Raw genomic sequence first — 72089 nt, forward strand, 5'->3', positions numbered from 1 at the left:
AATGCACAATTTCAACAAACAGTAAGAAAACCACATCACATGTGTACTGTTGTTTTATTTTTATAGATTCACAGACTTTCTCTTCCATCTTTTGCCATGTCTCTTTACACTATAAACTCTGGCTCTCTCATGTGTACCTTCAACATGTATCATAAGGGTGTCCCAATTTTGGTTGGCGCTTCTAGGCAGTACTGTAGTGGCTTATAATTTAAGACCAGAGGAAACCCATTATCATCATCTACTCTGACTTCCCCCATAGCTAAGGCCACTGAATTTCAGTTAGACACATGCAAAGTCAAATGTTTTCTTTTCTTTCTTTTATACTTTTTAATTTGGAAATTATTGGTTTTGGAAAAAAAAAGACATGCTGAAAATTGTCCCATATGTAGAGCTTTACTTTCAGAGTCCATCTTTGGGGTTCTTTTTAAATCCAAATGTTTCCCAAAGCTAGAGAGCATATGCAAACTCGTGCTACTGTCTGTGATTTACTTATAGTTAAAGTTGTCCTCTTTTACCCCTTTTTAATATTTTTGAGATCAGAAATGTAAAAAGATAACTATAATAATTATATCTAGCTCTCATGTAGTGCTTTGCACCCGTGGATCTTAAAGCACTTTACAAAGGAGGCAAGTATCATCTCCATTTCACACATGGGAAAATGAGGCACAGATAAGTGAAATGATTTGTCCAAGGTCAGCCCTCAGGTCAGCAACAGAGCAGGGAATAGAACCAAGTCACCTGATTCCACTCCACCGTTCTATTCATAAGACCACATTGCCGTCCTATACAGGTGGATGCTTACAAGTAGGATTGCAATAAGTGCAGGTCATATTTTTAATTTTTCACTTAACTCCTTTGAGCATGGTTCCAAAAGAAAAAAAACCTAGGGATATTTAACTTTTAAAATGCATTTTGCCATGTGCTCTGTTCTAATTCCATGTCAGTTTGCAATATGCTTCTTGAGCTGACCTGCTACAGCTCCAGTTTTAGTAGTAGTTTCTGCTTATTTTTATATCGAAGAAAATCCTCACACACACCTTTACTCAATTCCTTATTTTAGCTGCATTGGTCTTCTAAGGAAATTGAGTAATATCTTTTATTTCTAAGACACCTCTTGCCTGTGGTGTCTATGGTATGTAAAGCAGTTTGAGGTATGCTTGACTAAATATTAGGGCTGTCGATTAATCACAGTTAACTCACGCGATTAACTCAAAAAATCAATTGCATTTAATCACAGTTTTAATTGCATTGTCAAACAATAGAATACCAACTGAAATATTTTTTGATATTTTTCTACATTTTCAAATATATTGATTTCAATTACAATGCACAATACAAAGTGTACGGTGCTCACTTTATATTATTTTTATTACAACTATTTGCACTGTAAAAATGATAAACAAAAGACATAGCATTTTTCAATTCATCTCATACCAGTACTGCAGTGCAATCTCTTTGTCCTGAAAGTGCAATTTACAAATGTAGATTTCTTTTTGTTACATGACTGCACTCAAAAACAAAACAATGTAAAATGTAGAGCCCACTCAGTTCTACTTCTTGTTCAGCCAGTTGCTAAGATATTAATTAAATTAATTAATTAATACCCTCACAAGGGAGCTGCCCCTCATCAGTTGCTCAAGACAGTAGAGTTGGGCACAGGCCAATTCACTAAACAGCTGCTGTGATTCCCCCTCCACAGTTCTCCTTCCAGGGGCGAGATCAGCTTGTTAAACAGCCTGAGCTTAAAAAAAAATAATAAAAAAAAAATCACAGTGGAGCCAGGAGGCGACCGGGCATCGTGTCCATCACTCAGTGGCTGTGACGCGTCCGCCGGCAGGGGTCGCCCTACGTCCTGGAAATCCGCTGCAGGCAGCTGGGGCTGGGTTTACTGGCTGCTCTACTGCTGTCGGAACCGGAGTTTCGTCTCGCAGGAAAGGGACGCGCGGGTCCCGCCAGCCAGAGCGCGCAGCTCCCTTCCCTGCAGCCGGCGCTTCCCCGGCGTCCTTGTCTGGTGCTGGCCGAGCAGGCCTGGCAGAGGGCGCTGCCCCTCCCTGGGAGCCGCTGGAGCAGGATACGATCAGAGCCGCGCCATGGGGAGCTCGGTGAGGAAGGGCAGAGCGGTGCTGCCGGCGGAGCAGGCTGCCCGCCCCAGCAGGGAGCAGCCCCACCGAGCAGGTAGGCAGCCAGCCCCTCGCGGGGACGGGGGCCAGGCAGCAGCCGGGCAGGAAGGTGGTAGCAGGGAGCGGGGCTTGGCTCCCGCAGCAGAAAGTTCGCTCTGCCCCTAGCAGGTGGCAGCCGCTCCCCAGCGCCTCCCCCACCTGCTCGCGTCTCTCCCTGCCAGGGGCCTGCCTTGCCAAGCGGGGAATCCTGCCATTTTTCTTCTGTGTGGGCATCGGCCAAGATGTTCAGCCCTGCCACTGGCTAGTGATTTGGGGTGCCCAGCTTCATGGATTGAGGTCTGATTTGCAGAAGGTGCCAAGTGCCTGCCCCGTGGAAATCACGCCCGTTTAAGATGTCCTCACTAAGGGGTGCCCAAAAATAAAAGCACCCCAAATCACTAGTTGCTTTGGAAAATTTTGGTCTTGTACATAGATTAGGTGTGAGTCTCTGCATCTATATAGCTAACTATATAAACCATCTTTCTACATGTCTGCTTCATAATACATAGTACTTGCAGCCCTTTACTCTAAGTACTTGGCAAATGCTAATTAATTGATAGTTCTAGTCCATAAACTGACAAGGAAACACTTTTCTTTTCTGGTAAAAGAATTCATAAGTCTCAGAAACTGAAGCTAAAAATTGTATGCGGGCGGGCAACATAAAATCAAGAGCTCTTTCTGCTTTAATTCCCTCTTCTAATGCTGACTCGGGGCTTCTTATACTGGGACTTTTGAGGTATCTGTGTATGTATTTTTGTAAAACGTAGATCTGTTTAATGAAGTAAACGTGACTGCAGACAAGGCTTCAATAATAATATGTTTCTAAAATTTAACTTGAGAAATTTAATTGTTTTCTGTGATTGTTTATACTTATCAAAATCTTGATCTGGTTTATGTGAAACAAAGATGATTGGTTGATTCAGTTCCTATCTATTTATGGCCAAATTCTGATAACTTGTCAGTTCGTTCTGTTTTTGTACAGCACCTGGCACAATAGGGACCTGGTCCATGAGTGGGATTTCTAGGTACTTTGATAATGCAAGTAATTAATAATAATTAATGATGTTGAGTCGTACTTTACTCCATTAATAAACTAACAAATCAGGGGGGCTAGTCAGGGAGGACTATGCTAGTGAATAAGGACATCAAAACATAGTGATTTAGTATTTACCGGCATGGTAGCACTAGTCACTGAGTGCAAGATTTCTTAGGTACGTGTCCAAATCACAGACATTCTTATCACCTTAGTAGCACTCACAACAGAGAGGGCAAATTTTGAAGTGATATGAAAACTGATTTGTTCTCTCATCCATAGAGAGAGTCCTTCCAGTCCAGGTTAGAACTGAGGCAACTAGCAGTGCAGTGTGAAGAAGCTTGCACTTCAGCTGTCTGTTTTGTATTTGATTTATGGATAAATCAAGGTCAGGACTTCCATCTTCAATGCTATCAGCCTGGCACTTAGCATGAAGAATACATTCACTAAAAAACTGTTGAAAGTAATTTAAAAACGTAAAGGGTTTGAAATGCTGAATGACTGGGAATTAAAAAAAAAATGCTAAGCATATCTGGAGTAAACCAAAAGCCATTTTAAATATGTAATATTTTAATAGGGCATTCAAGACTGAAGGAAACTTCTAAAATATTGCATATTTTTGGACTATGGAAAGTTTTTAATACACAGCCCTCACTTCCTCAAAGTTGGATATGGGTTGTTTGTTTTTTGTTTCATTGTTGCCACAGAGCATTTTTGTATATATGATACTTGGAGAATCATCAGGACTAAAACACTTTTGTAGTTCTGTAAAATAATGTAAACCACTTTACATCTGTTTTATACACAGCTTCCCCAAAATGCAGAGAGGAGATTTACTGAGTGTGAAAATTCTCAAATTAAAAACAAAGCAAAATGCTAATGGCTACATTTGAGCCATTAGGCTCAGCTCTATATGAGAAGCATAGTGAAGCTGTGCTGCTCAGACAGTCACAATTCCTCCATCTTCTCTAGCTTCTCCACTTGCTCCAGAAGGTAGGTAATTTACTTTACCCCTTTTGGGGATGAAGAAGACCTCTCTCTGTAGTCCTGGCAAACTCAGCACAGATTGGAAGTTATGCTTGCAAGTTGTGATCGTTACTACCGAATGGCGAAGAATTGCACATCTCCTAGTATATTTATTTATTACTTTGTCTCTCCTATCCCCACCCTGACTTGCTTGTTAGTCTCCTCCATCTGTTATAGCTTACCTTTTAGGTTATAAACTCTTTTTGGGTCAAGGACTGTAGTTTATGATGTACGATGCCTGGCACAATGGGGCGACCTGTGTGTGGTCATATGTGCTACCATAATATAAATGTTCTATAATCATCTGGTGGATTTGGGAGGGGTCACACAGGTCAATACTCTATACCAGGGGTTCTCAGCCTTTTTGTTTCTGAGGCCTCTTCCAGCATACTATAAAAACTCCACGGCCCATGTGTGCCATAACAGCTGGTTTTCTGCATATAAAAGTCAGGGCTGGCATTACCGGGGTAGCAATCAGGGCAACTGCCTGGGGCCTTATTCCACAGGGGCCCCTATAAAGCTACATTGCTCAGGCTTTGGCTTCAACTCCAGGTGACAGGGCTCAGGGCCCTGGGCCTCAGCCTCATATGGTAAGGCTTTGGGTTTCTACCCTGGGCCGCAGTGAGTCTAATGCTAGCCCTGCTTGGTGGCCCCCTTCAAACCTGCTCATGGCCCCCTGGAGGCCCCGGACCCCTGGTTGAGAACTACTGCTCTATGCATTTCTCCTTGCTATCATGGGGTGAAGAGAGGGGAATATTGGACTTGCAGTCTCTGCTGTCTCCACTCACACTTGGAGCTGCAATCCAGGAGGGTCCTTACTGCCTCCTGTGATTGCGTAGGTCCAGGCCACAATCTAGCTTTAGATAAAATTCCACAATACTAGACCATGAATGCAGAGACATTCAGAAAAACAGCACTATAGCGGTTCTAAGTACTTCATTTGGTCTTGACAGCACAAAAAAAAAAAAAAAAAAAAAGCCCAACCAAATGTCACAAGTCTTCATTCATTTAATCTGAGCAAAATTTCATAATTTTATGATTAACCCCATAGGAATAGGTATATATTTGTCATCTTCCTGTGGGTGAGATTGTGCCACTATTACATAAAGTAGTACCTCAATGTGCTAAGAGCCACACTGAAATCTAGTAAAGTGCTGGTCATTGTGAGTGAGGATGGCAGGATCTGAGCCACAGTTCCATAGATCTGCATGGCTGTTGACAGTTTAATGTATTTGTTAAGTCCCTTCTCCATGGAGCAACAACTGAAGAGTTGGTCTACACACAGAAATTGCACCAGTTTAACTAAATTTGTTTCTTAATCAATTCAGTCAAACCAGTAATCCAATTAAGCTAAATCCATATAAGGCACCCATAAACCAATTTAAGAACCTCTACACAAGGAGGTTGGCACTGGTTTAGATAAATCAGTTTAGAAACAGAATTTAGCAATTTCTGTTTGTAGACCAGCCCTAAGGCACCGATCTTGCAAACAGATGTGCCAGTACATCTTCTTACAGGATAGGAGTCTATAGGAGACTCAACATAGCAGGGGAGGACAAATGGAAAGATGAAGTTTATTTTACAGTAAGATATCATGAGACACATTCACAACAACAGGCATGTCTCTCTAAGTATCATTTTAAAAAAATTATACCAAAATCTGAGCCAGTTTGTAGAATTAAGAGCATGGCAGAAGCCAGCATTGTAAGTTTTTATCCTAACTGAAATAACCAAAATCTATTAACTGCTTAAGGTGATGCTGTCAAGCCAGTCCTACTGTGCTTGTACATGCAGAGCAGAGGGTTCCCACAGTACTAATTAGGGAATCAAAGGAACACTAATGACGTTCCCACTTCGCAGGTTACTAGTAAGGTATGACTTGACAAGCAAAAACAATCCCACCTTGGTTACAGTGCTAACACAACTTCAGATGGTTTAGTCTGAATCTAAGCATATGTCTATACTTCAAGCTGAGGGTTTGACTCCCAGATCAAGGAAACATACCCATGCTAGTGCTGATCAAGCTGGTGAGATAAAAACAGATTGCAGCTGCAGTGGTAGCACTGGGAGAAGTCCTTTATTTCCTTCCTGTTCCAAAACCCCTAGACTGTTGTCATGGAAATCAAAGTAATGTTACAAATTCAGAATTATTGGTTTAATGTTAAGATCAAGAAAGATATTAAATAAAAAAAATGCTGCCAGTAATTAGTCATAATTTTCCTTGCCAATTTTGCTATCACTTGAAAGCTAAATTTATTTAAGAAAAAAAGTTATAGTATATTATAATTTTCCTAGTAGAACATTTCTCTTGAAAGGCAGATGCTCTTCTCTTTACTCCTGCTTTTATACTATGGTATTGTGGAGTTTTTAAACAGTGAGTGGTTTACTGTACCATATAATATATATGTTTTCTGTTTTTCTTTGCTTTTTAAACATATAACCTATTACATAAAAATGCACTATATTCAAGGAACATTATGGTTGCAAAGTCAAGCACTCGAGTTATGAAATGCTAGAATTAAGGTTGCCACTTTAATTCAGCCTTGTTGGGAGTATGCACTGTGATAGTGTCTTTAATTACATGATGTCACAGCTCTGGTCAAATTCATCCTTCTGGATGCTCACTAAACTGCCCTGCTTCACATGCTGGGCATATGTGCTTTTTTTCTTTTTTTTTTTAAGCTCCTCTGCATCCCAGTTTGGTTTCAGCCTCTCTCTCTCTGGCCTTTCTAGCGTACTTCCTGGGCACAGACGCTGTGTCCAGAGCCGCCCGGGGGGGGCAAGTGGGGCATTTTCCCTGGGCCCCACAGGGGCCCCCATGAGAATATAGTATTCTATAGTATCACAACTTTTTTTTTTTATGGAAGGGGCCCCCAAAATTGCTTTGCCCCAGGCCCTCTGAATCCTCTGGGCAGCCCTGGCTGTGTCTGTATCCCCAGCTCTCCACAGACAAGCTGGAGGATGGATCTATCCCATTGCTGTGTTTGGGCAAGATCTGTTCAGGTGCTTATAGTCTAACTACTATCCTATTCAGAGACAGCCACTCAGGCACCCCTCCCTGTCTCCTTGGTGTTAAGGTATTTGAGGCAGGAATACAGTAAAGAGAATCATAAGGGCTTAAACATACAGAGTTCATAATCTCAAACAGAATTCCTAAACTATACAGAGAAAAATTCCCCAAATCATCACGCATGATTAAGGCTGCGAGTCTGTCATGGATGTCACAGATTCTGTGACTTTCCGGACCTCTGTGACTTCTGCAGCCGGCAGTTGTGGCTGACCCAAGAGCTGCCGGAGCAGCTGGGGCAGCCCTGGGGTCAGCCGCACCCTCCCCAGCCCCCAGCAGCGGCGGCAGTCCCTGGCTGCTGCCCCTCCGCATGCTAACACTAGCGGTGGTGGTCCCAGGCTGCTGCTCTTCCCCGCCCCCCGCACCAGCACCAGGGTCCCAGGCTGTCCCTTTGCCAACAGCCGCGGTGGCGATCCCGGGCTGCCCTCCCACCTCGAGCACCAGCAGGCACCTGAATGCCTTCCCGCCCAAGCACCAGTGGGTGCCCAGAACCCCTCCCAGCAGGTGCCCTGGAGGGCCCCCCCCAGCACCAGCGAGTGCCCCAGAGCCCTCCTTCCAGAGCAGCAGCTGCGCCCCCAGAACCCTCCCAGAGCACCCAAGATTTAGTCAGTGGTATATAGTACAGGTCATGGGGACGTGAATTTTTGTTCATTGCCTGTGACCTGTCCATGACTTTTACTAAAAATACCCATGACTAAATCTTAGCCTTGCACATGATCACATACTATATTGTCCATAGAATCTCCCCCTCCCCCCCAGCTCCATGTCTTCATCCCAGTTTTGTCTCCTCTATCTCCCCCGCCTCCACATCTCAGTCCAAATTTGTGAGGTGCTGAGTGCCTTCCACTTCCATTGACTTCAGTAGGAGTTGAGGGTTGCACTCTTGGGACTCAATTCCTTGTCGCTGGTGTGCATGGAAAAACTCTAATTGGAATCTTGGAATGAGTTTGGTATCTGGCCCTTTGTGGGTAGAGTTGCAAAGTATTGTTACTATTGAAAATCACTGTTGCAGATTTTCTTGTGCTAAAAATAGCTGGCAGAGCCCCAAAATCCAACACAACTTCATGGTATAAAGATAATGGGCCCAAATCACTGCTGTATTACTCTACGTTTATGCCAGTGTAACTGTACTGAAATCAGTTAAATTACATCAGCATAAAACTGGAGTCACGCAGTGATGAATTGGGCCCAAACTCATTTTATTTCTCTTTGTGCCGTTTCCTGTTAACGTTTCTGCCATATTATTGTATGTGTGGACTTTTAAAATATAACAGAAACAGTGCTTCATAGCTGTGTTCACATAGCATTACTGTTGATGGATGCAAACTTGCAGACCGTGGGCTCAATTTTGCCCTTGCTTACATCAGTGCAATCTTAGGCCTAGTCTGTATCTAAAATTTAGATTGGCTATGTCACTCAAGGGTGTGAAAAATCGACACCCCTGAGAGACATAATTAAGCCAATCTAAACCGCTGTGGAGACACCACTAGGTTGACCCAGCTACCACCTCTCCAGGGGGCAGATTTTCTACAGCAATAGAAAAATCCCTTCCATTGCGGTACCAAGTGTCTATACTACTGCATTAGCGTTGCATAGCTGCAGCACTTGTAGTGTAGGCATACCCTTAATGACTTCAGTAGTAACTGAGAGCAGGACTTACCCCTTAATATATGAACTGCCAGCACATTTTCTTGCCAGCCTAATGCTCGTTCAATATGCATTTTTTTTATTCCTATGTGTTTTGTTTAGCCTTGTTAAAGTTCCTCAAGAGTTTAGGTTATTTCACATTTGTTTTAATCCAGATATGTCAGTTGGCATAACCACTTTTAAATTATTTCTGAACAGATGCATTTTGTAAGTTGGATGATGAAGAAATTGGAGCAAACTGTTGTGACAGTGCAACTCTTTAGTGATTTCAGGACTCAGCATTTCTTCCTCTGGCGCTGGTGAAGCCTGGGGTAAATCAGTCCTACTCAGGAGGTTTAGTTCTTCACATTAGCTTATTTACAATATTTACAGAGGAAGCCTGAGGTTTAGCCTGAGGGCTTCTTTAAACAAAAACAACAAAAAAAAGTGTATTTCCTAATTCCCACTGGAGCATGCCTCTTCATATGCTGGCTACCAATTGCCAGCCACCCACTCTGTGCCCAGCTATGCTGGGAACCAAGGCCCCCCTCCCCAAACAGAAATAAACTCATTTCCCTTATAGAGAAAAACGTCTCTTATTTGGAAAAGCCTCCCCTCCTCCGTCACTGCACACAGCCCTTCTGCTGCTTGCTTCTCATCCCTCACCTCACCTCACCTCACCTCTCTCCCTCACTCTCACTGGAAGAGATTTCTAAAGGTCACAGGCAGTCCTTAATTAGACTCAGATGTTTATAATTACCCCGAGGTAACCTTTTTCAGGTCATATTTAAAAGATTTAATCATTCTAAGACTGATATATCTGCCTTGAACCACATATTTATCCTTTTATAGATAAGCACAAGAGAAGAGGTGCTCCCTAATGGAAGTTCATAAGGAAAATGCTCTTCTTATAGAAATGAACAAGCTGTTGACAGTTTAAATTGCTGAATGAGCTATTTGAGCTATTTTAAAGCTTACTTTTATGTTTTAGTACAAACTAAATGAAGGTGAAATACATGCTATAGAAAATGCACTGGTATTTCTGCATCATGTGTACAGTATTGAACAAAAGGATTTTATTCACTTTGTTTTATTTTGAATATTGTCATGCTTGAATTTAATAAAGTTATAATATTACACCCTTCTAGAACTGTCAGGTCTGCCTTTGCCACGCTGCTAACACCTGACAGTTTCTAGATAGCATATCTCTCGGATTTGGAATCTCTTCTGCGGCTGACTCATTCTACACTTAGCCTCAAAACACTTTCAGAGATGCTGGGACACTGCCTAGGAAAGCTTGGTTTCCTTTGACCACATTCACTTTAGGTGATGGTTGATGGTCCTCTTTCCTGTGTTTGCTTGTGATGTTCTGTGTCACTAAAATGCATACCTGATAGTTAATAATAGATAGAAATGGTGCAGGAAGGAATAGTTTTACTGGTGTGTGTTGAGGCAGTGTTGTTTAGTAGATGGTGCAGTGGACTAGGACTCGGGATTCTATTCCCAGCTCTGCTGGGTGACCTTGGACAAGTCACTTCAGTCCTGTGAGCCTTGGTTTCCCCATCTGTAAAATGAGGATGATGAGACTGAATTCCTAAGCACTTGGGGCTAGATTCACAAAAGTTTTTAGATGCCTGAGTCCCAGTTTTAGGCTCTTTAGTGATCCACAAACTATTGAACTCTGTAGACGTCTAAACTCATTTGACACCTACATTTTCAGGGTATAAGTTCCCTTGGTACCTAAATTTCTGCCTCTGAACGTGCACACTACTACCTCCCTCTAGGCATCTGGACACCTGTCTCCTGCCTAAGCCACAGGAGTATTGACAAACAGGGAAGATAGGCACCTATCTTACATGCAGGGCCTGATCTTGGAAGTGTGCTGAGAGGCTGCTGATTAGATTGGGTCCCATTCAAAATCTGTCCAATGGTGGTGTCCACCTTACAATTTTTAGCCCAATGATGGGAGTAGTTGCTTGGGATGTGGGAGACCGAGGTTCAATTCCTTCCCCTGCCTGAAAAGGGGAGAGAATTTGAACAGGGTTCTCCTATAGCTTAGGCAAGAGCTCTAACCACTAGGCTAAAAGTTATAAGGAGGGCATCACCACCCATGGGTGCCAGAAGGACTGCAAAAAAAAAGACTAATTTCATTCTGGGGAGTATTAACAGGAGTGTCATGTGGAAGACATGGAAGTAATTGTCCCACTGTATTTGGCACAGGTGAGGTCTTATCTGGAGTACTATGTCCAAGTCTGAGCATTAGATTTTAAGAAAGATGGGGGCAATTGGAGGGAGTCCAGAGGAAAGCAACAAAATTGATATAAGGTTTAGAAAAGCTGACCTATGAGGAAAGGTTAAAAAAAAACCCTGGGGAAACTTAGTTTTGAGAAGAGAAGATTGTTTGAGGGAGGACCTGATAAATCTTCAAATATGTTAAGGGCTGTTATAGAGAGGATAGTGCTCAATTGTTCTCCACATCCACTGAAGGTAGGAGAAGTAATTGGCTTAATCTGCAGCAAGGGAGATTTAGGTCAAATGTTAGACAGTTTTTTCTAACTATAAAGGTAGTTAAACTCTGGAACTGTCTTCCCAGGGAAGTTGTGGAATTCCCATTGCTGTAGGTTTCTAAGAACAGATTGGACAAACAGTCAGAGATGATCTAGGTTTACTTGGTCCTGCTACAGTGCAGGGGACTGGACTGGATGACCTCTTGAGGTCCATTCCAGCCCTATATTTTCGTGATTCTACAAGAAGGGTGTTTATGGTGGTAGTGGGAGCAAGCCAACCAACCAAAACATCTCCTTCCCAGAGCTGTGGAGGGAATGCCCCCTGCCCCAGCCTGACCCTCCTCTTCCCCCTCACCCTCACGCACACCAGTTTGATCATCTCTGGCACCTATGAACCAGAACCAGTTCACCACAAGATATTGCCCACCAAACAGTGTATTTAGAGATTACAAATATTGCAGGATTTTTCTTGATAGGACCAAGATAGCCGTCAAGAATAGAGGTGGAAGGAACAGGATGACTAAGGGTAGATAAATGTCTGCCAAAGAGTTAAAGGAGTAACAGATTCATAGATTTTCAGGGCCAGAAGGGACCACTGTGATCATCTAGTCTGACCCTGGAATTTCCCCAAAATAGTTCCTAGAGCAGATCTTTTAGAAAAACATCCAATCTTGATTTAAAAATTGTCCGTGATGGAGAATCTACTGCATCCCTTTGTCCAGTAGTTAATTACTCTCACTCTTAAAAAATTTATGCCTTATTTCCAGGCTGAATTTGTCTAGCTTCAACTTCTAGCCATTGGGTTGTATTATATATTTCTCTGCCAGTTTGAAGAGCTCATTATTAAATATTGATCCCCAGGTAGATACTTAGACTGTAATCTAGTCACCCCTTAGCCTTCTTTTCATTGAGCTAAATTGATAGACTCAAAAAGCTCAATCACTATAAGGCATTTGTCTAATACTTTAATCATTCTCGTGGCTCTTCCCTGAACCCTCTCCAGTTTATCAATTTATGAGTTGTGGGCACCAGAACTGGACACAGTATTCAAGTAGTGGTTGCACCAGTAACCTCTCAACTCCTGCTCAATATTCCCATTTCTGCATTCCAGTATTGCATTAACTCTTTTGGTTACAGCATCACACTGGGATCTCCTGTTCAGTTGATTATTTACCATAGCCCTTAAATCTTTCTCAGAGTCACTGCTTCCCAGATTATAGTCATCCATCCTGTAAGTTTGACCTACATCCTTTGTCCCTAGATATTTACATTAGGGATGTAAATAACGTGTGAAAACAGTAACCATGTGACCGATTCAGAGTCTATCAGTTACACGGTTAAACATTTATCCGGAGAACTAGTGGTGCAGGAGATGCTGCAGCACCCCCACATTTTACGTGGTGCTCTGCTGCCGCCCCCCCAGGGATCCCCACTGTTGGGAGGGACCGCGGGCAGGGAGCTGGGAGGCCGGAGGGACTCGGGGCGTGCCAGGATGCCAGGCAGCATCAGAGTCCTGGCATGGGGTAGCAGCTGGGATGCCAGCCGTGCAGGGATGCCAGCATGGCAGATGGCAGAGCCGGCAGCCTGGAGGGACCCCAGGCATCTGGGACCCTGGGCGGAGTTTAATCATTAACAGAAACTGATAAGCATCAAGCTTATCGGCTAACCAGTTTACTGATTAAACTCTTACATCCCTAATTTACATTTACTCATATTAAAACAGATACAGTTTGCTTGTACCCACTTTACTAAGCACTCCAGATTGCTCTCAGTTGGTGACCTGTCCACTTCATTATTTGTCACTTCCTCAATTTTTTTGCCACTTCCTGCAGACTTTTTCAGTGATGATTTTATGTTTTCTTCTACGTCACTGATACAAATGTTAAATACCACAGAGCGAAGAACTAATTCCTGCAGAACCCCACTGGAAACACACCCACTTTATGACGATTCCTCATTTACAATTACATTTTGAAAGCTCTTAGTTAGCCAGTTTTTAATCCATTAAATGTCTGCCATAAGAGCTAGTTGTTGTTATTGTGGTTGCCCCAATTTTGTGTTGACCACAATAACTAAGAGCATCAAAGCAGGAAGCCCAGATATGCAGGTCATCTCAAACAAGTGACAATAGAGACTTTACAGAGACTAATCACATACTTTGTTTAGGCCACGTACAGTATGCTGCATCTGATTAGTCATGTTAAAATGATCTTCCATTGTTCAGAAATACATTAGTTTTTATAAAAAAACAAACTAATTGATATGGTTATGTCCAAAAGATCATGAAATGTTAGATTATATAATGGTTTGAATTTTATTAAATGTAAAATATAAATATATTTTAGCTATTATTTGTATCTCTATGAAATATATTTTTTTATTACATTATACATGTATCTGGTGCTTTACAAATAATTAAAAGATGCAGTTTTAACCATGAGGCATTCACAATTTTAGGACCCAATGCTGTAAACCCTTAGTCATGTATGCAGTTCTTACACATACAAGTAATCCCGTTTAGTTTGTGGGTTTGGGTTCCAAATTCAAACATGACATGACAAGGATGAATAACATGTATTAGGGTGGTAATGGAGAGACAGGACAAATGATACCATTAGGTAATGTTTGCTTGAAAATAATCTGAAAATAGGCTGTTCCAGAGCCACAAAGGTATTTACTACTGAAATTGATGAATCAGAGCTTAAGTGCTAAGAATTAATGTTCCTATGGGATGGTTCTTATAAATTATAGCTAAATGTGTCCATTTAAAGCTTTTTATGAGACCTATTAATGACATTTGTTATATTACAAAGCTGCAGTAGTTTTATATTTAAGTTTATTTTAACCAGTTTTATTTACTTCAAAATAAAATGGAAGATGGAAATGTTCAGATACTGGAGTAAATAATTAGTAGTAAATTCTGTCATTAAGAGACGTATTATTAAAGTTTAGGAGCTACTGAATTAATTGCTACAACCTTATTCTATATTAGGCTTGTGTAATTTATATTGTGAATGCTCTGGAAACATTTAAGATGAGCAAATAATCTGCTTACCCTCATGTAAAACATCTCCATTAACATTAATTAGAGCCTTATGACTAAATCCCCATATGCTCCACTGAAAACGTGCCACAGTCATGTGCGAAAAGAATATGATAAAGGTTTGAGTCTCTCTTGGAACACTGATGCTTACTTAGCTGATGATGCTGAAGGCTCCAGATCTGAATATGTGGACACCAGTAATTAGGTTCTACAAGGATTCAGGGATCTTCCTGCATGGATCTGATTGCAGGAACAGAGCCAAATCCTGAAAGCTTATCTCAGTTATAATTTCCAGGGAAAAAATGTGAATGGTAAGGAGTTTTCATAAAATGTCATGCAGTGAAATCCTGGCCTCATTGAAGTCAGTGGGAGTTTTGCCATTGGCTTCAGTGAGTTCAGCATTTCATGCAGCTGTGTAGTATTACCTAGGCTGACAAGGCCTAGGCCTAGGGTGGCAAATTTGAGCACCCACGGAGAAGCTCCCCTGCTCCAACTCGCCTCCTTTGCGAGCGTGCCACCGTCCTGTTTCTCTCCCCTCCCTCCCAGTGCTTGTGCCGTGAAACAGCTGTTTCGTGGGGGAGGAGGGGGAATGCGGTGCGCTGGGGGAAGAGGTGGGGCTGGGGTGGGAATTTGGGGAAGGGATCCAATAGGGGCAGGGAGGGGGCGGAGTTGGGCAGGACTTTGGGGAAGGGGTTGGAATGGGGGCGGGGAAAGGGTGGAGTCGGAGCGGGGCCAGGAGTGGGCGAGGCGACAATTATTTCAGGGCCTAAGGGCAGCAAAATCATTAATCCGCCATTGATTTCATGCTCTTACGCTGTGTCTACATTTGGAGTTAGGGGTGCGAGTCTCAGCTCATGTAGACATACTCACGCTAGCTCTCTTTGAGGAAGCACACTAAAAACAGTAGCTGAGGTAGCATGGGCAGCTGTGAGTGGCAGCACAGGCTAGTCATGCCAAGTGTGTGCTCTTGGGGTTCAGGTGGGTTGGTACTCAGGGCAGCTAGCCCATGCTGCCACTTGCCACTGCCATTGCTACTGCAGCTACACTGCTATTTTTAGCACACTAGCTTGATGGAAGCTAGCATGAGTGTGTCTACATGAGCTGGGAATCAACTCCCCAACTCCAAGTATAATCCTACCCTTAGACTTTGCCTGCTGGTGGGTGAGAAGAGACAGAGAAATAACAATGGAACCAGCTGACTAAAAATATGGAATTGTTTTAAAAAACCCTTTGAAATAAATCATTAATATTTTAATTTCATCTGAACCTCTTATCAGCATGTCATCTTTATCATAAACCATTTTACAATCTGGTTTTTGGTTACTCCACTTTGTTTTAATTTCTTATAGCAACAGAAGATTATCACCATGAAGCTCAGAATGCAAACAATGGACAAGCCATTACAGCTTGCTGCAAAAATAAAGATAAGGACCTGCAGTTTAAAATACAGGCCTACATAGATAAAAACACTGTTATGATCTTCAGTAACACAGCGTGCAGTCTCTCTGCTAAGGTAATGAGTTAATTTTCATGCAGAGATATGCAGGATTTGTCATATCTTACAAGTTCACTGTTCTTCATTTCACTAACGTAACTGAGTTGCAAGATCCCATTGACTTCAGCATGGCTCCGCATGAGCACAGGAGTCTGTCCATGTGAAGTCATTTTCAAGATCAAGATCTTAGTTGCTGTCTCCTCTACTTTTCCTAGTCCAACTATAGCCAGAATCATCTTCCTATTTTTTCCCCTGTAAAGTGTATCTCCTGCAAAGTGTATGTCTGGTCTCTCATCCCAGCTGCAGACCGCTCCTACATCTGACACCCATCCCACTGTCCCTGACAAATATCTGGTCCTGACCTTCCAGCTCATAGACCTCAATTCAGCAAAGTACTTAAGCATGTGCTTAAGTTTACTTTATGTTTACTTCAGTGGGGCATATTTAAGCACGTGTTTAAACCTAAGCGTATGCTGAAGTGCTTTGCTGAGTGAGGGCCATAGAATGCTCTGTTTCCAGATGTTCTCCGCCTGGAAATTAACCTGCGAGGGCTAAATTTTGGCTCAGCATCTCAGCCCATTCATTCAGGGTCTGATCCTAAATTAGAGTTTTCCTATTGACATCAAGGGTTTGAGTCAGTCCCTCAGATAGGTGACCCAGATGAGATTTCTTATTAATTCTGGTGTAGAATTTATCATCCCATTGTCAATGCCACTTCTTGAGTTACCTTGCTTCTGTAATACCCTTGCTCTGCTATTCAGAGATTTCTTGAAAAGTTAATTTATCTGGTTTGTCCTTTGGAGAAACAGAACTGCGAAGAGTAGTTTCTGTCTTTTTCACGTATTCATTGGGTTTGATTAACTAAGGATTATCTTTCTGTTAAAAGATGACCATTTTTTCTTTCTGTTATGGATAAATTGTTTAACTCTTATGCAGGTTAAGAAGTTCCCAGAAGGAAATTCCTATCTACATAAAGATATTTCCCACTTATTATTTAACTACCTGCATATGTCTCTACACATTATTGTATATTTTTACTCTAATGGATGTAATTAAAAAATAATTTAGGTTTTCTTAAAGGGGAACAGAAGTTTTTATTTCAAGTTAATAAATCAGTTTTAAAAATGATGGGCAATTGGAATAAGATTTTATTCATTAGAGTCTCAAGTCCAGGCCCACATTAGCAGAGGGATCTATCTTAGAGCACAGCCTCATTGTTCCTGTTAATTAGGGCTTCTGTTTTTCAGGATTTATTTTTAGCAATTTTTGATTAATTATTTTTAATTTAGCAATTTTATGTAGATGTCTGAAATCAGGGCACTAAGGCGCTTTCTCTTTGTATGAAGAGATTATTTGTTAATGTTCCCTAGTGCACGTTGATGTAGTACTTTTTTCAAACAGCGCTGCATTAATGCACACTATGGAATCTAAGGGTTTACATGGACAAATTAATGCACAACACATTAGAACAGTGGTTTTCAAACTTTTTTTCTGGGGACCCAGTTGAAGAAAATTATTGGTGCCCATGACCTAGCAGAGCTGGGGTTGAGGGGTTTAGGATGAGAGAGGGGCTCAGGGCTGAGACAGAGGGTCGGGGTGAGGGTTGCAGGGTAGGGCCAGGAATGAGAGGTTCAGGGTATGGGAGGGAGCTCTGGGCTGGGGAAGGGGGTTCGGGTGCGGGAGAGGGTCAGGGCTCTGGGCTGGGGCTGAGGGGTTTGGGGGGGCTCAGGGCTGGGGCCAGGGGTTAAGGTGCAGGAGGGGGTCAGGGCAATGGGCTGGGGTTGCTGACCAGAGTTGCTCAGTCCCAGTGTGCTGAGCAAGGGAACCCAGTGCCTTACATGCCGCGACACAGTAGTGGGTCATGACCTAAACTTTGAAAAACACTGCGTTAAAGTGCATTAGAAATCACCGCCGTAGTTTGCGTTACTGGTCCATGTAGACAAGCCCTTAGATACAAGTAACCATTTCTAGAGTTTTCCCAGTGTTTATTGAATAGGCACTGATTTCATTTTTTTGTCACTAGTGTTTTACTGGTGTTATCAGTGTAAAACTGAAAACCAGAAGCCCTACTGTTAATGTACAGTATTTTAAACTGAATTCTAGCTCAAGTCATCCAACATCTTGCTCTTACCCAAATCAAGCTTAACTTTGGATGGAAGCAAGATTGGGCCCTAAGACTTTAAAAGCCACAGAGCAGAACAGCAACAGCACAAATAAGATTCTATCATTCTAGTACTTGTGATCAATAGTAAAATGAAACTTATAATGGATAGATAAGATATTATGAGTGTCTGATTTTCTCAGGTCATTGATTATAAGGACAGAGTGGCAAAAATGGAGGAAAAAATAAGACATTTTGAACTTTGGTGTTCACCTCTATTTTTAAGGAGTCAGAATTAATGAATACCTTGCCCAACTAACTTCTAATATGGCAGAACAATCTAACTCACTCCTCACTTAGCAGTTATGAGGCTAACATGACTCCTTTTTAGTGGATTTTAGAGGGCTTGTCAATATTAAATTTATAATGAAAACTCAAGGCTAGATTTGACCCTGCATCTGAGTTCTTGTTGGCTTAGGGAGGGGAGTGTAATGGAGGAAGGGCATTGGATAGCCAATTCCAGCTCCCTGATCCTGTGGGCCAGTTTACACTGTTCTCAGCCTCTGGATGAGTTAGAGCAGCCTTGGAACTGCTCCAACTTATATCACTGGCATGTAGCCTGTCAGTGGAATTTCTTGTGCAAGACAGTAACTGCTCAGCATTGGGAGTAAGGCCCAGTGTGTCCCAGAGACTGGCTAAGTGACTTGTGCAAGGACGTAATGAGGCAGTGGCAGAGCCAGGAAGAGAACCTATGACCTGTGAGTTTCTTCTCTAGCTATTCGTCTACATTGCCTCTCAGTGGGAGGATTCTTATGGGCTAGATGTAGCTAGCACATAAGAGGATAAATGAGTGGCCTAGCAGAGGGAAGAAGGAAAATTTTGGTGTTCAATGCTTTGTATTAATGTCAGTATTTATACACTGTGCTTTATGCAGGTGAAGGAGCTGTTCAAATCCATGAGCATTCCCTACTGTTCACTTGAACTTGACCAGACAGGTGAGGCTGTTTTTGCCGTTGAGTTTCTTGTATGCAAATAAATAAACTGAAAGTCAGCAAGCACCACAGTCTTTCTTAATATTTCCTGTGACTACTTCCTCGTTGGCTGTATCTGCAAACAGTGAGATTGCTGTTCTTCCCTATAGTTTGAAGACAAACTTTTTTTTGTATCTCTTCCTCATGGAGAGCATAGATGTTCTTGTAAAACAGGTGAAACCTTTCCTCACCTGCCTCCTCCGAACAACTGCCTGACATGTTAAAACTACAGTACCAAATGGGATTCACTGCTGTTGTGTGTTTCATTCTGCTATAGCTGTGGCTGGGATTTACATGATGGTGTCTGAAAATGACAGCGATGCTTCCTTCATCCTATACTGCTTTTCATTTAATGTTTTAGCCTCTATGAGAGAAGGTGAGATTGTAGTGCAATTGCTTTTATATGCACAGTGCTTCTCAGACACATTAAACACAAGTAACTAAATTGAGAGGTGAGACTGTAAGTTCATGTAACAAGTACCTTCATCCATACCTACAGGACTAGCTTCTGATCTCACTTACAATATTACAGTAACGCAACTCCTCTGAACTTCAATGGGTTATTTCTGGCTTGCACTGATGTCAGTGAGAGGCGTATAAAGTCCCTTGTGTGTACATTACACCCATTTAGATTATCTTTGACTGACCAACTTGCTCACTTTGGCACAGCCAATGATTGTGGAGGCAGATGTGGCTCTAAATTACCTTCGTGCTTCCCCTGGTTTTAGCAGAGCCAGGGGTTGGGTCATCCCCTGACACAAGTTAGACTATCGACAGGGCTGCTCTAATTTATGGTAGTTTAGGCTACAACGGTCCTTTGACCAGGGATCAGTGCAGTGTCGCCCAAGCCAGCTCTGACACATCTCCTGCAATAGGGCTGAGGGCTGGCAGAAGCCACTGGCGTAAAGCCAACGTAGCTGCCCTCTGCAACCGCACAAAAAGCAGTTGTTGGAGTAATGATCTAGTCTTATGATTTACACCCACTCATCAAGTGTAACTTATGCACATGAGCTTTGAATTTGGGCCACTGAGTCTTTTGGACTCTAAGCAACTCTAAGGTTCTAGATGATAGGAGTAAAGCAACTGGCACATCATTGTTAAAAGGAGGCATTTGTTTTAAGTTGTGTCTTCCAGATTGTTAGAGTAGTAATGACAGCTAATTTTTCAATCAAATTCTTTCTTGTGTAAAGGTTCTCTTGCTGATTCATGCCAATGCAAATGAGCAGAAAGTTTCTGCTTTGTGACATGGAGAGCAAATTCTTACTTAAATCAACAAAGACCTTTGCCTTGAAGTGCGTTTCTTAGATCTGCATGGCGAGTACTTTGAGGGTTTACACCTACTGCTCTTTCTAATGTAAGAATCAGGCCCTGCCTGTATTACTCCCTTTTACTCTTGAACTTAATATTGAATTTTGTTTGGCTTTTTAATACTGTAAAGAGTTTCTTGGTTTTGTTTATCGTATCAGATTGTTAATGTCCCCTGTGCAGGGGGCACAATGGCTGGGGTAAAAGCTCCTTGTGCTTTTCACCCCTCATCCTGCTCCACTGAGCTACCACAGGAGTGCTTTCCTCCACAAAGGGGGCAGGCACAGGGCGGTAGAGTCTCTGTGTGGACCAGCAGGTGAGGCCAGACGTGAGGAGAGCACACACTGCATCCATTTCAAGGGTGGCAGAGCTGCAGCGTGCACACTTTGATAACCCCAGGAAGAATTCCTCCTGGGCTACCATTGTAGCATAGTCCCTCCTTACCCATTCAGTGCAGGGTTGTGCCTTTAAGACATGATCCAGCTCATAGTGCTGTTAACATTAACATATATTTAGTGACGGGGAGTTTCATATTTTCTTTAATGTTACAGTGTGCTAGATGTAGTCCAATATCATGGCCCAGCCAGCTTTTTATGGGTTTTCCTAATGTTGTGGGCCATATATTCACCTGGTGTAAATTAGCACAGCTTCACTGAAGTCATAATTTCATTAGAGCTATGCTGATTTACACCAGCTATGAGAGTGGCCCTAAATGCCCTCTGTCTCAGAGAAGGATCCAAATGTGCAAGATGTGAGATCCAAGACCTGCTTGTGGATGTTGCCCTGAGGAATATGCTAATTTATCTGAGGGAAAATATTGATTCACCAACTCTCTGCATTATTGTAATTACCATTAATGGAAGAGTTTATACTGAGTGCTTGCCAGAACAAACACAGGATATGAAAAGTGCTTCTTTGCTTTGTCATTCATCTCTGGAAGTTTGCCCAGTGCAGCAAGGGAGTGGCCGAGAAACTATGAATTTATGACTAAGTTCCCCTGGTAGATACTTGGGGTGACTAGAGCTATTTGTATACAATTTGCCTTGTCCAACCAACATATTTTTATCTAATTTCAGAGTATAGTTTTACATTAACTTTCTTGAAGCTGTTTAAACTTGTTATAGGAATACAACATAAGGTTCATTTGTTTAATGACCACAGAACTCTGGCTTTTCGTAGGATTTTTCTTTTTTTTTTGGCTGGGGGAATGTTCTACCTTAGTACAAATCCTGGGAGGTATTCAAAAACTGTGTCCCAGTATTCCTCAGGATGTATTGGTGTAGGCTGCTATCCTGTCCCCTCTGCTCAGGAAGGATGAAACATGACACTCTGAGTCTGTTCAGTCCCTTTCCTCATGGTACCATTTATTGGTTGCATTGACAATCTTTAGCAAACCCCAAAATCAAAGAGTTCAACATAAATCCAGCAGCCACCCTTCCCTCAACCCGAGGGCTTTCTTGCCGGAGCCTCTCTGCACCTGGCAACATAGGTGCTGGGAGTGCTGCCTCACATTCTGTCCTGAAGTGGTTTCCATCAGGGTTTACAGTTTGGTTCAGTGTCTCTCAGCACCCCCACTATACAACTTGTTCCACCACCCCTGCCAGGCAACTCTTCCCCAGTCTTCCTATGGACCAGAAGTGGCCAAAGTTACTGACCCTCTGAGCCGCGTACAACAATCTTCAGAAGTTCAAAAGCTATGGCACAGCTGCCAAGGCCTGGGGCTTCTGCCCTGCTGAAGGCACGTGCCGGGCACAAGACTTCAGCTCTGCTCTTGCCGAAGCCCTGGCAGGTGCTCCCTTTGGGGCTGAAGCCCCGCTGGACAGAAGCCCCTACCCCACCACTCTGCTGTAAGGCAGAGGTCCCAAGCTCTGCCCACCCCCAAGTCTGGTAGGTGGAGAATGGGGGAGGGGCATGGGGGCCTCCAAGAGCCACACTTTAATTGTAAAAGAGCCTCATGTGGCTTATGAGCCACAATTTGGCCACCCTTGCTATAGACTGTCTTCCTGGGAGTCCCCCTGCCACAGGAGCCAACCTGCTGCTTGGAGCGCTCTCTCTCAATAGAGCTCTTTCAGCCTTTATAGGAGTCAGGTGCTCATCAGGCAACCACCTGACTTTTTCCTTCCCATGTGCTTCTGATAATTGCCTCCACCAGGCCCAAACACCTTTTCGTAGAGGGGCTGTGCCTCAAACCAGGCTGCTCCTTAAAGTGGCAGACTTTCCTGTTACAGTTGGTTCCTACATAATGTTTTTCCAGAATAAAATCTTAAGACTTGAACATAATTAATAACAATACCTAGTGCTTACATAATGATATGTATTTTCAGAGCACTTTGACAGCCATTAGTTAATTATTTTTCACAATAGCCTTGTGAGGTAGGTGAGCATCATAGGTGCTGACTCCGGGGGTGCTCCGGGGCTGGAGCATTCATGGGGAAAAAAACAGTGGGTGCTCAACATCCACCAGTGGCCCCCCAATCAGCTCCTCACCCTCCCCTCCTGTGGATCAGCTGTTCAGCAGCATGCAGGAAGCGCTGGGGAGGGGTGGAGTGGGGGGGCAGGGTTGGGGCAGGAAGAGGTGAGGCAGGGGCAGGAAGAAATGGGTGGGGCCTTGGGGAAGGGTTGCAGTGGGGGCAGGGCTTGGGGTGTTGAGCCCCCCTGAGAAATTAGAAAGTCGGTGCCTTGGGTGAGTATTATCCCAAATTATGGAGTAGGAAATGGAAATAGTGAAGTTAAGGGCTAATTTTCAGTAAGTTGGTCTGCCTGCATATGCGTGCACAATTGCATTTCTCTTTTGTGCCTTCATGACCAGATATGTATGCACACATCCAGGACAGGTGTGTGTCTAGCCATGCGCATGTGCAAACCAGAATTTGCACTGTACATCTTATAGTAAGAAGAAGAAGTATGCGCACAGCTAAATTCACACAAGTATGTGCTGACCAACTTACTGAAAATCAAACCCTACATGACTTGACCAAAGTTACATGGAGATTCAGGAGCAGAGCTAGTCATAGAACCTATCATGTGTGCAGACCTTGCCTCTCCTTTGCATTCAGTACTGTGCCAGATCAGCACTCCCATCAACAGGATTGGAGAATGTTAGTTGTTTCTGCTAATTTGTTATACAGATCTTTTCTATGAACATAAGTGGGTAGTTTTTTTTTCACTTTGATGTCCAAGAAGGAGGTGCAGATCTCACCGAGCCTTCTAAAAAAGTACTCCACAGAATTGGCTTTCAATCAGTCACATTATCTTTGTCTTTAGTTGGGCATTCTAAGATTACACATAGCACTTTATTTGTGAAATGATTTTGGCATTTGAGTTCTATGAAGTCAAAAATTTCTGTCATTTTTAGTATCAGAGGGGTAGCTGTGTTAGTCTGGATCTGTAAAAGCAGCAAAGAATCCTGTGGCACCTTATAGACTAACAGACGTTTTAGAGCATGAGCTTTCGTGGGTGAATACCCATTTCGTCAGATGCACGTAGTGGAAATTTCCAGGGGCAGGTATATATATGCAGGCAAGCTAGAGATAATGAGGTTAGTTCAATCAGGGAGGATGAGGCCCTGTTCTAGCAGTTGAGGTGGGAAAACCAAGGGAGGAGAAACTAGTTCTGTAGTTTTCAAGCCATTCACAGTCTTTGTTTAATCCTGAGCTGATGGTGTCAAATTTGCAGATGAACTGAAGTTCAGCAGTTTCTCTTTGAAGTCTGGTCCTGAAGTTTTTTTGCTGCAGGATGACCACCTTAAGGTCTGTTATAGTGTGGCCAGGGAGGTTGAAGTATTCACCTACAGGTTTTTGTATATTGCCATTCCTAATATCTGATTTGTGTCCATTTATCCTTTTCCATAGAGACTGTCCAGTTTGGCCGATGTACATAGCAGAGGGGCATTGCTGGCATATGATGGCATATATTACGTTGGTGGACGTTCAGGTGAATGAACCGGTGATGGTGTGGCTGATCTGGTTAGGTCCTGTGATGGTGTCGCTGGTGTAGATATGTTGGCAGAGTTGGCATCGAGGTTTGTTGCATGGATTGGTTCCTGAGCTAGAGTTACTATGGTGCGGTGTGCAGTTACTGGTGAGAATGTTTCAGGTTGGCAGGTTGTCTGTGGGCAAGGACTGGCCTGCCACCCAAGGCCTGTGAAAGTGTGGGATCATTGTCCAGGATGGGTTGTAGATCCCTGATGATGCGTTGGAGGGGTTTTAGCTGGGGACTATTGGAGGGGTTTTAGCTGGGGACTGTATGTGATGGCCAGTGGAGTCCTGTTGGTTTCTTTCTTGGGTTTGTCTTGCAGTAGGAGGCTTCTGGGTACATGTCTGGCTCTGTTGATCTGTTTCCTTATTTCCTCATGTGAGTATTGTAGTTTTGAGAATGCTTGGTGGAGATTTTGTAGGTGTTGGTCTCTGACTGAGGGGTTAGAGCAGATGCGGTTGTACCTCAGTGCTTGGCTGTAGACAATGGATCGTGTGATGTGCCCGGGATGGAAGCTGGAGGCATGAAGGTAGGCATAGCGGTCGGTAGGTTTTCAGTATAGGGTGGTGTTAATGTGACCGTCACTTATTTGCACCGTGGTGTCTAGGAAGTGGACCTCCCGTGTAGATTGGTCCAGGCTGAGGTTGATGGTGGGGTGGGAGGTGTTGAAATCGTGGTGGAATTTTTCCAGAGTCTCCTTCCCATGGGTCCAGATGATGAAGATGTCATCAATGTAGTGTAGGTAGAGAAGGCGCGTGAGTGGATGAGAGCTGAGGAAGCTTTGTTCCAGGTCGGCAATAAAAATATTGGCATATTGTGGGGCCATGCGGGGGCCCACAGGATTCTTGCTGCTTTTGTCATATTTAGGGTTACCATACATCTGGGTTTTCCCGGGCATGACCTCTCTTTTTGGTAGTCTGCTCTCCATTTGGGTGGATTTTTCAAATAAGAGGAAATGTCGGGGCTAGTGGAGCAGATGCTACAGCTCAGAAAGAGCAGTCTCCATGCCCCAATCGCAGCTGCTGGATCCCACCCACCCCACCCCCCCCTGGCCTGCCAAGTAAATGGAGCTGCCAAGTGCCTCCCAGCCGTGCTGCTTGCCACATTGCGGGTCCTTAGAGCCTGGCCGGGAGAGTGACAGGGCCAGGCCAAGGCTCCCTGCCCTGGGATGGGGAGAAGCCTACAGATGTTGACTGATGTGCTGGTGCTGTGTCCCGGTCCTGCACCAGCTGCCCTGCCACTTTGACAAGGAGTACGACGTTAACCCCACCTTGAGTGTGAGGCCATAGGTACTCCCTCCAGCACTGCCCAGGTACCTCCTCCAGCACTCCCAAATACCCCTCCCAGGACACCCCCACCCCCTAAATGTCCCTCCAGCACCCCCAACTTAACCTACCCTCTAACTCTCCACGCCCACTCCTTGGCAGTGTCCTGTATTTGGAAACTTGAAATATGGTAATCCTAGTCATATTAACTGATGCAACTGAAGGAAGAGTTTTGAAGAAACTAACCAAAAGAGAACCATCCCAAACTTTAAATACATTTTCATAAGATATTAGCATGAAAAACTAATGGATAATGAGGTTTTTTTTTTTCTGGAGAGCTGAGAGAGAAAAATATTGGTAGTCTTTTTCTTTAAAACTTAAAAACTTAACCACAGAAAATCTAATTTCCCTGTTTTTTCCTAAATGTATTGTAGAACTGGCAGGAATCCTAGCCAATCAGTTTATTGGATTTCAGCAGATTAAAATATTGCAAGTCATTCTAACTTTGCATCTGACTCATCATTGCCTTAGAGAATAGGCTTGCATTGAAGTGTAATCCAATTCACATGGGGAAATAAGTGATCGTTCTTGAGAAACAGAAAGCCACACCCCCCTGTGAGTTCACTTCACAGTGTAGCCTTCATAAAGGAAGACTTTAGACTCTGTATTCTTTTGTACTTTATTTCACAGAGGATGGGCAGAAGCTGCAAGACGTACTATATGAACTAACCATGGAAACTTCAGTACCAATTGTATTTGTGCAGCAGAAGCAAATAGGAGATTATGACAAAACTTTAAAGGTAGGGAAAAAAACCCAATATGAACAGATCTTTTAAACTTTTTAGATTTGAAGGTAAGAATCAGTACAGATGCAGCCTTCCTTTTAACAGTGTGTAGTTCGGGGGGTTATTTCAGCCTCGAGTCACAATCACCCTTTTCCCTTATTACTGAATGGGAAACAGGTCCTGGCAAGATCCCAGCTAAATCGGAGCAGAGCTCTGAAGGGAGGCTGTGAAGGGGGAGAGCAGAAAGATCTTGATATGGAAAAAGTTGAGAACTACTGATGTAGTAAAGACTCTAAACAGTTTCATAACTTATGTGATGCAAAATGAAACATTCTTTTTAAAAAAAATTTCAAAGCATGACTTACAAAGTATCGTCTCCTCTCCAGATACACTAGAAGTAGGCGTTATAGTCTCGTCTTATGATGTGTGCTTCATCAAGGATGCTTTTCTCACTAATTATGTCTGATGGTTATCTGGTAGCTATTTTGTGACGGCTGTCTGGCCTCAGACAGGGCTGTCGCCATCAGGCAAACAAAAGGATGTGTTTTGGGGAGGAAGAGAGGTGGAGAGAAACAGCACACTTTCCTTTTCAACTTATTTCTGTAAACTTGAACGATGTGAAACAGTGTTTCACAGAGTACAATAAATGCTTCCTTCCTAAGGGCTGGTCTACACTATGGGGTGAAATTGATCTTAGATATGTGAATAACGTAGCTGAAGTCGAATATCTAAGATCGGATTACTCACCCGTCCTCACCACGCGGGATCGATGTCCACGGCTCCCCCTGTCGATTCCGCAACTCCGTTGGAGTTGGTGGAGTTATGGAATCGATATAAGCCCGCTCGGGGATCGATATATCACGTCTAGATGAGACGCGATATATCGATCTCCGAGCAATCAATTTTAGCCCGCCGATACGGCGGGTAGTCTAGACGTAGCCTAAGCTGTTCTAACAGAAATAGAACTTGAACCCAGCCATAGGGCAAAGGCCATGTTACCAAAGGGGAAATGAATCCAAAGTTTTAGATGCAATATTCTTTTTTTCTGTGGGTTTTTTATGTGTGTGGTCACATGTTCCCAGCTACTGATGCCTCTGATGCTTTCAGGGTTTTGTTTCCATTTTTAAAAAGCAGTCGGTGATTATCTAATGCTTCTGATTTAGCTTTCTACAGCTAAGTCTACGCTACTGACTTTTGCCAGCATAGCTATGTTGGTCAGGAGTGTGGTTGAGATGTGATCTGTGACTTAAAGAGCTGTACTGGCAAAAACTCCTAATGTAGATGCACTACACATAATGTCTGTTTGGTGTGAGAGTCATAATATATCATATATGGTAGAATATTAACTCTTTGGAAGATATGATATACTCATTGAATGAAACTTCAAATAGAGAGAAATTTGTAGTGATTTCTATGAGGCTTAGGGCATAAGGATGATTTGTGCTAATTTATCATATGTGTGATTTGTGATTATAAATGGCAGCACCATAATTTATTGAGATGTTATTTGCTTAGTGTGGAGTTTTCGGGGGGGAGGGGCAGGGAGATGGATGGAGTATTGCCTGATCTATTTATTCTTTAATTTCTGATTTTGTTCTATGAACTAGTATTTTCTTGATATGTTTATCTGATGCATTTGTTCTCTTTGTGTACTTCCACATCTTGATTCACGGGGATAATAACCTCGCAATGCCATGCAAACAGCTAAATCAACAAAAATGTGCTTGGCATGTAATTATAATAGATAGATGCTTGAAGAGGGTCTTGAAATGTAGTCAGTTTAATGAAGTGAGTTAAAGGTATTTTCAAGTGCTATTCTTGTTCCCTGAATCCCTCTGCCAATTTTGGGGGTTTTGCCATCACATTTTCCTGTTTTTCTTCTTTGTTTTTCAATGATTTTCTCTCCTTGCTGTCTGAAAGAAACAGAACAACAAAAGAAGGCACTAACAGACAGTGAGCTATGTCTTCTCCTTTCTCTCCACCCCACCCTGATTCATGCATGGCTCTCAGTCCTGTTGTGCTGAAGAGGGATTCATGCACTTCCCTCTGTTCTGGACACTGCAGAGGCTTCTCTGCTCAGTCTGGGGTCCATGCAGAAGTATAAAATGGGGTAGGAGGATGCCTGTCATTCCCCCTCTGGCCTTGCAGAATTTATCTGGAGAAGGTAATTCAGCCCCAGCCTGGCTATGTTACCTGTTCTGTGGAGCTCCACATTCTGAAGTGAAGTTTCAGAATTACACGATGCAAATTTTCTGAAATAATTTTTTTTAGTTTCAGGCTTGTTTTTCCTGTGGGAATGTCTGTTGAAATAACACATTTTTCTGAATGCTTTGTTTTGACAAAAATTCTGTCAAAAAAGTTTTGATGAAAAATTTCCTTCCAGCTCTAACAAGCTCTCAGAAAGCTGTGTGGTTTCAAAGGTGGCTGTGTCCCTTTAACATATGGGGATGTTTATTTTGTATGGAAAGTAATTTGGAGCTATGCCCATGGACACCAGCTGAGGACCTGGTCGTTGCTCACTAGAGGTCTTATCTTGTGCCACTGGGGTCAATGGAAGTTTTTCCTGTAACATCAAGTATCAGGCCTTGTGGGGAAAATCCTTCATTTTTTTACTTAGGCCTTGGCTATGCTGGCACTTTACAGCGCTGCAACTTTCTCGCTCAGGGGTGTGAAAAAACACATCCCTGAGCGCAGCAAGTTACAGCGCTGCAAAGTGCCAGTGTAAACAGTGCCCCAGTGCTGGGAGCTAATCCCCACGGGGAGGTGGAGTACCTGCAGCTCTGAGAGAGCTCTCTTCCAGCGCTGGCCCTGTGACCACACTCGCACTTCAAAGCGCTGCCACGGGAGCGCTCCCACGGCAACGCTTTGGAGTTTCGAGTGTAGCCGAGCCCTTAGTCTAAATCCCATTGAAGTAGGGCCCCACAAACTTAACACAATGGTTGATTTTGGACAGAGGGATATGAAGATTAATGGAATGTGGTTTGTAGACTACAACTGTCCAAATGCATGACTCTTAGAGCAGAATAACAACAGCTAATCCACACAAAAAGAGCAGAGGCAAATTCATCCCTGGTGCAACTCCATTGACTTCATTTGACTTTCTTGCACTTGGTCCCATGATTCTGGAATGAAAGCTAAAACTATTATGTCAAACCTCAGGAAAAGCCACATGCAAAAAACATTAAGTATAGTTTTCTTTTCTAAGAGACAGACTAGTTTATGAAGTTGGTAGAGTGGTAACTGAAGTTTGTTTAAAATCTTTAGGGGATGTTTTCAGGGAATATGGCATTGCTGAATTTTCCTGCTCAAACATGCTGTGGAAAAAACAACTCTAGAAAAGGATGGCAGTGGGTGGGGGAATAATTATTTTTAAAAACCCAACAAATTATAGGCTGGTTGAATTCATTCTGTGTCAGCATATTGTATAATATGAACAGGGACTAGGACTGATTTAATGCAGTACATTGAACTGTTCAGTCCAAACCTGCACAGAAGCAGCAGGTTCATATTTTTGTGTCTATGCAGGAAGCTGAGCTATTGGAGTATGGATTACAAAGATACAACCTTAAGAAGCTCACTGGGAGTAGTGTTTGCAAAATCAAAAAAATACCCATTTCTCCCTTCCCCAGCACCTGTTTCTCAATGGAAGTATTCATTTTGTCATTGATTCAGATTTGAGAGCTATGGATAATGCTTTTCTTTGAATAGATTTGTCTCTTTGTTTTCTTCCTTCAGGCACATAAGGAAGGAAAGATTCAAAAACTACTTGAAACAAAGGGACATGATCACATGCAGGATTCCTATGACTACGATCTCATTGTCATTGGAGGGGGTTCTGGAGGTCTGGCTGCTTCCAAGGTATGAGTGACAAAACGCAAATTTATGAGCCATTGATAATTGAGCAGAATACATCCTGAACATTTCAGGTCTGAATATCTCTAATATTGTAGAGGCATCAAATTAATTCTTGTTCTTTTGTGGATCTTCCGGTGCTAGTCCCAGGGGGATGGTACCCTCATTTAAAGAGACAATTGTCTGAAGATGAAAAGTATGAAAATGTAACAAAGTGAATATAAAATTAAACTTGACCTTTTTTTCCTCTTCAGGAGATGTTGTTAGAAAACACTGGGAAAATATCTCGAAGGTTTTCTTAGCATTTGGATTAAATTGCTGAGAGTATTCTTAAAAACTATCCTGAAATTATTATAAAAATTTTTTTTATTTTTGTCTGAGATTAATATCTACCTGGGAATCTTTCTCTGTGTGTGTGTACATAGACGTGTGTGCGCACACACTTTTTTTTCCCATTTTTGGATCAATCATTTTATTTTTAATGGAAGAAGTTGTATAACTTCATAGTTTCATAAAATGAAATCCTGGTCTCACCAGAGCCAGTGGGAGTTTTGCTTAACTAGCTGCAAGCCCCTCATTTGATGGAATACAATTGATAACGCATGAACCAGTTGTGGTCATGATATCAGGTTTACTAGTTTGAAAAACAAATGCCACTCTTGACATCTACAGATCATGGGCTAAATTCTGTATTCGTGTATACCAGCACAACCACACTGAAGTGCAGGAGATGTGCAGAGATGTAACTGAGGGCAGAATTTGGTGCCAGCAGCCTTTATGCTGTTATAGGACATGTCAGATAAATGCAGTAGAAACATATATATTTAAAGGGAGAACCAGATAAAAATGTTGTTAGAAGGATTTTAAAACAAATGGAATGTTGAGAAATTATTTAAGCAATATGACTGGCTGAAGTAGGGAGCATCAGTTCTTTAGCAGTGCCTTCAGCCGACCAAATGAAACTGCATCACTTGTAGAAATCTATATGCCTGTTTTTTCCCCCTCTGTTCCATCTTGAACATGCAGATTAATCCTAAAGATTAATGACCACCTGGCCATGCCTTTGCAACTCAATTGTTACTACGTAATTAAAAATGACGATTTACAGCAGTGTATGATGCTATCATGTAGTATGAATATAAATTCTAATATTTAGATATTCATGTTGTTTAATTTGTTCTCCAGGAGGCTGCCAAGTATGGCAAGAAAGTGATGGTGCTGGACTACGTTACTCCTACTCCTCAGGGAACTAGATGGGGTAAATTTCTGCTGACTACAATCATGTTGTTATAAAGGGACATTTCTTGTTAAAAAACTTGGATTCTCTTTTAGGACAGAGCACATTCATGCATAAAACATATTCTATTTCTCTCTCAGGTCTTGGAGGGACGTGTGTAAATGTGGGTTGTATACCTAAAAAACTGATGCACCAGGCAGCTTTGTTAGGACAAGCCTTACAAGATTCACGCAAGTTTGGATGGCAGTTTGAGGAGAAGGGTATGGATGTTTTTTTAAAAAAAACATACCTTTTAATTTTCATGTACCTCATTCAAAACTCTATCCTGCAAGCAGTCCAGAACCTCTGCTGCAAAACAGTTCAGATTGTGCTAGCTTTAAGAACATGAGTGGTACCATTGAGTTCAGTGGGACGACGCATGCTTAAATACATTGCAGGATCAGGACTGGAGTGCTCAGCATCAGGTCCTCAGTGGTGTAGTGTGAAGTTTTGTAGCCCATTGATTCCTTCCAACTTTAATATAGTGAACCCTATGTTTCCATATATGTGGGTCTGGATTTGATGCAGGCATGTTCCCGTAAGTGGGAATATGCAGAGGCAATTCTCAAGGAGATGTAACCTCATCATGTTTTAACAGACACCTGCTCACAATAATTGTCAACAGAATAATATTGATACTGAGATAAAGCTAAAAGCTTTAAGAGTTAAAAAAAATAGGAAAGGGAAGATGTTGAATGGCTTGGTCAGAGCCCACTGACAGCAAAACGCTTGCCTGCCGCTGTTGTTGCAGCCATGTGGTAAGCACTGTAGGTCAGACTCACCACTACCTTATTCCAACTTTTTGCTGGTGTAACTCATTAGATTTCACGGGGTACACCAGGGAGAAACAGGAGTAACACAGTGGTGAATCGGGCCCTGTGTGACTACTGTTATGTGAGTGTCCCGTTGGAAGGCTGGGGAAAATGAGGGATAGACAGATTAAAAGCTGGACATCTTTTTGTTTCTTCGGTAGTCAAACACAGCTGGGAGACAATGACAGAAGCTGTTCAGAATTACATTGGCTCTCTCAACTGGGGCTACAGGGTGTCTTTGAGAGAGAAGAAAGTCACATATGAGAATGCTTTCGGAGAATTTGTTGGGCCGCACACAATTAAGGTACCGAATAGCAATGTGTCCTCTATCCCTTCTTTACTATTTTTGGACAGTGATGGTTTTCTGACACACAATCTTCTTGTTGGTAAGAGTGAAATACAAACTATGTCTTGTTGCTTTGCATATAGGCAACAAATAACAAAGGAAAAGAGAAATTTTACACAGCGGAGAAATTTCTGATTGCCACTGGTGAAAGGCCGCGCTACCTGGGTGTCCCTGGAGACAAGGAATACTGCATTACCAGGTAATAAGGGGCAGGAATGCAGAATGTTCCACTATGCCTATTTTAAAATGGTCTCCTATGGTATGAGTGTTGCAGGTTGTAAGAGAGTAGGGGTGCTGAGCATGGTGCATCATTACTCATGGCCCTGTAAAGTTAAACAAGCAGAGGAGAATGGCCATGGCAGAATAATGGACCAGCAAGAACACCAGACTTAGCATACATCACGAGTCTGTGAGCACTTAGCTATGAGACATGTTTCATGCGATCCTTTGGTAGTACTACTCCTGGCTGATAGCAGCAGTAATTCAGGATGCCATAAATGAGAATGCCAGAATGCCCATAATTTGCATTAATTCTTCAGGCCTATCTCCACCCCCATCCCCATCGCACTCATTGCCTCTCTATTCGTGTGCGCCCGGTTCAGTGCAGCTGTAGTGGTTTGTTCAAGTTGAGGAGCACTGTATTCTTTGAGAGAGTCTCTCTGCACAAGTGCTGAGGAAATCCTGAGTCTGAAAGCATTTCCACTTCTACAAGTCAGCATTCTGTATAAACACATGCAGCGAGCTGAAGTACTGTTGACCCAAGAAATACTAGAGTTTTTGTTGTGAAACCACATGAAATTTGCCTGTCTTCTTGTCTTGTTACAACCTTGAAACTTAATCCAGGTTCCCAAAGAAGTTCATAAAATTTCATGAATCTTATGGGTAAATGCAAACTGATTTATGACTCTGTGAAAGCCATACAAAACTTATGGCTTTGCTAGGTTTTAACACACATCCAGGTGAAATGCAGTGGTTTCATCTGAGTTTAGCTTTTAGGTTCTTTGGAGCATGGAACCAAAGACAAAAATTATGGTCATGCAAACCTATGTGAGTGAAACAAATAAAAGGTTTGAATAAATCCCTGTGAATGCATCCCACAGCAGTCCTGGGCTAGAGCATGCTTATTAGAGATGGAATCCTTGGAGAATTTAGCTGCCAAACTCTAACAAATCTCTACTAAGCATGTGGGATGCATCCATTGCCAGATTTCAAGCCATTGCTCTAAAGCAGGCGTTCTCAAACTTCATTGCGCCGTGACCCCCTTCTGACAACAAAAATTACTACATGACCCCAGGAGCAGGGACTGAATCCTGAGCCCACCCAAGCCCCACTGCCTGTGGCGGGCAGGGTGGGGGTGGGGGCAATTCCAAAGCCTGATGGGGCCAAAACTGAAGCCCAAGGTCTTCTGCCCCAGGCCGGGGACCTCCATGTAACCAGAGCCCCACCACCTAGGGCTGAAGCCCTCGGGCTTTAGCTTTGACCCAGGGTGGTTGTGCTTGGGCTTTGGCCACGGGCTTCAGCAAGTCTAATGCCACCCCAGTGACCCCATTAAAACGGGGTCACGACTCACTTGGGGGTCCCGATTCATAGGTTGAGAACCGCTGCTCTAAAGCATGGTGGAGCTAAGCCTCTCCACAAAACAGTTGAAAGAAGTTGTTTTGCCCATATTAAAATTTTATTTTTTCCTACTTTCCTTCTTAGAAAAAGTTGAACTATATTTGCTGAAACATTTTTTAAAAATTCCAGCCTGAAGCAGACACTCACATTGGAAAACTTCAGCCCAAACAGTTAAAGCTTAGCAAAGTTATCTATAACTGTAAATAGGGGCTTTTAACAGGAAGCAGCAGGAAACCTTAATTACGTGTGGACCTAATATCCCCACCTATAATTATGGTTTGTACACATTTGTTATATTGTTTTATTTGCATATTGGTTGTATTTTGAATATTCTGTACAACACTGATTAAAATAAAATCTTCAGAAAAGTCCAGATGGTACATTTATCTACATACTGAGCCTTCTTCCTTGCAAACAGTTAACTCATTACAGCATCATTTGCAATGAGATTCAAATTTAAGAAAAACAGACACTAAGATCTGCGCAGCTGCTTATACTTTATTGTAAACAATCCATAATTATTTTTTTTGGTAACTTGGACAAACTGAGAGGCAAATTAGAGTATTCCACATTCATTTTTGATGATCCTAATTAGAACTTCTCTGCCATGTGTTGACCTCAAATTCCAACTATGTGCTTAGTGTATTCCTAGTTCTAAAGATTTCCTATTTCCGCTATAGAAAAATAGCTATCAGTTGTAAAGGATTGTATTAAGTAGTCTAATTTAATATATTTTATTTTTTTCAGTGACGATCTCTTCTCTCTGCCTTACTGTCCAGGAAAGACCCTGGTGGTTGGAGCTTCCTACGTTGCCCTTGAATGTGCTGGATTTCTTGCAGGTCTTGGTTTGGATGTAACTGTAATGGTGCGATCCATCCTTTTAAGAGGATTTGATCAGGAAATGGCAAACAAAATTGGGGAACATATGGAAGAACATGGAGTCAAGTTTGTTAAAGAGTTTGTGCCAATTAAAGTAAGCCTTTTCATTGGAACATTTGAAAGTGGTACATAAACATAAATGAAAGCAATTTTCAGATTATAGTATTTTAAGAAACATGAATTATCCATCTGAATGACAACAAAAAGTTGAATCCATATTATTGGATACGCTAAAACATAAGTAAGGTTAATTTTGTATTACCTTGTAACTGATTTTGATAAACTTTATCTAATTGAAAACCGCAATCTAGTTTTATTATTTAAATTGCCTGAGGTTTTAAAATTCTTTAGAAGAATTAGATTCTTTAGTCTCTTGTGTGAAAAAGATTGTTAGAAATGAAGGTTCTGATTCTGCAAACATTTAATGCACATACTTAACTTTGAGTATGTGACTAGTTCCAGTGAAGTTAGCGGCACTATTCACAATACTCAAAGTTAAGCATATGCATAAGTTTTTGCAGAACTGGGGCCAGTGCATCAAAAGCATTCACATTTCATGAGGATAAACTGAATGTCGGTTTCAGTTTGTAACATTCTGAGCCTCCAAATGCTTACTGCAGTACCTAATGTTTACTACCCAGTACAGTCAAGGAGCTATCCTTAGATATTAACTACTGAGGCCTGGTCTACACTGGTGGCGGGGGGATCGATCTAAGATACGCAACTTTAGCTGCGAGAATAGCGTAGCTGAAGTCAACGTATCTTAGATCGACTTGGAATCACTTACTTCACATCCTCACGGCGCAGGATTGATGGCTGCTGCTCCCCCGTCGACTTTGCTTTCGCCTCTCACCGAGCTGGAGTTCAGCAGTTGATGGGAGAGCGATCAGGGATCGATTTTATCATGTCTACACTACACACGATAAATCGATCCCCGATAAATCAATCACTACCTGCCGATCCAGCGGGTAGTGTAGACATACCCTAAGTATGGTAGTAAGTATTTGCAGCATAATGTCTTAAATTTGCAAGGTGACAAGAAAATTCTTTTCACTGTGCAATAAAAATAAAGAATGTTTATCTGATTATTTTATTGAAAATAGTGTAAAAAATCAAGTATCAACCACCTTGTAGTTTAGTCCCCAGTTGTGCAAATAATTACACATGTATATCTTTACTCACATGTAGTGTTTGCAGGATGGGGATCCCCAGACATGGACTCCTGCACTTGTGGTTTTAACGGAACTCAGCGTGGGCATTGGGATCCACAGCATGAGATCCCAGTGCAGGACTGGGGCCTAACTGTAAAAAATACAATTGTATCTTTACAGTGTAAGATAATGATTAAAATAAGGCAACAAAAAGGTCCCGATTTGGCAAAGCACGTAAGCACCTGCTGAACTTTGACTTTATGCATATGAGTAAGCCTGGTAAAGTTAAGCATATTCTTAGGTGAATTAAGGCCATAAAAAGGACCCATTATACTACATAGAGAGCTTTTTTGTCCTTTATGTAAAGTTACTGTCAAAGACCAGGGCAGGTACCAACAGCATTTTGCTTAACCATTAGGGTTTAATTATTGTAAAACGAGAGAGGAATTACGAAACAACTTCCATTAGGCGCTAAGCCAATACATTATAATGTTTTAAGTGTTCAAGGATTAAAAATTAAAAAAAATGCATTCCATTCTTTTCACTCCTAGCACACCAGGTAGGCTTAAAAAACGAGTGTGCGGGGGTGGGGGAAGGGGGGCGGGAGAATTGCCAATTTCTATTGTGTGAACTCACCCATTCTCATAAAGGATAAGAGATTTATCCCAAAAGGTTAGAGTGGAGATTGCAAGGAATTTTCTGTTCTTATTCATGCATAAACTGTAGCAATCCCTATGCATGTGAAAAAGAGAGCTGAATGTTTAGCTTCTAATTGCTCCATATTTAGTGCAGCAGTTTTTATTGGACCCAATCCTACAAGATGCTGAGCCTTCCTGCAAAGTGCTCAGTACTCTACACTCCCATTGAAGTCAGCAGGTGCTGAGGATGCTCAGCACCTCACAACTGCTCAGTACACAGTATTGAGCCCCTACTTGTATTTTTGACTGTTTCATACTGTGTCTTTGCTACCTTGTCATTGACTTCAGTGGGAGCCAGATTAAGACCCATATCCATTCAGGAATATCCTTTGACATTAAGTCTCAGATGGCTGGGCAGATTTTCAGCAGCCATCTTCCTTTTTTTTCTTTTTGGCACTGTGTTTGAAGTTATGTACATTCCATTTAGTATGAAGCCTCGTGTTGAATGTTGTGAGACAGCGGATGCATCAGCCTAAATCAGTTGTTTTCAAACTGAGAGTCGCAACCCAGTACTGGGTGGTGGAATGTAATGCACTGAGTCACGGTGGCTCTGGTGAGCGCTGCTGACCGGGCTGTTAGAAGTCCCATTGGCGGTGCTGCCCAGCTAAGGCAGGCCAGTCCCTACCTGTTCTGACACCGCACTGCACCCCGGAAGTGGCCAGCACCAGGTCCGGCTCCTCGCTGGGGGGGGCCAAAGGGCTCGGTGCGCTGCTCCCGCTTTGAGCACCAGCTCCGCACTTTCATTGGCTGGTTCCCAGCCAATGGGAGCTGGGGGTGGCAGTGCCTGCAGGCGAGAGCCATGCAGAGCAGCTTGTGTGCCTCCGCCTAGGAGTTGGACCTACTGCTGGCCGCTTTCTAGGGCGCAGCACAGTCTGTGGTGCCAGGACAGGCAGGAAGCCTGCCTTAGCACCCCTGCTGCACCACTGACTGGGAGCTGCCAAGGTAAGCCCACGCCCTAACCCCCTCCCAAACCCAGAGCCCCCTCCTGCACCCCAATCTCTTCATCCCCAGCGCCACCCTAGAGCCTGAAACCCCAGTCCAGAGCCCTGACCCCCTCCCACACCCCAACCCCCTGCCCTAGCCCAGAGCCCCCCCCACACCCTGAACCTCATCCTGACGCACTCATCCCCGCACTCCAACCCTCTGCCCAAGTCCTGAGCCCCTCCTATACCCCAAACCTCGGATCCCCAGTTCCATTGGGTTGCGGGCACCAACATTTTTCTCCAACTGGGTCGCCAGGAAAAAAAGTTTGAAAACCATTGCCCTAAATAATATTGTGCTGATTCAATGCAACCTGTAAAATGGATCCAGTGGCAAAGATTTTAAGAAAATGTTAGGAAAAAATTGCCTTTTCTGTGCCTTAATACTGTAATATAAAATAATCACAAGAACAGTTGTTACAGTTTATTATTCTGGGTTGCTAGATAATCATGCAGTAAAACTGTCCCTAAAAATTTCATACCATGGGAAAGGGCTAGATTGTGTTTTATAAACTGCCTCAGGTCAGAAGCAGCATGGAACCTCACGGTCTCTGGGGAAGCACAGGAAGAGATTGTACTTTAGGAGGTACAGTCTCGTTCACATGGCTCAGAGTGAAAAGGAGGTGTGGCACTACAGAGAACTGACTGCATGTATCTGCAACCTAAATAGATTCAGAGTCTGTTCTTTAATTTTGTTTGATTAAATGTTAGTTTCCCTTTGGTGAGAGCAGATCCTGTGTATTCATCAAAGGAAAAAAAGTGCCATGGAAAAGATTGGGATATATCTTGCTTTTGAAGTGTCCATAGGATCATTCTCAGTCTGGAGACCTAGCTGCAATTAGATACACAATTTCTGTCTTTCACTCTGTTATGCTAGGGTGAAAACAGCTGCAGCCTTAGGATTTTACTCCTGCATATTTCCCGTTTGGAAAGTAAAGCTTAATTTTCAAATATTGTAGGTCGAACAGATTGAAGAAGGAACTCCTGGCAAATTGAAAGTCATAGCCCAGTCCACAGATGGCAGAGAAATAATTGAAGGGGAATACAACACTGTAAGTAATTCATAATGGTGCCTTCACATTGATAAAGAAGAGCATGGAAAAATCTTTCAGTGAACATTAAGAGTTAGTGCTGCTGGAGAGATCTTATGGAGATTGAAGTGTTTTTTGTTGTTCAGGCCGTGTCTACACTACTGCGGTAAGTTGACTTATTCAAGTAGCTGGAGCTGACATAGCTTAAGTCAACTTAGCACGGTGTCTACGCTCTCCCATCGACTAACTTATTCTTCTCATTCCGGTGGAGTACCTGAGTCAACTAGAGAACGCTCTGTGGTCTATTTTAGCGGGTCTTCACTAGACCCACTAAATGGATTCCTGTTCCATTGATTGCAGCAGCTTTGATCCCCGGTAAATATAGACGTGGCCTCAATGTCAAGATGTGTTTCCTGTATATCTGCAACAGACGATGAGTAAAATTTGCAAAAGCACTTAAATGGCATAGGAGCATGAGTCCCACTGACTTTCAAGGGAACTTAGGCTACTTGAGCCACTGAGGTGCTTTGAAAACTTTACTCATTAGGTTTTAGGGAATACAGGGGTCTGCACGTGTGAAGCCACTTGCAGGATTTGACCCTAAGGAGCTACCCACAGTAAACTATTGGCAAAGGAGGATACATAATGGCTTCTACTACAGCTGCAGCATGCTACTGCAATATTAGCATAGAACAGATGGACTCTATTAAAAAAAAAACAACAGACATAGATAAACATGGTCCCGTCTCAAGACCAACTGGTGAAACAACACTTACATGAAATCACCCAATGCCTAACTTTTTACCTTGTGCTTCCCCCTTGCTCCTGTCCATGTTTCCACCCTCTCCTGCTGGGGCTGGGAGCGGGGCCGCAATGCTGTGTGTGTATGTGTGGGGGAGAATATGGACAAGAGTAAGGGGACCAAGGCTGGGACAAAGCTGGGGGCGGGGCCAAGAGTGGAGCCCTAGGCGTAGGGCTGGCAGCGGGAACCCCAGGTGCGGGGCTGGTAGTGGGACGTGGAGCCAGCAGCCAGTGCTGGGGTTAGGAACGTGTTATACCAATTATATTAGACCAGTAAAAACCAGCAGGATCTTATTAAAGGGGACAAGACAAAGATGCCACATTTATTATGATAACAATTTGATTTATGACTGATAACTAATATCTTAATTCTTATACACACACATTATACCTAATACCTATTCTCACACACACAAACACACACACACCCATCAGATGTTTTGCAGCTGCTGCATAGTTACCAGTCCTGAAGATAGCTTAAGTTCATAGCTTGATTTTGTAGTGTGGGTTCGTAGCTTGTGGCTGCTAACTGGCCAGGAAAGCCAGGCACAAGGACAAGCTGGATCTCTGTTGGGCAGGCACTGATGTCCTTCCATGTTGGCAGCAGAATGTTACCCAGAGTCTCTCATCTCACTCTTCTTTTTTATAGGCTTTTAGTTTGGATTCAAAGTCTATAGGTCTTGCTGTGTCAAGCTGCCTCTGGGTTTAGATTGATCACCCATCAATTTCAGGCGTGACTTTCAGCCTTGAACCTGGCTTTGATCTTCCTTCTGTTCTGTTGTCCTTTTCTTTTTAGGGTGGATGCTTCTTACTTTGTTTAGGGCTGTTGTCTAGGTCTTCAGCCGCTGGTATTTGAACTTTATCTCATCAGGACAGGCTGGGGCTGGAGGTTGATTCCATCATTCATACATACCTCATTCACACATCTAAACTAAACTAATAAGATTACAGCAGGGTTTGCAAAAATGAAGGTTGGAGGAAGCTTTTACAAAATGGAGTGAGTGTTTTAAAATGGGGTTTGAATTACAATATGGAACAGAAGTTACAGTGTAGGCAAGTGTAGTTTGGATGGTGAACAGAAGTTACATTAATAAATTAAAAACAATTTCATTTATCAGTTCTACAAACGGAGGTGGGTGGAGCTCCCTCCTCGCTCCGCGTGGTGGCTGACCTCTGGCCTAATGGCTAGGCTGAAGGACAGCTAGGGAAAGCTGTACTTATTTATATAATGACAAAACTAAAACAGTATATTTGTGTATGTGGCTGTGTATTATATATATTTGATCGTTGCCCTTTTCCCCTCACTTTGTTGCATGCCACTCATTTTCTTAGGCCCTGATCCTGAAAAGACTTATGCACACAAAGTCAGTGAGACTACTTACAGTGCATAAAGTTAAGCCTTGTGAGATCCGGACCTTTGATTGTAAGTGCTTGGGGGCACGGACTTGTCTACCTCAATGTATGCACAGAGCCTCTGTGTATCTCAGTGTATCACACCGGGACCTCTGGTTACTACCATAATACAAATGTTTAATTAATGTCACACAACACAATTATTATTACTTACTTCCCCTTTTTTCTGACTTACGCTAGTGGGAAGCCCCAGGTCTTAAAACCTGAGCCATCTCTTCATAAAGAAAGCTGCTGATATCCCACCACCAATACCCCTCCTCTGACTATATCACCTTGACCTCTCCTTCCTGAGGGCTGTCATTCCATTTAGGACCAATGAGCAGATGTGAGAGTGGAGAGACAGGATCTGATCTGCATTTGGAGATGTTTTCTTGAGGGAAGATATTTAACTGGGCTTAATGCTAAAAATATCAGCTGGCACCATTAGCTCATGGAAGAGGCAGGGATTGTCTCTAACTTTGTGCTTGTGCAATGCTTTGCACAGTGGGATTCTGATTGGGCCTCTGGCTACTACCATAATACAAATAACAATGCATAATAACAGATAAGTATGCAAATGCCCTTCCATACTCTTAGAAAATCACTAGTATGTGCGCTGATGTTTTTCAGGTGTTGGTAGCAGTAGGAAGAGATGCATGCACAAGGACAATTGGCTTAGACAGAGTTGGAGTGAAGATCAATGAAAGGTAAGGACAAACTTTGCAATTCTAATTTTTGTGTTGATACGATTTACTATTGCAACATTAGTTATATAAGACATAAAAGATTGAATTTTTGAGATCTTCATTTTTCTTTCCATTTCACTTCCATGGCAGTAGAAAACCTCTTAGCAGATAGCCGCCCCATGAAAAGGACAAACTCGACAGTAATGCAAACATAGTCTGTTTTACCTAGGTTCTTATACTGCCCTCGTCACCATGGTATCTCCCACTGCCTTCCAGCAGTGCATTAGGCAGCGTGACTAGCATCTGTCACATGGTTCATTCTTTTTCTCATCCCCTCCCTGGGAGGAGAATTGTGTCTGCACTGTAGTGTTTTAGTAGAGGTTTGTTTATTAGGGTTTTTTTTTGTTTCTTTTTTAATGTATATGTTACTATGTGTTTAAGTGAGAAAGCAAGGTTGAAGAAATGCACCTTGCACTTCAAGTGGAAAGTAATGAGGGGTGTGATGGCCCTTAGTTCTTGGGGGAGTTCATTCGACAGTTTGGAACCCCCCCCCAAAAATATTCTTTCTCTTGCACAGACAAACTTCTCCCTCACTGTAGGGAGCATGTTGTGCCAGAGGAGTGGCGTCTTCGGCAGTGGTATTCATCCTGAAGCTGTAGTTGATCTTTTAAATTGCCGACCTCTGGCCCAGACTAACTTTTTGGCCCAGGGGCCACATCTGGGTGGGGAAATTGTATGTAGGGTCATGAATGTAGGGCACAGGTGTGGGGTGCAGGAGGGGGTTCAGGGCAGGGGGTTGGGGGCTCAGGGCAGGCAGTCGGGGTGTTGGAGGGGGTGCGGAGTGAGAGAGGCAGCTCAGGGAAGGGGGTTGGGGTGCAGAAGGAGTGTGGCAGGGGGTTGGGGTGCAGTGGGGGCTCAGGGCAGGGAGTTGGGGTGCAGCAGGGGCTCAAGGCAGGGGACTGGGGTGTGGGGTTCAGGAGGGTTTGGGGTGTGGGCTCCAGTCCGGCGCTGCTTACTTCTAGCGGCTCCAGGGTGGTATCAGCACACACAGCGGGGCTAAGGCAGGATTCCTGCCTGCCCTGGCCCCACGCCACTCCCGGAAGTGGCCAGCATGACTGACGGTGGCTCCTGTGGATGGGATGGGGTGGGTCAGGCGGCTCCGCCACGCACTGCCCTCGCCTGTAGGTACCATCCTGAAGCTCCCATTGGCAGCAGTTCCCTGATCCCAGCCCATGGGCGCTGCAGGGGGCAGTGCCTGCAGGTGGGGGCAGCGCGTGGAGCCCTCTGTCCCCCTCCTTCCCCAGGGGCTGCTGGGACATGGTGCCAGTCGCTTCCGGGAGCGGCACAGGGCCAGGGCAGGCAGGGAGACTGCCTTAGCCCCACTGCGCCATGGGGCTGTCAATCCCGCAGGCTGGATTGAAATCTTGATGGGCTGGATCCAGCTGCGGACCGTAGTTTGCCCTCCCCTGGTCTGGACTCAGGCTATGGAGCGCCTTGAAGAGAAGGACTGCAACCTAGAACTTGATGCAATATTCTACAGAAGCCAGTATAGAGGGCGGAAGACAGCTCTGATGTGCTCACGGGTAGGCCAGGTTGCTGAGATGTGCTGAACTCGTTGGAATCTCTCTACAGCTATAGTGTTTCCATTTGTTGTTTTCTTGGGAACAGCAAAAGACACTTCCCTGATGCCAGGCCTTTCCCCAGACACATTCTAAAGTCCTGGTGTAAGTCATAGAGGGTGGTAGAGCTCTTAAAATAAAAAGTTAGAGAATTTTTACAATGGGAAGTGTGAAGTAACCTTATTATAGGAGTGTATAGTGGTCCCACTTTATAGTTCCTGCAGTCCGTACTGTTGGTTGTTACCATGAGATGAACATCTGTGCAGAATTCTTATCTATCTTTTCCCTTCCCTGCAATGCCTACTGCATTATTTACTTATTAACAACCTGTGAATTATTAATATTTTAATAACTCATTCAATATAACATTTAAAAAAATTCTTGTTAGTTGCCCTTAGATGGGATGGTCTAGAACAGTGGTGGGCAACCTGCAGCCCATGGGACACACACGGCCCATCAGGGTAATCTGTTGGCAGGCCGCCAGACAGTTTGTTTACGTTTGAACAGCTGCCCACAGCTGCCAGTGGCCACGGTTTGCCGTTCCTGCCCAATGGGCGCTGCGGGAAGTGGCAACCAGCACGTCCCTGTGGCCCGCATCACTTCCCACAGCTCCCTTTGGCCGGGACTGGTGAACCACAGCCACTGGGAGTTGCAGGCAGCTGTGCAAGTGTAAGCAAACTGTCTGGCAGCCCACCAGTGGATTACCTTGATGGGCTTCGTGCAGGCTGCAGGTTGCTCATCAATGATCTAGAAGCTTGAACTGAATGTGGAAGACCGAGGGTTAGGGCTACAGTAGCATCTTCTACTGTCAGGTTGGATAATCAGCAATAGGGGAGCCCTGCTTCTGCTCCAAAGCTTGTGTGGGAAAATATCTCCTGTTTTGGGTCCTGGAGAGTCTCTGTACCCAACACAGCTACTGCGGGTGGGTGCTGAGAAGAGGATTTGGGTCCCACCCTATAACTCTGTAATTCAGAAGCCTGACTACCGCTTCAAGAGCCCAGGTCCTTATCTGGAGTGTAAATTGGTGTAGCTTCGGTTGGAGAGATGCTGGTTTGCACCAGCTTAGATTCTGGCCCAAGATTGTAACACAGCATTGTCTGGCTACTCGAGGTGTGTGAGAGAAATTCAGTATGTATCTTTCTCATAGAGCTAGAGGGCTTTACTTCTGCAGATTATTAATATTTTACTCCTCCAGTCTCCTATATTGAGTTATTTCATGCCTTATCTCTTGTAGATCAGGAAAAATTCCTGTCAGTGATGAGGAACAAACAAATGTGCCTTATATTTATGCCATTGGAGATGTGTTGGAGGGCAAGCTGGAGCTCACACCAGTGGCAATCCAAGCAGGTAGATTGTTGGCTCAAAGGCTTTATGCTGGAGCAACCTTAAAGGTAAGCAAGCAATTAACATGAAGCTCTGTCATTGTTCTATAGGCAGCATATTGGACTATATATTCATAGCAGGTTTTTTAAGCATTAGCTTTGTTTATTCTTCAGCTTCCCTCCTTTGCAAAGATATTACTGCAGACATGTTCTGCCTATAGTGCAGGACAAAATTAATACCTTAAGAATGCAATAAAGGTCTGATTTTTATCTACTATAAGTGGGTTTTTTCTTTCTCTCTGAGAGTATAATAAGAAAGTGAAGTGAGGCCATTTTGACTAAATTTTAGTGCTATCCTATAAATGTCAGCAATAGCAATAGTTTCATTGAACTAACTCTCATTTACTAAATTGCCTGTGAATCTGCTTATTGTCCCTAAATAGATAGTAAAAGGGTTTCAAGATCCTAGGTGATGCTGTTAGTTCTCAGAGCTATTTGAACGAATATTGTTAACCATCTTTGTGTTTTCATTATAATACAGAACTCTAAGTCCTTTGGCATTTTAAAATATGTATAGAAGAAAGATCTGATACATTAGTGGAGCAACATACTTTCACTTATAGGGTCTGGATCACCACTGCGTATTTCCATTTTATGTCAGTGTAACTCTGTTGAAGCCTGCAGAGTTACTCTGGCATCATATAGGAGTAACACAGTGCTCAGTCAGCTCATATAATCTTTATATGAAAAGGGAAAAAATGTGTCTCCAAAGTGCTTTTCCATCTATCTAGGTACTCATGGCCCCTAATCATTGAATCTGGACACAAGGATTTTATCTTGCAAAGACTTCCGTGTTCATATCACTTTCAATTGTTAACCAGTCTTGGTTTTAGGTTGGCCGCTATTGCAGTCACAGAAGTCTGAACCAATGAGCATAGTGCCATTTCCTCAGCCAGGCAAACTTTAATAAATCTATGACCTGGAGCCAAATTTTTGATTGCAATACAGGGAATTTATCTTAATTCACACTTTCTGCCAGATTGCTCTATTTTAGTAATTGACATTCTTACGCTGCAAAAGCGAGAATTCCCCTGGTCAGTGATTCCAGGAAACTAGTTGTTATTTTAGACAACCTCCTTGCTTGTACTACTCATTTTCCAAGACTTAAGAAGGGTGATTTGATGGGGCAGAAAAAAGTATGTATGAAGCGGGAGGGAGGGGAAAAATAGTCAGAGTCTTTTCGGTGGTCCCCTACCACAAAGAAAATACATTAAGAAGAGCCCTTAATCAGTAGAATTGTTTGTGAAACAGTTTTCTGTCTGAAAGTGAGAGTCAGGATTTCCACATGAAAAGGAGCATAGGGAAAAGCCCTGGATCTTTGGCACATCAGGGCCAATTTCTGCAATACAGCAAAGGAAACCATGTCTTGTTTTATTACAGTTCTGCCTATTTCCTTATTGTGTTTGGCAGTATAATTTAAAAGTTGCATCCCTGTAACTTTATAATCGCCAACAGAGATGCTCTGTTGAGAATATTTGCCTCTGTGGGAAGGGACATTGCTTGCTGTGCTTGGAAGTCTTCAAAGACAGAGCCTGGTTCTGCTCCCATTGAAGTCAATGGCAAAACTCTTATTGGCTTCAGTGGTGTGGGGTCAGGCACATAGTGCCCTGTGCAGTTCTAATCATACCCTGCAATTCTCATGGTTTTTTCCCCCTTCATCATCTTAGAAGCTGTGCACCATACATGCAGTGTTACCTATTGGAAATTTTATTTTAATGACATTTGAGAATCTACCTTTTATCTTCAGTTTGACATGTTAAAGGAGGGCACTGAATTTCCTCTTCCTTCCAGTCCATGCATGTTAATTTCTGTGTAGTTTGAAAGATTAGTATAATCTTTCTAGTCAGCATCTCTAGAGCCACAGCCTTAGGTCTTGTTGCTTTCAAAGTGATACCTTCAGAGTTATGAATTTCCCATTTCTGCTTCCTATGTGCCAAATCTCTCTGAAATGTTAACAATGCACTGATTTATAACTGGAATATTGATGATGCTGAACATGCTGACATAAAAAAATATATTAAATCCCACACAGTGCGACTATGTGAATGTTCCAACCACAGTGTTCACACCACTGGAATATGGAGCCTGTGGATTCTCAGAAGAGACAGCGTTGGAGAAGTTTGGGGAGGAAAATATTGAGGTAAACTGTTCAGTTCTGCTTTTTCATTAAAATAAATTTTTTTTAAATTACATTTTACCTTCCTTTCCTCTTTCTCATAGAGGGAATGTCTACACAGCAAGTAGACGCCCACAGCTGGCCCATTCCAGCTGACTCAGGCTCTCAGGGCTTGGGTTGTGGGGCTGTTTCATTGCTGTGTAGACTTCCAGGCTCAGGCTGGATCCTGCGCTCTAGGATCCTGCAAGGTGGGAGGGTCCCACAGCTCAGGCTCCAGCCAGAACCTGGATGTCTACACAGCTTTGAAACGCTCCGTGAGCCTGAGTCGGTTGGCACAGGCCAGGCATGGATTTTTCTTTGCTGTGTAGACCTACTGTTAAGAGCAACAGGATACTAAGAATATTTTTATCGCTTTGGTTAGACCCTAAAACCTGGTGTAAACATTAGTCTGCAATTCTGGTAAACCTAGCTGCAGATGTGTTCTCTTGTTGGCTTGTGTGTAAAATACTTGTAAAAATGTAGTCTTTCTCTAGACATAATAAGGGGACCAATTAGTGGAGAAGCGTTGAAAGGCAGTAAATGTTTTTTAGTGCCAAAGCTGAACTATTGATGTAATCACAAAGTATGGCAATATACTCCTCTGCCATGGTTATTATTCCTGTTAGACTGCTTGGACTTATCTACACAAACACTTAGTTCATGGCAAGCTGGGGTGTAAGTCTACCTCACACTAGCCTGCCATCCACTGTCTGTGTGGACCCTGCTGCTATGCACTATTAGTTCCTTAGTGCACTTTGATCTACCCTACTTTGAAATGACATCAGGCTCTGCAGGGACACTTAGGGCAGATCTACATTATGGGGTTAAGTTGACCTAAGTTAAGCAACTCCAGCTATGTGACTAATGTAGCTGGAGTCGACGTACCTTAGGTCGACTTATTGTCATTGGGGTGTCTACATTGTGACTTGCCTTACGCTTCTTGTTCTGATGGAGTACCGGAGTTGACGGGAGAGCGATCTGCAGTTGATTTAGCGGGTCTTCGCTAGACCTCGCTAAATCGACCCCCAGTGAATTGATCGCCGCAATGTTGATCCATGATAAGTGTAGACATACCCTTAGTGTAGAAGGCTGTTCAGAGGTGGATTTACACCGCAGCGTGCTGCAAGGTAGATGGTTGTATAGACAAGCCCTCGGGTCCTGATTGTACGTACACACACACACACGTACACACACACACATTTAATTTTATTCAGGGGAGTAGTCCCGCTGAGATGGCTCATGGGAGTAAAATGGACCGTATAAGAATTTGTAGGATTGGGCCCTAAAACAGTAAAATATTCTACAAACCACAGAGTAGAAAAAAATCTTTGCAAGAATCTGGCAGTGAACGGTGTCTTCTCATTGATATTGCTTTGGGAGCAAGGCCTGGGTGAATGATTATGTAAGGACTGGTTAATAAATTAGCAAACTTTTACTGGAGTAAAGCTAAGATGATTTTTTTAAAGAGGGCTGTGTGGAAAAAGAATGATATGATCTGATGCACAACGCCCTCCCCCTTTTTTTTTTTTACGGGGTCTTACTTCTGGCCGCTAGAAGATGGCTGAAATTTTCATTTGCGCACACACCTTCAGTTTATGTTCACAAAACCCAGTCTGTGCAAGCCCCCAAACTGGATGTGGAATCTTGTACCCTAAACTGTGAAAAATGCACTTGTAGTTTTAGAAGACTTTTTTTTTAATTTGCTCAAAGGAGGCAAAAAGAATTTCAATGTAATTTGTAACCTGGCTGAATTCTAATTTGTATGATTACAATTTACAGTTTCTTTGGAACTTAGTTGCACCTGTAGTCTCCTTTTCTTTGTCCTCTAAACATTTTTTAGTCGTGGTCTTGTACTGCCTTTCACCCCTGAAATGGCTAAATTTCAGTGCTGGGTGACAACATCTTTCTATGTATGTAGTTTATAAAGTGCCTTAGAACCTTACTTATGTGAAATGCATTAAACCCAGGGCTAGCTCCAGGCACCAGTGGAGGAAGCATGTGCCTCGGGCAGCGCAAGCTAAGGGGCGGCATTCCGTCTATTCTTGGGGTGACGCAATCTGGGTGACTTTTGCTTGGGGAGGCAAAAATGGTAGAGCCGGCCCTGATTAGGGGCATATGTTCAATTTTTCTCAGTAAGCCACAGTTAATTAAAAACTCTTCTCATCTAATAATTCATTTACAGTTAGCTGCTGGTAGAGCTGCACTGCTCCACAGAGAACTCCAGGAAGGATTGTGTTTTACTCATTTTTAAGAACTATGAGGGTGAGAATTTCATAAGTGCCCCTTGTCAGCCTAACTCTGCTCCCACTGAAGTTAGCAGTAAAACTCCCCATTAACTTCAGTGGTTGCAGAGTTAGTCCAGTGCTGAGCACTTTTCCAGTCTACTCTAGCACCATGAACGTATAAAACGTATTTAAAGTCTTTATTGTATTTCTAGGTTTACCATAGTTATTTCTGGCCACTGGAGTGGACTGTCCCATCTAGAGACAACAACAAATGCTATGCAAAGATAATCTGCAATATTCAAGATAATGTAAGTATATTTTTTTCCTCCTGGGGAAACAGGAATCGGGTAGTTGTTTTAGGGGCCACAGTGAAAGGGATAAGTAGTTGTTTTTCCCATATGTTAAAAAATAAATATCCTTCAGTTTGTCACTAATCTACCTTTTGAATATTTTTAAACATTTCTAATATGTACCAAATATTTGTTTTATAGAAAAATGGCCCTTTAACAGACTGTATGGCTGACATTTGTACATAGTAGTTTTCCATAAGGATTAAAAAATATTGGTAGTTATCACTAGAAATGTTCATTATATTTCAAAAGTAGGTAAATAAATTATTAGTAATGCTACATAGCTCTTACACTTCTAAGAAGTCTTCCTGTTCTTCCTTTAGGAGATACATCTCCCTTAAATCAAGGTCAGCCAGAATCCATCAAATTCGTCTCCTTACAAATCCGTGGGTTAATTTTGAGCTCTTGGGATGACTATAACAGGATTTTCCCTCACAAATCTTATTTTAAATGATAATGCTAAGATTAACTTGACATAGCAGGGATAAAACTACCACCCTTCGCTACTACAGACATCTACAGAATCTGTTAAACCATTAAGTAGATCATAAAGAATCAGCATTCCCAGCTATAAGTGAGCAAGATCTGTTTAATAAGAGCTGAGTTGGACTTTAATTATTAACAAGCCTCTCCCTTGCCTTTAACTTTTTCTACTGTGACAGTATCTTTGTTATTAGATATTGGCATCTAGCAACCAATATTAGCAAACGTCTATAGATCTATTTTATCTAGCTACTCCTATCTGTTGTCTAATGTAGGATCCTACCACACACTGATGGTGTCTAAATAACTGTCTCATCTCTAAAGTGCCCATCATCATATTATTTAGGCTCCACTTTTTGGAGATTGCCTTTACACCCATGTGGATCCTGTGGTAGAACTGAGGCTATGGGACCTGATCCAAAGTCCATTGAAGTAAATGGACTTTGAATCAGGGCCTTAATTTGTTCACATTTTATTGTCCTGAAAATTGTAAATGAATTTAAATATCTATAGGGTTATCCAGGATGAAAATTCAGTGCATTAAATATTTAAGTTTCTACCTGAAACTCTTACAAATACAATGTCATAAAAAAAGGGAGAATTGCAAATAGATATGCTTTAGGTTTTACCCATTATCTTATCCTTGAAATAGCCCATGGATAACTAGCCCATAGGTGCTCACTAATGAGGAAAAATAATCTTAAATTCAAATCACAAAGAGTGTGTCCTGTATTTAGGAGAAGCAGATAGCCTTTGATATCCAACAGGATTGCTATAGCATGAAAACAGAACCTTAGCTAGCATAAATCACATAGCTCCATCGAAGTCAATGGAGCTATGGCAGTTTACACCAGCTCAGGATGTAAAATATTTTATAAATCAGATTTGCTGTTCTGTCAGTAGTATGAAAGGAGCTATACTAAAATGTTTCCAGATATTTTTCATTTGGACACTAGTGTATGCCAGAGAAGTGGTGTATGCAGTGCTAGTTGTTTTCTTATGAATATCTGCCTTGTCTGTTTCAGCAGTCACCAGAGATGTTAACTATTGGTTGTAGTTAAGGCTAAGATTTTGGCTAGGGTATTTTTATTAAAAGTCATGGACAGCGCATGGGCAATAAACAATAAAATCACTGAAATGTACACTGGGCTAGTATTAAGGGGTAGCAAGCAGGGCAATTGCCCTGGACCCCCACGCCACAGGGGGCTTCACAAAGCTAAGGGGTGGAAATGTTCAGGCGTCAGCCCCAGGCAGCAGGGCTTCAGGCTTTTGACTTGGGCTTTGGGCCTGGGTGGCAGGGCTCGGGCTTTAGTCTCTTTGTAACCTGACATCACATCCATGAGTCAATGTTTTGATTTATGACCTTTTGCACAGAATATGTATTACTTGTCAGTGGACATATTTGCCCAGCAGTAATCATTCAATCAGGGCCGCCCGGGGGGGCAATTTGCCCGGACCCTGCAGGGGCCCCCATGAGAGTTTTTCGGAGCCCCTGGAATGGGGTCCTTCACTCGCTCCGAGGGCCCCTGAAAACTCTCACGGGGCTTGGGTCCCCGGAGTGTCTTCTGCTCTGGGTCTTTGATGACAATTTGGCAGCGAGGAGTCCTTTCATTCCAGGACCTGCCACCGAAGACCCCAGGCCCCCTGAATCCTCTGGGCAGCCCTGCATTCAGTTACATCAGTCCAGTTAGAAAAGCTAAATAGAATCATATATAAGTGTTTCTTGTGTTGTTACACTTAATGTTACTTAACTGCTAAACTGGGAGTTTGTAAAATTTAATTTTTATTGAGATGATTCAGAACAAATATACAGTAAATTAAAAGCCAACACTGGCCCTGGTATTGCAATATGCTTGATATACACATATGCTTATCTTCACTTAGGTGAGTAGCCCACTGAAGTCAGTGGAACAACTCATCTGAGTAGAAGTTAAACACACTGTCTTTAGTAGAAGAAAATCTTCAAGATTATCTGAAGAGGATAAATGTACAAGGCTACTTGAATTGATTTTCTTTCTTTAGGAGCGAGTTATCGGTTTCCATGTGCTTGGTCCAAATGCTGGAGAAGTTACCCAGGGGTTTTCAGCAGCCATCAAATGTGGACTGACAAAAGCGCAGTTGGACAACACAATAGGAATTCATCCAGTTTGTGCAGAGGTGTGTATGTGGTGTCACAGGTGTGTGTGTGATATCTCTCAACAAAAAATACATAAGGCTAGATTTTCTTATGCAGTGCAGCCCCTTTGCACTGCAGTGCCAGATGATGTGATCCTAAAGCTAGTACATCCAGCTCTAGGGGGAATCACCCCAGATTATGGCATTTTGCTTCAGCCAGCGCAAGGGGATCTTCTGATTGAGGAGAGCAGGCATCTCCCTTCTTCCTGATTCCAGCACATGAGGGGAAAGAGTGGTGATGTAAGAGTTCCCATACCTGCTGTATTCCACCAGAAGATCTCTCTTTCTGATCCTCAACCTTTTGGACATTTACAGCTATCATAAAACAAAGCATCCCTAAGATGTTCTAACACACAGCACAGGGACCAGTCTAATGTAGAGTGTCAACAGGATCAGGGATAGTTTAAGAGTGAACTTTAAGCCTGCCCATAGCTACTTCCACCCTTGCACTCCCTACCTTGCATGATGCATATTTTGGCCGTAGCTGAGAATCTGTCTCACAGCCTTTTATTTTGGGTTCTCGGGGGAAGATGATGGAAATCTTTTAATAATAAGAGTTTATAAAAATGTATTTTGGTTTCTACACAAAGTTTTTTGATTCGAATTTTGGATGACCAGGAATTTCAGATATTGAAGTTTTTACTGTTTTTATATAAAGACTCAGGGTTGGTTTTTATTACATATGTTTAATTCTTTAACTATTTAATATCAATGGTCTGCCATGATATAGTCTGTCCTCTATCTGAGAGTAGAGAATTCTCCTCACACTCTGACTCTCAGAAATCTGTGTATGAAGGCTTCAGATATTTATTTCTGCTAATTGGTTATCAAGGCTAACATTTCAGGTTGATCTAAGTACTTAAAATAAGCTTATAAACTGGTATTCTAGAGACATCAGTTACTTAATGATTTTTCTCTTAAATTCTGCCTCTCCGGAGATTTTTTTCTTGACTCAGTTCATGTGTCTGACTCCAAGTAAAGAAGCTTTAAAAGGAGCAAAATCATTTGCTGGTGTAAATCAGTTATGTTCCACTGGAGAGTGCCTATTTACACCAGCTGAGGATTTCCTCTAAGGCTAAACATATGCTGCAATTAAAAACATGTGCCCAGTCTATGGCAACTGACTTGGGCTTGGGCTGAGGAGCTGTTTAATTGCAGTATAGACGTTTGGGCCCGGGCTGCAGCCTGTGCTCTAGAACCTGAGAACATGGGTTGCAACCTGGGCTCTAGAACCTGAAAGCCCAGGCTGCAGCCTGATCCTGAACATCTACGCATGGGCAGCTATACGTGTCTAATTGCAGTGTAGACATATCCTTAGTCACTTTAACTCTTGAATCTGTCAGTGGGTCTTGGGCTGAATCTGTGTCTTATGTACGTATTTTAGCTACAAGCTGTAATATTCTAAAATACCAGAGATCTGCAAAAATAGCCACATCTACTTGTCTGTGCTATTTGTATGTTGTGTTTGCAGCATAATACAAGGTTGGCAAGATGACAGCCTTTGTGAATGTAACAGATTGGCAGATAGCAGAGTCTTTTCAGAGCATTCACAGCCAAGGTTTTATCTTTCTCTGTAACATCATGTTATAATGGGGTTCTTATAAACCCTCAAAGAAAGGAAAACAAGTTCTCATTTTATCAGAGGCCTTTTCCTGGTAGATGGCTGAGTGGGAGTCTTCACACCTGTGAATTCAAATGGCGTATTAGCATATGCAGTGTGAAGATAGAATGATAATCATAATTTATTTTGGACATCTGAGCTGCTAAAATTGAAAATGAATAGTATGATTAGACATAATGTGGTGTGGTAATTTCAGCTAATCATGTTTATTTGGGGAGGAGTGGGGGAGAGAATCGTTTGAAGGAGGAACGTGCAAATTAAAAGCTCCAGAGGGTTGTGGTGATTTTGTAGTGCCAGCATTCAAAAGGGTTTTGCTCTTTTTACTTAATCTCATCTCTTATTCAGCCAATAAAAATAAAAAAAATTGTTGGCATTTTGTGGGTACTGACTGCATTGGGACAAATAGAACGATGAATGACCTCAGCATGCTTTCTATGTTATACATTTATAAACATTCTAAAGGAAAGGAAATTACGATCACTTTCTTGCACAGATGTAGCACATCTTTATTTCGGACCAGATACTGCCACCCTCAGTGACTTCCAGTAGTGTCTCATTTCACAAGCAGTCTTCTGACAAGCACAGTGTTACTCAGCATGAGTAAGGGCAGAGGCGGATTTACAGTGAAACACAGGGTGCCCTGGCATGGGGCCCCCTAATGATGGGGGGGGCAGGGCCGGGCAGCTGCGGGGGCAGAAGCTTGGTCCTGCTGGCTCCTGGGGCTCCTGCTGCAGGCTCCGCCCCCACTGGCAGCTAAGCTCCCTCCTCCCCCAAGCGTGCCGCCTTCCTGTCTCTTCCCACCCAGTGCTTCCCCTGCCGCCTAACAGCTATTTGCCGGCACTCAGGTCGCTCTGGGAGGGAGGAGGAGGAGCGAGGCTGCAGCATGCTTGGGGGAGGAGGTGGAGAAGAGGCGGGGGCAGGGCCTTGGGTTTTGGGGGGTGGAAATGGGGCAGGGCGGAGAAAAAGCTGGGCCCCCGCACTCCCCCTACATATACCCCCCACCCGCCGTGAGCTGCTCAGGGCAGAAGGCTAGGGTGGGGCATGGGGCTGGGAGCACCCTCCCAACCCCTGTCCTGACTCCTGCACCCCCCTTATGCACCCCAAGCCTTCCCTGAATCCTGACCCCTCCTACACTCCCCCCCCCCGAACCCTGAGCACCAAACAGGAGCTCCTGCACCCTCCCCCCCACATTCCCATATGCACCCCTTGCACCAAATGGGAGCTGCCCCAGGTAGGTGCTCCACACCCCTGCCCCAGCCCTGAGGACCATCCTGCACCCTAACTCATGGCCAGACCCTGCACCCCAGGCCACTCCTGAACCCTAACTCCCTCCCAGACCCTGCACCCCCAGCCCTGACTCATGCACCACCTCAGACACCCCCAGCCACCTGCCCTTCCTGACTCCTGCCCCCCTTCATACATTCCCACCCCTGACTCCTGCACCCCCCCGCACCCCACCTGCACCCCTTACACCAAACAGGAACTGCCCCAGGTAAGCGCTCCACACCCTAACCCCCTGTCCCAGCCCTGAGCCCCCTCCTGCACCCTAACTCCTGGCCAGATCCTGCACCCCAATCCTCCTCCTGCTCCTGCATTCTATCTTTCTCCCAGACCCTGCAGCCTCAGCCCGGAGCCCCCTCCCCCATTATAACTTCTGGCCAGACCCCACACCCCAACACTTTTTTTTACATTTTTTTTTTAAATAAAGCACTCTTACCCAAAGCACTTTACAATAGTTAGCTAATGGTACAAACAATGTTTGGAAAGATCATTAAGGGGTCTGCCAAGACCCTCAGCGATTTTCAAGTGGTCTGTGGAAAAATAGGTTAGACTACAAAAAGAATCAAGATACCTCACTTTATTTTCATTTACTTCCTACTACTTATAGGAGGAGGAGGAAGGAAAAAAGGATGAAAAAACAGGGGTGGGTGGTGGAGAGATAAGAGAGAATGTTTCTTGGCTGGGTCCCAAGGAGGGGCCCCAAAAATGAAGCTGAGCACAGGGCCCCACTAACTCTAAATCCGCCACTGAGTAAGGGTAGAAAGATTGGGCTCTAATTTACTTTACTTTTATAAATTAGAGTCGGATTTTGCTTCTCTTACTCTACAAAACAGGCTCTTGAAATCAATGAGACCGTTTGCAGAGACAAGTGCTACTCAGCGTGAGTATAGGTGGCAGACTGGGCCGTAATGAGATCTGGTTTTAAGAGAGACTGAATTGTAGTGATTGTAAATATTGGTGTTTACAATTCAGGCAAATCTTCCTTTAAAAACTGGCATGACTCAGCTAGTTCATTAATGAGTGCTTTCCATTTAATGGATTCTATAGCCTTGTCTTCACTTGAACAGCTAACAAGCTCTCAGTAGAAAAATCATGTTTCCAGTAACTCTCAGATCCCAGCTGGTTTGCTTTAGTCAAGAAGCTATGCAGAGTCTGCACAGCAGCTAGAGCTAGCCAGTACACACAGAAGTTGGGGTCAAGACCAAGAAGGAAAAACAGATAAAGCTAGCACATTGTAATCTTTATTTTCATTTCAAAGTGACTTCAACAATGCAATGCAATCAAAGTCCACTTGAAATGAAAATGAAGATTAAGATGCACATATTTTGTATTGGAGAATTAGAACCCCTATTTCAAACCCAGTCCCTTAGCTTAAATATATCTTCTTTCTTTTCACTATAAATTAAGGTAGTTTCTTGCATGTATCTGAATTCCTTATTGGCATGTAGTGTTTTATTTGCTTACAGAGGGTAGAGGTTGTGTATCATTTATTGATGCTATTCTCCAAAGAGCTCTTAGCAGTCTGTATGCAGCAAGGCTTCAACTTACTGAACTTTAAGGCTTTCAGATCTCTGAAATGTCTGCAGTTAATAATCTTATTTGCATGAGAGAAATGTGCAGATACTCTGTTCTTTTCTCAGTTTATTCTTCCTCAGAGATGACTTTGATGCCAGCTAATTACTTTCGCTTTGAACCATTTAGATAGAAGTGGTTTTGATTTACTGTAATCCTTCCTGTATTATATGTGTGCAAAACAACACCATCAGTTGTGTAGTAAACCTTAACTACTAACTGAGGTAATTTGTTGGATTTCATGCAACTTTTCTTCTAGAATTTCAGTACTTTTTCATTTTACAATCACTACTCTTAAATATCTTTATTTTTAATGTAAGTGTCAGGAAAGCACCAAGAGTCCTCACTTTGTAGACTAGATCCGCAAAGGTTTCTTAGCTATTGTCTGGGGGGGAGGGGGAGAAGAAAACCTTTACAAAGTGCACTGAGAATATTGTTCCTTCAGCATCATGTTAGAGCAGCTTGAATCCAAGAGAACTACATTGGAAAAGTTGTGCTCATGGAATTTTCATTTTTTGGGGGGAACCGTTTGAGCTCCTTCAGTCAAAGATATAGTTTAAAAGAGTCTGGTCCTGAAATGTGTGGGGTACCTCCATTAAAGTAAATTATTATTATTTTATTTGTATTACAGTAGCATGTAGGGGGTCCAATGTGGTAGGCATAGTATAAATCCCTAGTAAGAGAGAGTCCATGCCCCACAGAGCTTATAGTCTTATAGGTAAGACAGGCAAGAAGTGTGAGAAAGGGACACACAAAAGCAGAAGATTGTAAACTGAGGCACAGAGCGGTTAAATGACTTGCCCAAGGTCACAGAGAAAAAGTGTGTCAGAGTAGGGAATGGAACACAGGTTTCCTGGAATCCTTGTCCAGTTCCAAGATCATTCTTGGACTTCAACAGGTGAGTTGCTGGGGTAGAATTTCCTCATTGCAGGTTCTATGTTGGGCCACAATAGGAGTCCCTATACTGGCCCTTCCCCAGACAAACCTTTGTGCCATGGGCAGTAGACGTTGGGGCCTTAGTGTGTATTCCTATGGCCATTCTGACTTGTACCGCAAGTGATAGGAACCCCAAGGTATGGTGCCCTAATTTAAAGCAGCCTCCAGGACTGTTCTAAAATGACAACCAGCATAATTTAGCCACAGAACTGGACAGATGCAAAATTAGCTTAAAATCATCTTTCTCTTCCCCTTGCCCAGGGCTTCTGGAGATATAGCACAGAATCCCAGTGTATGTGTTGGAATGGTAGCCACATCTGCTCCACGCTTCCTAAAGCAGGAGTTCCAATCACTGGATCCTGGTCAGCACAAGTGCTGTAAATCCTAATCCAAAATATCTAGATCTGGAATTGGTTCCAGAAATATATATGATTAACCTGATATTTTAATTTACCGTATTAAGATAAAAGTGGTAGAAAGCCACGTGACTTTCCCTCAATTGTTTCTTCTTGACCACAAAAATAAAAACCTTTTAGAAAAGTGGTGAAGACAAGGGGTGTGTGTACTGTGTAGCAGTTAGGATGTTAAATGTGTCTTTGCCATTACAATATAGTACTTTGAATAAGAAATGCTATGGTTGTAGCATTATTCCTTATATATCTGAGTGCCATCCTCCTTGGGATTCATTTCAATGGACTGAAAACATTCTTGCTTCCTTCCTCTTAGATATTCACCACGCTGTCAGTGACGAAGCGTTCTGGTGGAAATATCCTTCAGTCTGGCTGCTGAGGTTAATCACCCCCATTGTTGTTGCATTTGCCAGAGACTGACTTTCATCACCACGGCTGACTTGTGCAAGGCAGAAGAAAACATCTCCAAACAAGCTGTCCTCATCATCCTCAGCAGCAGTGGGCACCCCCTTCACCAAAGCATTCACTTAACTGAATGAGAAAAGCACATTGGGATTTGTTAGTCACTCGTGATGATTGGATGGCAATCGGCAAAACAGTGGGAGTATTTAACATCAAGCTGCTGCTTGGCAAGGCATCTACAGGATGCTTCCATGATGTCGCAGCCTAAACCCAGTATTTTCTGGTAGGCAGCGATGGAAGAACTGCTGGCACAGTTTGAGAATGACCCTTTTCTCCTAAACGAAAAGCTTCCTAACTTAAATGTGTAACCACAAGTACTGATAGTTCTATGGTATCTCCATGTACTGCATTATAAAACAGTATGATGGTGACACTTCCTCAATGACCCTGCATATCATCAGATCACAGTAATGCAGCAGGTGAAGTATGAGTATAGAGGGGTGATCTTATCTCATGTTTCATTCTGAGTCACAAAATAGCCTGTCACGTACATTTAGCCATAATTAGCAATATCCAGAATAGCAAGTCTTTTTTGGCTTCCAAAAATCCTAAAACCAAATTAATCCCTCATAGTTTCTTATCCTAGAGATGAATACTTGTTACCACGGTTGCCCCTTGTACTTTCCTCTGTGAAAGGAAAACGTTTATCTTGGAAAGGCCTTGTCTACATGGGAACGCTTTTTTGGGGTGGGGTGGGGGTGGGGAAGGGGCATCTTTAGTTTTTTGGCATAAACTGCCTTCCATCCAGACTCAAATGATCTTTTGGGGAATTATCTTGCATCTTATTCCTCTGTAATTTACGTCACTTCCAAAGTGGGTTATTTTGTTTTGGAATGTGTTATACCGCTGTAAGATTGGTGTGGACATATCCCCGTTTTGAAATACCTATATTGCATCAGGTATTCCATTCACTGCTATCCCACACTGCATTACTTCATACCTGGATTGGCTTGTCTGGTTACGTGTGCACTCTCCACTAGAGCTGGGACCAAAACTTCTTTTTTGTCTAAAAAAATGCATTTTGCTAATTCACGTTGAATTTGCTGAATTGTTTTGGTCAGAAGCAAAAAAATTCTAAAATAATCAAAACACTTTGTTTCAACATTTTCTGAATTAGATGTTCCAATTTTTTTTATTCAAAATTCTTTTGCATTTTGAATTTTACCTCAAAATTATTTTAAAATGTTGGGGGAATAACCCAGACCACACCCTCAAACAAAATGTTTCATTCAACCTAAAACAATTCCCCACCGACTTTACGGTTCAGTCACCAAACTAAAAAATCACTCATTTGCATAGCCCTATCCTCCACCATATCCGGTATTTAAAGTCAGTGTGCTTGGTGAGGGAATGGAGGGGCGACATGGTGGTCTAAGGGATTGCAGACCTGGGGAAAAAAAGAAAAAGTTCAAAAACCGAGCTAGGCTGCTGAGGGGCACACCTCAAGCACCGTTTTACCAAAGTTGCTGCTCCCAGATTATGATGGACCCCACCCCACAAACACACTTTTTTCAGACCAATTTAAGCACCAACTGCATCTTGATTGGACGTTCCTATCTCTGTTTAAATACTGGCAGACACACAAGTGCATCTGTGTATCTCCAGTTCAAGGCAAGTTCACGGACCCTGAGTCCATTGCACCCTCATGTGGTTGCATCAGGAAATTGAGGAATTCCTGGCTTTCCAGGGAGAAGAGTACATTCAATCTCATCTTTTCAGGAGTCACTAGAATGCCAAGATTTACAGTCCAGCAGCTAACATTGCAAACACAGGAGAAAGCAGTATTCCCAGGACAGGTGCCAATGTGGCACCAAAACCAAGGAGCAGTGGCAGAATTACAAGAACAAAGATCTCAGTTAATGCCCCCAGCACATGTGCATACTATGAGGAGCTGGACTGAAGTAACTGCTTCGTTTTAGCCTCTTGCTCAAGCAGCATCCGTATGCTGTCACAATGGTAGTGATCTTCCATCTCCTCCAACACCACCTGCCTATGCAGTTAACAGATATGGAGCACCCTGTTCGTACTAATGATGGTCAGGATTGCGGTACTCTGCAGTGCTTCATCCATGCTGCCTGACAGCAGTTTGAAAACTCGTTTGAATCTAAAACAGTTTGAAAATGGTGTTGACTAGTGGAAAACAAGCCAATTCCGGGTTACAGTGGAAGGAATCAAGGGAGTTTGACCCCATGTTCCAGTAGTCCAGTAGATTCCAGTAGGTATCCCACAATCCAAAACAATAAACAACCTACAGTGTATTGAGCCTAGCAACAGAACACTGTACCCTGGGACACCTGCCCAGACAGCTTGTGTGCTTATTTCAAAAAACGGTGCTGCGTGGGCATTGTGATTCACAAAGGAAGTTGCTTAAGCCACTTTAGACAAAGCAGTGTGAATGCACTGTCTCAAGTTAGCTGTTTGTGTAGTTGAGTAAATAAAAAGAAAAAACAAACCCTGTCAATCTTTCCTGTGTAGACAACACCTAAAACTGTCCTAATTTCCATATGTGCATTGTTTATATCCGATTAAGAAAATTTATATTTTTTGAAACAGACTATTTAAGTGGTGCACTGGCCTTGTGCTGGGCTTCTGCACGTGGTGAATATCACCATTTTCTACTGACAAGCTTCTAATAGTGTGGTAAATTATTTTTTATAAACTCATATACTTATGAAAGATTTTTTTATGCTTTATACCATATAAAACAATGTGTATTTTTTTCTGGCCAGTTTATTGCAGCAAATAAAATGTTTGTGGGAAGTGCTACTCCTTTTGATGCACTCCTGAATGAAGAAACTATAGCTTAGCAAGACATGTTTTTAAGACCAGAAAAGGCCACTTTGATCATAAACCTTTGCGTCATTTATTTCAGTCTTTAGATTTTTGAGTAGCATGTTAAGTATTTTCAGAAAAATGTAGGGCTTTTTCCCCAGTGCATATCAAACAAATAAGAACAAGTTTTTAAAATGTAAGGAATGAAAAATTAAGCGCCTACTTTTCACTAACATTAGGAGCATTTGTGTTCCTAATGCTCTAGATGTCACATATATAAGACTTCAGAAAATACAGTGAGTAGAATTGCACACTAGGTAGGCCTTCAAACTCAAACATCTAAGCACATAGGGAACTACTTATAGGCATCATCTTCCTGAAGACAGATATTTAAGTATATGAATAAGTTTCATGTGTACTCAAGCATTTGCAGGACTGGGCTATAGATTATAAATCCTTCTTTACTGATTAATGTGCTAAATAATAATTTTTGGTGGATATTTACAAAGCTGCTGATTTTTATATTTTAAATAAGACAACTGAACTGTGAAAACGTTAGTACTTTCTCCAGATTTTTCTTTCCAATATTATTTTTACTGTGGGTCTATGCATGGTGAAAGAGTCATATAATTTATGAAGACATCATATAAAGCTACATTAAAAGCCAAAACACAGTCCTTTGAATTCATATCAAATTAAAAGTACATTTTATTATGAAATCTTTGGAAATATACTAGAAAATGTAATAAATTAAATTATTTATATTCCACTCATGTCCTGCTCTCTATTTTATCAGTCATTAACATTTTTGGATCTCCTACATGGATACAAGCCAAATGCCTCCAAAGGTATTTCATGTCAAAAATGTAGAGAATCAGCGTTTTGTAAAGTTTCAGTGCTTAATTGGCAGGCTTTATCTAATGAGATTAAAATTTTTACTGTTTAATTCTCTTCCGCTTATCTTTTCCCAGCCTGGCGTGACCTGTTAGATGATCGTACATGACTGTGGTATTCAGAGAGATTTGCCAATAGGGATGCCTCCCTCTTTCAGAGGAAAACACTACAGTTTTCTTCTGTAATCTGAAGGTTACTTTCTTGAGCTTAATTGTCAGATGCCCTATGACCCCTTTTAACCCCCTGTGCAAACTCATGCATTTTCTGGGTTTGGCGTGGGAAGCAGCTGCTACAGGCAGAGCTACTGCTGTCTCACTCACACAGATGGGCAAGGAGTGGACAAGTAAGAGGGAGGAATAGACACAGTATTGGCTCCACATTCCCATGCACCAGCCAGCACACAGCTGGGCTGGTGAAGAGGGAAATTAGATATAGTGCTGGTGCAGCTTACTTATCTCATAAAACAAGGAATAAGCAAGGACCCTCGGGTAGCTGAGCTACACGCTGCCCCTTACTAAGGGCTTTTGATAACTCCCAATCTAGCTCACAGTGTCAGTTGAAAGTTTGGCACTTGCAGGTAGCTATTGTCTACGTAGAGCACGATTGCTGGTTGGCATTGTCTCAAATGGCAGAGCACTTCCTAACTTAAAAGGGCAACATGTAAAACCATAGAAATCTATTCAGTTAGGGCCAGGTCCACTCCCATTAAAGTTACTCACAGGGCTCCCATCAATTTTCACTAAGAGTTGAATTGGGCCCTTCAGACCCATTGACAAGCCCACTCAATTAAAAATGTACATACTACAACCTAGTGTTAATATTCTTTAGCACTAATTTTTTTTTCTTTTAAGCAGGACTTACTCTAGATTACATATAGTGTAATCAAATTGTGCCTGCTGCTGGCTTAAAAGAGTAAACTGTGCATAACACTTTTAGCCTAAAAACATCAATGTAAATAAGGCATTCGCTGAACAACATTACCCATGCTGAGAACTGAATGTATGCCATGCAGTGTGACACGGAAAGAAAAATGATGAATTGTGCTTGGTTTTAGATGAGGTTGGCCTTCGTTCTCTAAGACTCTTATTCAATTTGGTTCTTTGGCTGTGGTTTTTATTGCACTTTGTGATTTGTGGCATAGGTGAGCTAAAGGTTTTTCCAGTTAAATTCTTCATTCAAGTCAGCTTGTCGCCTGTAAGTAATTCAAGCAAAACAAACAAAGACCCAAAACAATAACGACAACCACACACAGTGTGCCATAGGCAAAAATTATTTAGTATTCTCCAATTCATGTTCTTTGTGCACATTTATCAGCATGGTCATTACAAAATCGCCTGCATAGTTGAGTATAATTGCACAGTTGGTAGTATCTGCAAATCCACGCAGAGGACTGAGGTGCTGTGCCAGAGCTGACATGGGGAAGTCCAAGAGTGATGTAGCAGAAGACATTGAAAGTCAGAATTCAAATGACAGTGACAAAGTTGTGGATGGGAAGCTTACACAGCTCTCGTTTGTATTTTTCCTGGCTCTGCCCAGCATCATCTATCCCTTACTTTCTTGAGTGTTAAAAATAACCTGCAAATTAGTAACTTATCCCCAAATAACATTTAGATTTAAACCTACATTGGTCACTCTGACCATTTGTACAAAAGCTATCACTTGCTGCACATTTATAGCTTTAAAAAAATTGCCTCTAAGATGTGGTCTTGCTTTTTTGGTCAGCAGATGTCAGGTTCATAACACAGATTAAATGTTTTTGTAAATGATGATTTTTGCTTTTCCTAAAAGAAATATTAAACTCTATTAACCCATGATTCAGATGTTAGAGCTTCCAAATTATTAGTACTTGTTTCTCCAAAAGGAATGGTGAAATTTTCAAAGATGGCTCTTACTTCCATGTTTAGGTGCCAACCAGCTCCCTGGCTGTTACCTCTGGCCTGCTGCTGTGGCCTCTCTCCCTACTCAACACCCCACACAACTTCCAACTGTGGTCTAAAGTCCAGAGAGGACAGCAGCTCCCATTTGGCTTCAGCGGAAGTTTGTGTGCTCAGCACTTTTGAAGATCAGGTCACTTATTTAGGTGGCTACATATGAATTGAAGAGCCCAACTTTATGCACCCATTTTTGAAAATCTTGGCAAATTTTTCACACTCCTCACTAGCAAGATACATGGACCAGGGAGAAGAAACTTGTAATTCAATTCAGAATGTTTGCTTCAAGTAGCAATCATTAACCACTGAGGTAAACACACACCACCTTATCCCATCACTGCCAGAGCCTTTTCTCCTCAGGCTTTATAATGAGCTAGTCGAATAATTTCATCAAATAGTTGTATTAAAGAATGTCCCACTTGAACTACATTATTCATGGCATATTTTTAGAGAGGTGGGTGAATAATTTAAACATATCCATCTAGACATTTATCAAGCATGATGTTCAACAAATCTTTTTTCCCTATTCTTTGCCCAGTTCTTCTGTATCTATGCAGTTCTGTTAATGGAGAGATACTAGTCTTCCTGCAGAGATCCCTGTGTTGTAGCCAGCTCTTCTTTAAGAGGGCATGGGGCTACAGTTGCCACCTCAGTGGCATGAAAAGCTGGGACATCCAGGATGATCCTGAGCCACAAACTGGACAGCTGGCAGAGAGCACTGAGGGCCCTTAGAGATTGCCAGGGATAACTACCTCAAAAAGGGATGATCCTGGGAAAACCTGGTCAGGTGGCAACCCTCCCACGAGGCAGCCACTGACAGGGGAGGCTCTGGGTAGATGTGCCTCCTTTGGAGCTTTGTTGTTATGTAATGGAGGATGGGAAGGTAGCAATTTCCCAGATGTACAGAGCAGTCACAGGATGACTGGCCTTTTTAAGAGTAATAGGTCCAGCCCTACATGAGCTTCCCTCAGCTCTCCTTCCCAGGTGGGGAAGTCATTGCAGCTGTGTCATTCCAGGGTGCATGCTTGACTGCTGTGACTTCCAAGCCCTCCTCCTTGGGACTGTGCTTCAACTTCCCCAGCTCACTATCAGTCTGTGTCTAGGCTCACTCTTAGCCTACGCCCACACTACAGCTTTAAATCGATATTAGTAAAATCGATTTTATAAAACAGGTTTTATAAAATCAATTTTACGTGTCCACACTAGGGCACATTACTTCAGTGGTGTGCGTCCATGGTCCCAGGGTACCATCGATTTCCAGAGCGGTGCACTCTGGATAGCTCAGTAAAAGAATAGGACCAATAACTTTGATATCCGTCCACACTAACCCTAAATCGATTTAATAATATCGATTTTAGGGTTACTCCTTTCGTTTAGCTGGAGTACAGAAATCGATTTTAAGACCCCTTAAAATCGATTTTAAGTGCCTTGTAGTGTGGATGATTACAGCGTTAAATCGATTTAACGCTGTTTAAATCGATTTAACGCTGTAGTGTGGACCTGGCCTCTCTGAGCTAATTTTAATTGGCGTGGTAAGAGGGTTATAATTTGGGTATTGAGCCCATTGGAGTTAAATATATTTTTGAATATTATTTCTACATGTGCTTAAATTTTTCAGTATGTGCCTTTTCAGAAATCAGAATAAGTGAATGTGATTCTAAACAATCTGGCAACAAATGGAGAACCTGTACCAAGGTATAGAAGGCAAAAATTGGTCTTTGAGTAACCCATTGATTTCAGAATAAGAGAGGGCAGAATTTGATTACTACTGTGTGACCTACTAGTGGTTCTGCATTGCCATGTAGGAGATATATTTTTAACTAGTGCAGTTTCTTGCAAATCTTGGTGGGTAAGGGAGCATCTTGCATTACTCCACATCAGTCCTGAGGATTAAAGCCCTGATTCAGGAAAGTGCCTAGGCACATGATTAAGTCCATCCCTATCTAGCAAAGCATTTAAGCACATGCCTAATTTTGAGTATATGTGTACGAGCTTTCCTGAATCAGGGTCTAAATGATGATGATGGGCTCTAAATGGAGGTCTGTCCACACTTAGTCTGAAAGATTCTCTTGATAGGGAAAAATTAAAAGGATTCTTCGGGCTCTGAAACAGGTTCAGAAGAACTCTGGAACCAGTGAAAAATGCAGATTCGGTGACGGAACTGTTTTGTAAATTTATATTGTTTTCTAAATTGTGTGTGTTGGGGCAGGGGGACAACAAAATTTCTGAAAAAGTTTAAATGTTTCATTTTGACATTTTCAAAATGAAATGTTTCCATTCTTCGTTTAAATGATTTTTGCTTCAAAATTTTCTTTAATTGTATTTTTTTTAAATAAAAACCTTTTAAAAAGGCTGAAATTGAAACAAACAAGTAGTTTTGGATTCAACAAAACATTTGTTTTGACCTGAAACAAATTTTTTATTTTGACTTTTTTTAATTTGCCAAATATTCAAAAAAATTCATTTTCAGTTTGATCCAACATGACTTTTTTTTTAAGGACTTGCCAGTGAACTGAAAAATCGATTATTCACACAGTTCTATTCAGAAGTGCAATAAGGAATCTGTTATACACAAGTAAGAATTTGCTAGGAGATGTGACTTCTTAGCTTGTCACTCATTGTCTCCACTGCTCTTCCCAAAAAGTTCATTTAAATACATAAGCCAACATTCCTATGACTAAATTGTGATTGTGGTGTTTTTCTCTTTATGTATCTGAATTCAAAGGCAGCAATTTATCCTGCTGAGTCAGTGATGTGGGCCATTTTCCTTTAAAAAGAAACAATCCCTCAATCTTGGCTTTGTCGAGGATTCAAAGAGCTCTGTGTGAACTTCAAAACCTGTTTCTTTTGCCTTCAGAAGTTAGTCCAATAAAGATATTACCTCACCCACCATGGATCTCAGAGGATTAATTGTTAGTTATCAAGTATGAGATTTTTGAAGGAGCCTAAGGGAGTCAGGTGTTCAAATCTCACTGAAATCCAATTAGAGTTGTTCACTGGTGCCCTTAGTACCCTTTCAAATCCCCGCCCAAGTCTTAAACGTGTTGAAGGACATGCCAGACAGTCAGGGCCGGTGCAACCATTTAGGAGGACTAGGTGGTTGCCTAGGGCGCCGAGATTTGAGGGCGCCAAAAAGCGCCTCCCAATTTTTTTTTAATGGTTGAGCAGCCGCTGCTGCTGGGACAGAGAGGGAGTCTGAGCTGCTGGCAGTAGCCGGCAGCCCAGGGTGTCCCCCGGGTCAGGGCGCCGCCGCGTCAGCCGGCAGCCCAGGGACGGGGGTCCCCTGGCCCAGGGAAACCCCCGGCTGCCGCGGAGGCGTACTGACCCTGGGTCAGGGTGCCGCTGCGGCAGCTAGCAGTCCAGGGTGTCCGGAGGGGGCGGCAGGCAGCTCCCGTGGAGCTGCCGCAGTCGTGCCTGCGGACGATCAGCTGCTCATGCGGCTTCGGTGGACCTCCTGCAGACACGACTGCGGCAGCCCCACCAGAGCCGCGGGACCAGCGCGGGGCAGTGAAATTGCCGTCTGCCTAAGGCGCTCAAAACCCTAGCGCCGGTCCTGCAGACAGTAACCTATTGCTACTCCTTTTGACCCAAATGGCTAGCTAATTTTCAGGGGTTGCGTGTTAGGAGGAGACACAGATATTGGAGGCTGGCATATCTTTGATGCAATCCTTTTAATTTATCAAGAACATACAAACTCCTGGTTCCCTGTGCACAGCAGGAGACAGTTTCTTTGCTCACGGCCACAATCCTCCTTCCAGCCAATGCTTTAGCTCTTTCTCTTAGTTTGTCTCAGGGTGACCCTACCAGCGCTTCTCTGTGTTCCTTATAGCTGTAATCCAATCAATCCTGTGCCCCTGTGTTTATCAGTCCCACAGGAAACCCTATGGACCTCATGGCCCAGGCTTGCATGTGGGTCTCACCCTTGGGAGGTGATTTTCCATTGTTTCAACTATCACTAAACACAGGGACATCTAATCATTCCCTCTTTTAGCCTGAATGGAAGGCAGCTGTCATGCCCAACTGCTTTGAGTTGTGTGATGCGCAGTCCCCTTTATTACACTATCATCAGTGCTGGTGAGCATTTGGATGTTTGGCTTCAGTTCCAATAAGCACAACAACATTTGGATCTTTATACAAATTATCTGGATCTCATGAATCAGTAATAATAAGACTAGAGATATCAAAAGGTTAAGTTTCCTTGCGGTGTTCCTTCTGAGCTTCCCAGTGGGCTAGATATACCACAATAGTAGACTCCTTTGCAGTATTTGGCACCTTGCTTCTGGTAGCATGGGCATATAAATTGGTGACCAGGATGGTAAAAGTAGAAGATAGATAGATAACCTTTATTCTCCCCAAACTTCTACTTTTTTCAAACTTTAAATTAGGCTTGATTTGAATTTTACATGAACATTCATGGTGATGGGGAAGGGAGGTTCCTACTTTATCTTACCTGATTCACACCTGCTTCTGATCACCAGAAACAATAATAACCAAGCTCCCTATAATTTCCTTTAATACACGGGACACATTTTGAGGAATGCTTATCGCTTAGCTCAGCAGAACTCTCTGTTGATACTTGCAAGTCTTCCAATTACACTCTCAGCTTTTACATTCAGCGGGTTTATGGCGATGGGCAGAGTTGCACTGGATGGCTTTTATTATACTGGGATATGTCAGAATTGTAAAGAATTTACAAAATACATTTTTTATTATTTTACTGTTATGGCAGCAGCCATAGACCCCAAGTAAGATTGTCAAGTGCTATCCGATCACGTAAGAGGACATGGTCTTGTGCTTTCTAAATTATATGGGGAAAATGTAGACCTTAAACAGTCTTAAGACGAAGGCCAAATTATTTGCTAGCATAATAAAGTTTAATTCCATGGACCTCAATTGGAGTTAAGTCTCTAAAGGCGCAATTGTATTACGGGCTGTGCAAAGTGTGGGGGTCAGTTGCCTCGATGGGTTCATCTAATATTATGGTAGCAACCTGAGGGGTTTTTGTTGTGGTACCAATGCCAGTACTAGCTGGCACCTCAGTAGGGTGGCCAAGAATGCAATGACTGTTGGAACTGAATTATCTTCTCATTTAAATAAGATATCCCTCCAGTTCAGCGGAGAGGCAGATTGGGGAGGCAGTGAGGGGGAAAGCAATGAGCAGGCCAGGTCAGGTAGTGTAAATCAGAGTATCTCCCTGATGTCAATCCTCAGCTGAGGATCTGGCTCCCCGCAGTGCCCAAGGGTGAAAATAAGACATCTTTCACCAGCACTCCATTCAAAATAGCATATATACCTCTTTAAAAACAACTTCCATGGACAAGACTTTCCTGCTCCTGGGCATGAAATTTGAGCTCTGCTTACAAAATGGATGAACCAATTCAGCTGGAATGCTAACTTAGTAGAATGGAATCTTGTTTCATAGAGGATGTATTTGTATGAATTTTTTTTAAAATAACAGTACCACAAATTGCCTTCAAAGGGGAAAAAAAAGCTATTGCTATGCAGAGTGAAAAATGTCATTACTATGCTGATGACTGTTGACAAGTAAATGTCATAGATGTGTGCTATGATGTGCTAATTATTCTGCAGTTTGAGCAGATGGCACTTTGTGTTTGCATTTCAGCTGTAAAAATACAGTATTTGTGACATGTTGACAGTGCATGTTTAATTGCTCCATGGATGTCTTCCAATCTCATGTTTTCCACTCATTTTCAGAAGAAAGATGCATAATTATGGGTTATGGGGTACGTTGCTCATTAGCATATTTTCATTTGCTCCTCAGTGATGAATGAGAGCTGGTGTCACAAATACCAAAACCTACCTTTGATGCTGAATGATGCCAGTGGCATGATACAGATCAAGTCCTAGCCAATGTTATGAATCAAGGACACAAGCAAAGTACATTGGGATCGAACTCATCTTCCATAAATTCTCCCATTCCAGAGCAAGGCTCAGAAGAAAGGGATTCAAATTAGTTAGGTATTAATAAGGCCACACAGGACGTACCTGGAGGCACTATTCTTGGCATCAGGACAGATTATTTCTTTGACATTTAATGGCAGTTTTAAGCCACTTTTCTGCTCTTTTCTCTGACTGTGACCTTGCTTACTTTTTTGGTGTCAGGATTATGATGTACAATTGTACAGCGGGCCAAATTCCTCACATGCACCTGTGCAATCCAGCTGAAGGAAATAGGGTTTTATGGGTGTAATGAGAGAGGGGTCTAAGCCAAAATCCCAAATCCAATGTCCCTCTGTCCCTGAGCTTTGGAGGGGATTGCAGTTTGAGGATCTGGATTTGAACTTCCCAGTTGGCTGCTCTCTAGAAATGAACCAAATCCCCAGATATGAAAAATATTTATAGATTTAGGGCTTTGCAATCCAGATCCAGACTTGTTTGCTGGGGCCTATCTCCTCAGTAAAACCGGGACAGAATTTTGCCCAGGAACTTCTATAATTGAAGCTTACAGGACCTGACCCGATGACAGAGACTAACAGAAAATCCTAGATATAAGGCATGGTAATGAGGCAATTAATGAAAGATGGGCCCCAGTGTAAGAAGTGATTTGCACTAGTGAGAGTTTTGATTGGGGATAAAGCTTCCACACTGAAGTCCATGGCAGAGAGCCCTGAAAACCTACTAACAAGAGGGACAGCATCAGAGAAAAGAAAAGGATGAAGCTTAGGTTTCACCCACGGTGTTCTTCAATTACTCTCAGAAGCAGTCAGAAGAGGCTGTAGGGCATGAGGAGGATTTTAAATGTGCATTAACTTGGCATCAATCAAGACACACTAAAAATGTCTTGGCCATTGCAAAAATAGTCAGGCAGTAAGACTACAGCATGATGTAGTGGTCTAGAGATAATTATATAATTTTTTCTCTTCAAAGAACATTTAGAATTCTTTTTGAGGAAGAACAGGCAAATCTCTCTTCTCAGCATGGAATGATATACTTTTAAATTGGTTTACATTCTGTCCTCTGTTTTATAGATGGGGACCCAACCTAAAATTCAGATTGAGGGGCACAAATTCTCCTGGGAAAATGCCCCCAGCACCATCACTCTGCCATCCGACTTGTTATAGTCCCTTCAGCTTTTTCCTCTCGCGAAGTAGAGCATCAAGATCTGAAGTATCAGATGTTTCTGCGGAGATGAGGCATACACCGTGAGAGTCTAGAGGTCTGAGAAGTGATGGACGTATGGTGAAACACTGATCTCATTAGAACTTGCCCTCTGCACTAGATGAACTAGTTCTTCCCTCCTGCCTTTGTATGGTTTGACAAGCTCCCCACCATTATCCCTCCACATTTTGTCATCTTCACATCTGTTGGTTAGTTTCTATCTATCTAGGTTTCTATCTATCTAGGTTTCTGCCCAAAACTGTAGTATCTGAGCACCTTCCATGAAATGAAAGAGGTGACTAGTAGAGGAGATTTCTTTGGTGCTACTACTACAGCTTTCAATAATAGAAAAGTTATGCCTCGTTAACCTTCATTATATCTGGGGTTTAGAACATCTGAGCTATTTTGGAAGAGTGAATGTTTCAGCTAGGATTATTTTGAGAGAAGTAGCACTCCAGCTACACCCAGAGTTCCCCAGACACTCCCCCTCCATAGCAGTTGGGAGCTTTGAGGCGTGTGTGTGGGGGAATGTTCAGCTGCCATGTCTGCTCTATGCCACACATGATTCCCCTACTACAAGTGGGATTTGCAAGTAGTTGGTTAAATCTACATTGTGCTGAAGGGGCCAAAATCTGGCCCTACATTTCAGCAGTTCCCTCCCTGAAGCTCATGGGGAGGGAGAGCTGCCATTCTGATTACAGGCCCATATGACACCATGATTATCTGCTCCAAAGAGCTTGCCAGGGTCCTCCAGCAAAGAATG

The 72089-nt window shown here is 42.7% G+C and overlaps 1 protein-coding gene across 2 annotated transcripts; it reads left to right on the top strand.

The window, feature by feature from the left end:
* Positions 1-1574: 1574 nt before the first annotated feature.
* Positions 1575-59286, top strand: TXNRD1 (thioredoxin reductase 1). Of its 2 annotated transcripts, XM_030544703.1 has the most exons (17): positions 1575-2175; positions 15811-15974; positions 18992-19052; positions 26324-26433; positions 30154-30276; positions 31456-31528; positions 31648-31767; positions 32520-32662; positions 32788-32903; positions 35069-35294; positions 38989-39081; positions 41884-41960; positions 44793-44949; positions 46973-47080; positions 49533-49628; positions 52176-52310; positions 58465-59286. In XM_030544703.1, the coding sequence occupies exons 1-17, from the start codon at positions 2091-2093 to the stop codon at positions 58525-58527; spliced, it is 1950 nt and encodes a 649-aa protein (XP_030400563.1). In that variant the 5' UTR covers positions 1575-2090; the 3' UTR covers positions 58528-59286. The 2 variants fall into 2 exon arrangements, with proteins under 2 accessions (XP_030400563.1, XP_030400569.1); XM_030544709.1 differs by lacking the exon at positions 31648-31767 and having other exon boundaries at positions 1579-2175.
* Positions 59287-72089: the final 12803 nt, after the last annotated feature.

This window comes from Gopherus evgoodei, chromosome 1 (genome assembly GCF_007399415.2).
Source record: "Gopherus evgoodei ecotype Sinaloan lineage chromosome 1, rGopEvg1_v1.p, whole genome shotgun sequence".
NCBI lineage: Eukaryota > Metazoa > Chordata > Testudines > Testudinidae > Gopherus > Gopherus evgoodei.

Coding starts and splice junctions, on each gene's coding strand:
- TXNRD1 (XM_030544703.1), top strand. CDS start 2,091: ATGGGGAGCTCGGTGAGGAAGGGCAGAGCGGTGCTGCCGGCGGAGCAG. Junction 15,975..18,991: donor CGTGCAGTCTCTCTGCTAAG/GTAATGAGTTAA, acceptor TGCTTTATGCAG/GTGAAGGAGCTGTTCAAATC. Junction 39,082..41,883: donor TTGAAGGGGAATACAACACT/GTAAGTAATTCA, acceptor GATGTTTTTCAG/GTGTTGGTAGCAGTAGGAAG.